The following is a 72,089-nucleotide window of genomic DNA, read 5'->3' on the forward strand; positions in this document are numbered from 1 at the left end:
AAGAGATGAAAGACTTGATAAGATGAAGGAACTTGAGCAGAGGGCACAACACTCCGGTTGAATGTATAAACCCATAAAAGAACACGCTCCTAAAAACACAAGAAGATGGGTTGAAGAGAGCAACATCACAATGCCTCCGGATGAAGGAGTAAAAGGTAGATCGTCGGAACGAAAGAACGGAGAAGAAAATGGCAACTTCTGCCACAAGTGAGCTTGAAAAGGCATCCTTAGGATAAGGGTCGAACGGAGTTGTTGGAACACCAACAACGAAAGGATAAGCTTGATAAGGTCTTGTAGTAAACATTATGAGGTGACAACTTGCCACTCACGAAAAAAGATTTGATTGGATTGATATTACAAGGAGACGAGAAACTATATCACCGGGAGGATAAATGAAGAACTTGGGTCATTTATAAGCACCACAATTAGCAATGATCCTTAGGGAAGGCTTTAGGTGAAGTATAGCCCAAGATAACTCCAATGACGAGATTGCTGGATTTAAAATATCTCATTCTTGACAACATGTGAATCATGACAACATGAACTCAATTATTAAGAATGACATAATACCACCTCCAATAATACGGAAGAAAGAATTGCACTCCGGATAGCAAGATGATGAAAGCTTGAGTTTCTTAGAAAAGAATCTCGATGAACACTTCGAGAAGGAATTAATTCCTTGATGAAACACCATGTCGAGCCTCCATGAAGAACTCCGGTGACAAAGGATGATCAAACGGAAGGAAAAAGAAGTTGAAAACACAAGGTGAAGCCTTGCGATGATTTAGATGAATCTCCGTGGTGATATAAATGCGAGAGCTTGGAACTCTATAAAAGAAAGATAAAGCATCTCAAACCGAGAATGTGATATGATTAACCATGCCGGAAAGCAGGAAATTAGATCACTAGAATGAAACAAGAATAAGAATTATGTTATGCGTATCCTTCATCAATTTAAGTTGATGACAAGCAACGGATTGCAAACAACTTATTCCCGTTGGAAGGTTTTAGAGAGATATGGCACAAACTTGAGAAAGTCTTCAACGATCCACCGGTAGAATTTGAAAAGCATGAATGCATAGATATGATACACGAAGGAAGAAGACTCTTGAACGAACCACCGTAAGAATTTGAAAAGAACGAATAAAACATGAAGAACACCAGGAAGGATTAGCAAATGAACGAAGAAGCTTGAGGGGATTTAGTTACATGAGAACGAAGAGATCAAGAACTGATCAGAGGATAATTGATCGATGCACCGGTAAGATTAGGAGAACGATAACTGAAAGCTAGGAAAGAATAATTATGAGATGATGGGCTCCAGAGAATCAAACTGAAAATACTCTGAATTACTCCGGATGGTTGAAAAGAATATCTCACAAGCGCAAATCGTTATGAGAGGATGGCAACAAGCTAGAATCACGAATCTTGAAGAGAATGGAGCAAGATTGAGAGAAAAATCTTCTTCGGTCTTCCAATCTGAGAATGACGATGAGAAACACCACCATGAATTATTGAGGTACTCTGGAATTAAAATTGGAAAGGTTGAACCAACGATGAAAAGAATTTTGAAAGATCTTGGAGAAAGACATTTGACTGATGAAAAATTCATTCTTACGTCAAACTTGGAAAAAGAATTTGAGAGTAACGCCGGGAAAAGAGAAGAGTCAGGTAAGATCCTGGGAAAAGACCTGTGGGTTAGGGCCCACTCAAAAGATACACCGTTGAACAATTTAAAAGAGAGAAAACCCCGGTTGAATTAAAAGACTTGAATGAGATAAATATTCTCAAAATAGGATTAACGGATCTTGAATGACAAGACGATCCTGCTGAGATATCTTCAGCACTCCGGAACAATTGAACAACGAGAGGTGAATGATTAAGGATTGCACCGACATGAGAAAACATTGAAACGAGGAAAAGATATGATCAACAAAGCTTGATTTGAAACCACCGGAGAAGAAAAAGAACGAAGGATGACGAACTTGATGCTCCGTTAGTATCTTCATGAGAATCACCGGATAAGAACATTGAAGGAAAAGAATGGAGAGACTTCACATCAACAAGATGGATACTTGATTAAGAAATCTTAGTCCTTGAAGAAAAAGGGTGGGTGGGCGGGAAAAACAAAGGCAACTTGGAGATGGATGAAACAAATAGCATTGAGAAGAACTGATACTTAATCTTGCGGATGTTGAAATGATCGGATCCACTTGAAGAGAAACATGCGGTTGAAAAGAAATTGAAATGACAAACTCGATGATCGAGAAGGATTAGTATTCACATCGGAGTATGAGAACACCATTTGGGGAAGGTATGGAATCAACACTTGACATTGAAGCAACTTGAATACCACAACTCAAAACAAAACAAAGGATTAGCTTGCGGAATAAGTCGGAACAAACATATGATAGAGATTTCGTCCGAAGTTTTCATGGTGGGGCCTACATGGGCTCAATCGTACAGCACCATCATGTACAAGGCAGTGCACAAGACATACGAAGCGTCCCCGAGTCGGCATAGCCAAGGACTCTTTTAAGACACAACGAGACCACTATAAAACCAACCGTGAATAGGCGGACCACTAGACGTCGAACCCCAATTTCATATCATACATCTGTCGGAAAGATATCCTAAGAGCTACTTGAATTCCCACTTATAAACTCCCGAAACTTTCCGGTTATGCAATCAGGTGTTGGGGATACAGGGGAAGCATAATATCTCACCCAAAACTAGCAAATCCTACATCCAGCTGTATCCATCCTTCAACACATAACCAAGAAACCTTCGGAAATCGTCTACCTCAACCTTCGAAAAGCATCCGTTATACGAGTTATGGTAATACTCCCGAACTCCCGCCCCAGTACTGGGTGGCGTCGAGGTTATCTCACCAACGAACTGCATAAAAGAGATTTTCGATGTCGGTGTACTAAACTCAGGTATTCCAGAACTGCAACGATAAAATTGTGACGACAACACCTCGGAGCTCAACTCCCCGGGACACTGCCACAAAACCCCTGACAGGAGGCACCAAGACAATGTTCTCGTCACAAAACCATCGGAACGATTCCAAGATACCCGCGTGATCCTAAAATTTTTTTAGTGAAATTTGAGACGAGAAGAGTCAAAACTCTACGTCAGGATGCCTTACCAGAGCGATGAGGAGACTGGGAAGTAAAAAGAATTCCTAAACTCTCCAATATATAATTCCTAAATGACTCAAAACATTTTTCTAGACTCTAACTCGGCCGCTAAAAACGATCAAGCAGTTGGGGCTCCTAAGGTCGGGGAAGGCTTTGATACCAACTTGTAACTCCCTCGATGCGGCTATATCTCCCACGTGTCGAAGCACGACTTAGAGGCATAACCGCATTGAAAGCAATGTCGCAAGTGAGGTAATCTTCACACAACCCATGTATTACATAAGGGAAAGAGATCATAGTTGGCTTACAATCGCCACTTCACACAATACATGAATATAACATTACAGCATCCAGATACACACAAGGTCCGACTACGGAACCAAAATGAAAGAAGACTACCCCAAATGCTACACAGATCCCCGATCGACCCCAACTGGGCTCCACTACTAATCAACTAGAACGAAACAACACAAATGACAAGATCTTCATTGAGCTCCTCCTTGAGCTTGGTTGCGTCTCCTGCTCGGTAACATCGGCACCTGCAAACTGGTTTTTGAAGTATCTGTGAGTCACGGGGACTCAGCAATCTCGCACCCTCGCGATCAAGACTATTTAAGCTTATGGTTAAGGTAAAGGTATGAGGTGGAACTGCAGCAAGCGACTAGCATATATGGTGGCTAACATACGCAAATGAGAGCGAGAAGAGAAGGCAAAGCACGATCGAGAAAACTATGATCAAGAAGTGATCCTAGAACAACCTACGTCAAGCATAACTCCAACACCGTGTTCACTTCCCGGACTCCGCCGGAAAGAGACCATCACGGTAACACACGCGGTTGATGTATTTTAATTAAGGTCAACTTCAGGTTTTCTACAACCGGACGTTAACAAATTCCCATCTGCCCATAACCGTGGGCATGGCTTTCGAAAGTTCAAATCCCTGCAGGGGAGTCCCAACTTAGCCGATGACAAGCTCTCACAGTCAACGAAGGAATAGACCTCCTCCCGAGACATTCCGATCATACTCGGTATCCCGGTTCTACAAGACATCCTCGACAATGGTAAAACAAGTCCAGCAAGACCGCCCGATGCGCCGACATCCTGATGGGAGCTGCACATATCTCGTTCTCAGGGCAACACCGGATAAGCAATCCGTACAACTAAAACCAGCCCTCGAGTTTCCCCGAGGTGGCACTGCAAGGGGCTCTAGTTTGGACCAACACTTAGACAAGCACTGGCCCGGGGGGGGGGGGGTTAAAATAAAGATGACCCTTGGGCTGGCCTAACCCAAGGGAAAAAAGGCTAGGTGGCAAATGGTAAAACCAATGTTGGGCCTTGCTGGAGGAGTTTTATTCAAAGCGAACTGTCAAGGGGTTCCCATTATAACCCAACCGCGTAAGGAAAACAAAATCCGGGAACATAACACCGATATGACGGAAACTAGGGAGGCAAGAGTGGAACAAAACACCAGGCATAAGGCCGAGCCTTCCACCCTTTACCAAGTATATAGATGCATTAATTAAATAAGATATATCATGATATCCCAACAAAATATCCATGTTCCAACATGGAACAAGCTTCAATCTTCACCTACAACTAACAACGCTATAAGAGGGGCTGAGCAAAGCGGTAACATAGCCAAACAACGGTTTGCTAGGACAAGGTGGGTTAGAGGCTTGGTTTAACAATATGGGAGGCATGATAAGCAAGTGGTCAGTATTGCAGCATAGGCATAGCAAAAGAGCGAGAAACTAGCAAGCAAAGATAGAAGTGATTTCGAGGGTACGGTCATCTTGCCTGAGTTCCTGCAAGGAAGAAGAATGAGTCCATGATGACGAAAAACGGACGTAGTCGAATGGATCCTCACAAAAGTAATGTTATCGGAACCAACCCGAAGAAGCAACACCGGAAAGAAGCAAACAACATAGTAAAGAACCACCACATAAGCATGACACGATGCGCAAACAAGTATGATGCATGTCCGGTTTAATGAGGCATGGCATGGCAAAGTGCACAAACAGCCCTACAAATTAAGTGGAGCTCAATATGCAACTCCGTTGCACATTGACGAAACACCACATTCAAGTTATTTAGTTCGATCTCGTTTATGTGCCCAACAATATTAAATGTTTTTAAGCATGTCAAGAGGTGAAACATAAAGGGATTATCTATCTAAACAATTTAAATGGGGCCGGATATAGCAAACAACAAATCCGGTAAATCCCCATATGCATTAGTAAATTAATGCAAACAACAATTTTAAACATTCAAAAGTTGTTAACATGATGCGGATGACATGTTCAAGTTTTATGCAAGTTTTATTAAAAGTTGAAAGGATAAGAGATGAGGCATTTGACATCGTGGCGGAAACAAAAGGGGTGCCACGGCGACCATAACGAAAACGGTGCCACTGCAACGTTCCAGTTCTAATAACTCGATTGAGATACCGATGCAAAGGAGAAGTGTGCGGATGCATGCAAAAGATGGTGGGGCACTCCCGGATATCGGGTGTCCCATGAGTCGATGACGGTGATAAGGCAAAAGAGGGGCAACGTGCACCGACAATTCGGGCATGGAGTAAGCACGGGCATCTCAAACAACATGCATTCATTCTCGGAAGGTCGTCCAGGCGGTTATAGCTTCGAAGCGTGCAAACGAGACGGTTCGAGTTCGTCGAGGGACGTAGTCGTTCCGCGATGGTAGAAGAAGTAGTGGTACAATTGGTCCTCGCCGGTAGTGGTACACGTTCGTTTTAAAGAGGTACTTGACGCATCTGAGGTTTTCGAAGGCGACGGTAGTGGAACTTGGTGAATCCGAGTTCTTCGAAGGTCGTCATCGAACTTGGTCAAAAAAACACGTTGTGGGTAGACGTTCACTCGACGGTCCTTGGCAACGGTCACCATACACGGTTTGTAGACGTTCGGGTCTTCCGTAGAGGTACTCAACGCACTCCGGGTGTGTAGTCGACACGGTTCGTAGATGAACTCGGCGGGTCCTCAAAGTCCTGGTACTTGGCGTTCGGAGCGGTGGTCGTTCATGTGCCGTAAGTCGTGGTACTTGCCAATCTTGGTGAATCCAAGTGTCTCGGTGGTGGCCATGGTACTCCCTGATTTGGAGGGTCTTGACAACGACAAGAGGGGCCAGAGGTTGTGCACGACGGCAGCGAGAGCTTCAGTGGCATGCAGCGCACGGCGGCTATGCTTGGGTTCCATGGAGGGGCACAGAGGCAAGCAAGCAACAAGGCAGGGGCGACGTGGGAGGAAGCAGGGGTGCTGGACGCGCGTGGAGAAGCTCGAGGTCGAGCTCCTGGTTCTGGCGAACTCCGAACGGAGCGGCAGGGACCTGTTGGCTTGCTCCGGTGTGGTGGCGAGGACGTGGTGGAGGCGTCGAGGTACGGGGCCCCGCTGGAAGAAGGAGTGGACGGGCTCAGGCATGAGCTCTTGCTCGAGGAAGACAACGGGGAGGCAGCAGAGCAGGGTGAGGCCTTGGAGGTCGCCGGCGTCGAAGATGCGCTCCTGCTGGTCGCTGCCAGCAAGCTCTTGTTGGCTGCTGGTGCTCTGGCGACATCAGAGATCGAGGCAAGCTCGATGACGAGAGGAAGGAGACCTCCAGGGACGCGACGTAGGTGCGCGAGCCGAGGAGCTCCTGCTCCTGCTCCTGTGGTCGCGGTCCGAGGCGGCGAGGGGATCGGGTGTCAAAGGGAGCTCCTCTCCCTGTCTCGATGCGCGCGAGGTGTTGGGTTCGAGCGAGGTGAACCAGGAGGGGATCGAGGGAGTCTCTCCCTAGCGATGTGTGCGCTCTCCTTTCGACAAGGTGGAAACGAGGGAGAGATCGATCAGGGCGATCCAGATCAGGCAAATGACTGGGGCGGCAGGGAACGAGGGGGAGATGAGGTGAGTCGGGCTAGGGTTAGGTTTTTGGTTAGGAATAGGTGGGCTTCTGCTAGGAGGCCCAAGTGGCCAGATGCCTGGCTGGGCTCCTCTCTCCTTCTTAATTCTTCTCATAACAAAAACAGAGAAAAATAAGAGAAAGGAAAAGAGAGAAGAGAAGGTTAGAGGAAGAATTTGGGCACGGGAATAAATTTCCCGGACTCGCAAAAATGCGCATGTTCCAAGAAAAATGGAGTGGGAATTTTTTAAAGTTTTAAATTCAAACTCATTTGATTTAAAATCAAATGGTGTGAATATGAAGTGAGGGTTAGGAAGGTCCAAAAATGTTCGGATTTTTGTTGGAGCTCCGGAAAATGACGAAAGAATTTATGGGCAAAGTTTGGAGACCAAGAATTGAGATAATAAAGGCATGGGATATTTTCAAGTGTGTCAAGGTAATTCCACATTAATGAAATATTGAATATAGCTCCCTACTATTGGGAGGATGTGTTATAAAGAGAATGACCCCGTGAATTCCCTCGGTTTAAATGGATCGAAGATCCATACGGTTTATTTAGTTGAGTTAAGAAAAGAAATTACAAGATGGCATGATGACATGATGCAATGCACATGATGCAAAGATGAAAGCGACAGACGAAACAAATCACACAACGAAATCTCAGAAACCCTGGAAGACATCTGAAGCTCCGGTCTTGGGGCGTTACACTAGGGTCGAGTAAACACATCCCTTCGAAGGGAGTCTGCACTCCCACTGCCGCTTCCAGGAATCAGGAGGCACCGGATACATTGATGAATGTGTTGCGACATGCTTCCATCTCAGAGGAACATCATACCTTGATGGGTACGGTAGTTGAGAGGATTATGTCCGCAAGAAGCGGATTGAATGAAGCCTTCACGGGCCCGTTAAGACACTTTGAGTTATCCAATGTAATATCTACAATTGCACTCTACATGCAAAAATGCACCTGCATATAGATAGTAGCCCCTGAGACTCTGGTTGGCGTCCAAAAGGAGGCGATAAGAGGATCAAAAAAGATATGCCCAGGAAATAATCTAACTAATTGGAACACATGTTGTTTCATCCATGGTGACTGCCCGTGCTACAGAGGTTGCAGATCTGAAGCAGAAACTTGATGTGGCGGATGACGACATCACGCTTATTAACAGGCGGCTCGACGAGGCGCAAGGTATGTTTTGGGGCAATCAGTATATGTATGTATAATAATATGAGCATGAAGCTAAGAATTATATACTAAGATATGCATAACTGTAGATGGTTCTGCCGTGGTTGAGACCCTACAGGCTGAGCTCATCCGGGCCAAGGAGCAAGCCAGGATGAGTGATGCGGTTGGCAAAAAGGCAGCCGCTGAGTTAAAAGCCGAACAGGCTGCTTGGTGCCAATGCGAGGAGAGAATATCTACCATGTCACACGAGCTCAAGGATGCCACTGTCTGATGTGAATTCCTCGAAAAGGATAGCAAAGTCAAAACAATCGATCTCGACAAGGCCTTACAAGAGGCGAGAGAAGCATGATCCGAGTCTAGAGCGGCTCGGGAGGAGATCCGGCAAGCTGGGGAGATAGCGGCCTGTAAACCCTTCTTATTACAGACTAAATTCGGTGATCCGAAGTATGCCTCGCTTAATCAAATGTGGAGTTCTCCAGACGCATTCTTGGACTTGCCGAAGACTGTTTTTGATGCGGCGCAGTTTTACCAAGCGCAAGAAGGACATGCAACAGAGAAGCTTTTCTGGTCGCAATTCAGCATGCCAAAGCGTCCGCTGTTGCTGAACAAGCAGATGGCCCAGTGGGCAGAGCTCCACAGAATATCTGGATCTGCCATGAAGGACACCGTGGTCCGGCTGTGGCCGGCAGAGCCAATTCCGAATAGTTATTTTGATTTGGTGCAACGACATGTCGATGCGGTCAACATGCATTGAAGGTGTATGGATGGCCCTTGCCCGCGTCAAGACATACTGGGAAAAGATGAAAGCCACCGATATTGCAGTAAGGAGTCCACCCGGGGGCAAGGACCATCACACGCCGGAACATTATTTTGAGGATGTCATTGAGGGCGCCCGCTTGATAGAGGGTTAGTGCTCAAAAGATATGATATTCGAGTGATTGTACTGAAATTGTAAAAACAATATTATGATATATTATAGGCTATGCTTTTTGCTTGAAGGTTTTAGTTCCTCCTGTGCGGTCGTTTTTTGTATAATCTGAAAGTTTTCCAGTCGTCGGCTTCAGCCCCCTCGCATATAATACGGTGGTGTTTGTAAAAGCACTTGATCACTCTTGACCCAACGTCTTGGTCCATGAAGGAGGTGCCAATGCAGCAAACTAGGCAATCAGACTATTGGGCTTTAACACTTTCACCTAGCCATAGGAGTTTGACGGTGGGTCTATGATATAGCCCCTGGTATGTACGCGGTTATCCGAATACGGTGCGTTACATAGGTGACCAGAATAACGGTCCTTTGTGTAATACGGAAGGAATCACGAAAGATTCTGATAAGTCGTCGAGTGGTTGACCAGCTCTCGCCGGATCATGATAGTCAATTTTTGGCATTCTCTACTAAGGTGCTTGACCAGATGAACCGGAAACACAATCGTAGTAGTTCTCCCTTTACTACCTTAGCCGATAGGGCAGAACATAAGGTAGTAAGCATAGGAGCCGGGCAACCCAACTATTGACCAAAGACATGATTCAGAGCTGATGCATATAAGGCCAAAACTCATTACACTGAAGTATGCTATAAAGCTGTTCCGACTTGTCGGCAACTCATATGATGCCATATCGAGCCCCTGACAATTTTTGCTGAGGTGCGTGCATGAAACAACCGAAGAAGCAAAATTCAGTTCTTAGAAAAAGCAAATACTGAATACGGACTATGTTCGCTGGAATCTGATTGACACGTCAAACACAATCTTTCAGATTATAACGCCTCTACCCGAACTATTTAACATGCCGGTAGTCGAAGGCTGAGGAAAAAGGAACTTTACAGGTTTGAAATAAAGAGTGTGGCCTGCAAAAAATTATTTGGAGCTCCTGTCGCATGTCTGCGTTGCCTTGCCTTAGCGTAAGAACTCCTTGGCAGGAATAGCTTTTGGTTATCCATACGAAGCCGAACTCAGAAAGAGTCCGTAAGATGACCAGGCTTTAAGTTACCTGTGTAAAAGATAAAAAATAGTTAGAAAAGGGGAAAGGGTTATGGGAGTGCGGACCACATTGCAGGCCTGTCCGTATTGTGCCTCCGCCGATGACCAGGGTATTTTAAGTGCATAATTACGTATACGTGGTACAAACTTCACAGCTATATGAGGCGAATGACGGAGGCCGAACTGCTAATCTAGATCTAAGATTGATCGGTCCTGTTTAATAGAGACCGGCGGCTTGATGGCCGATGAGATACGCGGCTTGATGGGGCCACTTTGTACTTCGACTGCAGTAGCCATAGTATGATCCTCTGTATGCAGGGAGCGTTCCCTGTTTCCGTTTATCATGATGACGCCGCGTGGTCCGGGCATCTTAAGCTTTAGATAAGCATAGTGTGGGACCGCGTTTAAACGAGCAAAAGCAGTATGCCCGAGTAGTGCATGGTAGCTACTGGGGAACGAGACAATATCGAAGGTCAAGCCTTTGCTTCGAAAGTTGTTCAGCGAGCCGAAAATGACTTCCAATGTGATTGAACCCGTGAAGTGAGCTTCTATGCCGGGTACTACTCCCTTGAAGGAAGTTGTGGTGGGATTGATTCTTGAAGGATCAATGCCCATTTTGCGGACAGTGTCTTGGTAGAGTAGATTAAGGCTACTACCGCCGTCCATAAGGACTTCCGTGAGATGGAACCCATCGATAATTGAGTCGCGGACCAGAGCTACCGAACCTTTGTGACGGATACTGGCTGGGTGGTCTTTGCGATCCAAGGTGATCGGGCAGGCCGCCCATTGGCTAGATTTTGAGGCGACCGGCTCTATGGCGTAGGCGTCCCATAGTGCGCATTTGTGCTTCCCTGTAGGGATGTGCGTCACATGTACCATGTTTACTATTTTTACTTCGGGGGGAAATTGCTTCTGATCCTCGGTGTTCGGTTGGCGAGTCTCTTCGTTGTCGCTGTCATTGGGCGGCCCCTTCCCCTTGTGTTCGGCATTAAGCATGCCGGCTTGTTTGAAGACCCAACAGCTTCTGTTGGTATGATTGGCTGGTTTATCACAGGTTCCATGAATTTGGCAGGGTCGATCTAGTATCTTGTCTAGGTTGGATGGTCCATCTCTGTTTGCCTTGAATGGCTTTTTCCGTTCACTAGGATTGTAGCTGCTGAATCCGGCGTTGACCACCGTGTCTTACGTTCCTTCATTATTATTTCGACGCTTGTATTTATTGCGTCGTGGCTTGCCGTTGCTGTCTCAAACTTCGGAAGTGCCCGGATCACTGGTACTGTTGCTTTTACGAGCGAGCCAGCTGCCCTCTCCCGCGCAAAAGCGGGTCATCAGAGTGGTAAGGGCTGCCATGGATTCTGGTTTTTCTTGTCCGAGGTCGCGGGTGAGCCATTCGTATCGAACACTATGTTTAAAGGCCGCAAGGGCTTCGACATCCGGACAATCGACAATTTGGTTCTTTTTAATTAAGAACCTCGTCCAGGGCTTCCTGGCTGACTCATCGGGATGTTGGATAATGTGACTTAGGTCATCGGCATCCGGAGGCCGGACATTTGTACCTTGGAAGTTATCGCGGAAGGCATCTTCTAAGTCTTCCCAGCTGCCAATGGAATTTTCGAGCAGGTTGTTCAACCAGTGCCAAGCTGGCCCCTTGAATTTTACGGGGGTATTTGATGGCATGAAGATCATCTCCGCAGGCCATATGGATATGGAGAATAAATTCTTCAATCCATACCGCGGGATCTGTTGTTCCATCATATGATTCGATATTCCCGAGTTTAAACCACTCTGGGAATTCATGTTCCATTACTTCATCTATGAAGCAGAGGGGGTGTGCGGTGCCTCTATATCGGGCCAGGTCGTGACGTAGTTCGGATGGAGTCTGTCTATGGTTTTTGGCCCAGACATGATTGTGCTTGCCGTGTTCGGCTCGATAGCCGTCGTCGCGCATCGGGGAACGCCCCCGCGATCCGTAGATCGATCTGGCCAGACCTGCTTTATTCTTCAGGTCCTGCCGCAGGTCATATGTGTATCCCGAGCTGTTTTATCTTTGCCTTTATGGCGAGGTAGGATGGGCTGGTGTTCAGCTTGTGTTGCCGCTTTGTCCCGGAAACGTGGTTGTCGATCAGCCGCATTACACGCTGATGGTACGGGCTCATGTGCCTCGTCATCAAATTGAGGTAGCAGTTTATGCTTCAAGAAACTTTTGGTTGGGCGCTCGAGGCGGTATTCCTCTGCTGCCAAGACATTAGTTCATCTATCGTTGAGCAGATCTTGATCAGCTTGAAGCTGCTGCTGCTTCTTTTTGAGGCTCCTTGTAGTGGCTATTAGCTGTTGCTTAAAGCGCTCCTGCTCGAGAGGTTCCTCGGGCATGATAAAGACTTCGTCGCCAAGGCGCACCTCATCCTCGGAGGGTGGAAGGTGATTACTGTCCTCCGAGTCCTTGTTTGCAGCCTGTTCGTCAGGGCTAACTTGCCCATCCTCCCGATTGTCTTATTCAGAGTTTTGCTCGACGGGGTTTTCTTGGTCTTCGGCATCATCTGGAGTGTTGTTGTCTCTTGTCCCAGTATTGTTGTCTTTGCTATGGCGTGATATAGAGAGGCGCCGTCGGTGCTTTGGTTGTATCTCATTATCAATGTCACCCTCCCTGGGTGTATCCACCATGTACACGTCATACGAAGAGGTGGCCATTTAGCGTCCGGTAAACGGAGGGTTTCCGGCTTGCTCCTCTCCGGCATCGTCGTCCATACCGTCGATGTCTTCGGAGCCGTAATCGACCATGTCAGTTAAGTCCTCTACTTTGGCGATGAAGTGGGTGGAGGGTGGGATGTAAAATTCCCCGCTCTCAGCCCCTAGTCCAGGCTGGGCGTAGTTCTGACATTGCTCCTCTGTAATTACAAGGGATTGCATCAAGTCCAAAGCCTCGCTTAACGACAAGGTTTATTGGGGGAGAAAAGAATCCGTGGAGTATGGCGGGAAGGGGATTCCTCGGCCGAGCTCACACGATGCTTACTCCGAGAGTTCGGAGCCAGTATTCGGGGAAGGGCCCGGTTTTGTGATGATTGCAGGAGACACTGCTTCCTCCGGCTCTCCCGTACTGGGCCTAGTGGCCACAAATAGGCCGGCAGGTTTAGAAATCCCGTCTTCGGTCCTGGCGAGGCGCTCTGGCTCTAAGGCCGGAGCGATGGTTCTGGTCGTGAATCCTTGCAAGATCAATTCTCCTCGGATGTCAGCGACATAATCCAGGTTTCCAAAAGTAATCTGTTGACCTGGGGCCTAGCTGTCGATCTGCTCCAGATGGACAAGCGAGTTGGCGCGCAGTGCAAAGCTGCCGAATACGAAAATCTGGCCAGGGAGAAAAACCTCCCCTAGGGCAGTATCGTTGCAGATGATGGATGGAGCCATCGAACCTTTTGGCGGCGACACAGTGGAACTCTCAATGAAAGCACCAATGTCGGTGTCAAAGCCGGCAGATCTCGGGTAGGGGGTCCCGAATTGTGCATCTAAGGTTGATGGTAACAGGAGACAGGGGACACAAAGTTTTACCCAGGTTCGGGCCCTCTTGATGGAGGTAATACCCTATGTCCTGCTTGATTGATATTGATGAGTGTGGGGGTTACAAGAGTTGATCTACCATGAGATCGTAATGGCTAAAACTGTAGAAGTCTAGCCAGTATGATTATGATTCCTTCTACGGACTAAACCCTCCGGTTTATATAGACACTGGAGAGGACTAAGGTTGTACAAATTCATTTACAGAGAAAGGAATATTCATATCCAAACGCCAGGCTTGCCATCCATGCCAAGGAGAGTCCCATCCTGACACGAGAGAGAGAGTCTTCTATCTTGTATCTTCATAGCCCATTAGTCCGGCCCACGTCACACAGGCCGGACGCCCGAGGACCCCTTAATCCAGGACTCCCTCAGAGAAATTTTGAAATTGAGCCATAAACTGGAAAGAAGGGACTAGTAACATAGCCTAGGGTAGCTTGCTGCACCACAGACTCCAAGGAAATTGCTGCAGTAGTACTACTCCTATATACCAATGTACTACTAAAAGACATACTCCCTCTGTTCCTAAATATAAGTCTTTTTAGAGATTCCACTATGGACTAGTACATTCGAAGGAAAATGAGTGAATATACACTAAAATATGTCTATATACATCCGTACGTAGTTTGTAGAGGAATATTTAAAAGGAATTATATTTAGGAACAGAGGAAGTATATTCCAAACAATATGATAATCTCTCTAATGAAGGTAGGGACGAGGAGTAAACAGAGGGAGTAGTAAAAAATTCTCCTCGTCCTGCGAGCCACCGCGTGCGTGGGCAAGGGAGCGGGCGTAGTACTAGTAAGCAAGCTTCACCTCGTCCTGCGAGCCACCGCGCCCGTCGGCGGGGGATACAGCGTACTAAGCAACCTTCTCCTTGTTCTGCGAGTTGACGGGACACATCAAAAGTAATACGTATAGAGCATCTCGAGTGTATAAAGCCTTGCCTCTATGGTAGGCCCCACATGGTTTGCCTCTTTTTTAACATAACGCATCAAGTCGCAATTTGTTTGATCACCCGTGGTAGACGATCCTCCATCAAGTGGACAACCAGTACATGTGTCAAATTACCACGTGGGCTGCCTTTTTGTACGAAAATGAGCTCCATCGTGTACCCGCGCGGGTGTGGTTGGGAAAGAGACGGGAGTACGTGCGCCATGCGTGCACCTCTTCTCTTCGTGCACGTCCCCCACCTAAGTGGGTGTGTGTGAGAGAGATACAAACCTAGACATAATGCACCATCCATACCCATGCCTCCGCCCATCCAACCACCAGTCAACACCACGCCCCACTCCTTATCACCTTATCTCTCATCTTTCTCGAGATATTTTTTTTTCGATGAAATTCTCGAGATATCATTTTTCTGATAAAATTCTCGAGATATCATTAGTTTTTACACATGGGATTACACCTGCATGGGTCAATCACAACAGGTGTTTTGTAAAAAAATGCATGTTCATGTTCCATGCAATGCAAGGGCATCTTTCTAGTCCATGAAAATAACACATGGAAAAATTTCACGGTGAACGAGGGATTTGAATCTGCTGGGAGGGGCTGTTTGGATCTTGCTCAAGGTAGCCAAAATATTGGTGACCCTTTTGTCCACCGGTGCCTTTGCCACTGATGAATGAGGAATGGCTCGGGTGCTCATGCATCCTCCAGCGCGCACGTTGGAGACGAGCTTGCATGAGTTGTGCTTTTTTTGTCCCACCACGCCGCCCGAGCCGACCGCAGACCGACCGGCGACCCGCAAAGTACGCCATCCAACCATAGCGGCACACATTCTCCCAGCAACTCAACGAACCGGACGAAATTCATGCAAACACGGCGATATTTCATATAAACAATGATGGAATTCATATAAAATACCAAATTTTCATACAAACATGACGTATTTCATTACATTCAAATCAACTAAGCGGTGCTAGTTCTGGACAACACATGTATATAATACCTGGCCAAAATGGTCGCCCGTCGATCCATTTGTGTTCCTTATGTTCGGCAGCCTGATCATCAGACTGTCGGGAGCCCCGCAGGTATATGCTTCAACGCAAAGGATGGCTCGCTTCCCCACTGCCCAAGCCAAAGATGATACTGGAAGGGGCTTCTCCGCTTCCGTGGAGCCCATGGGGGTCGACGAAGGTCTTCGCAACAAAAGGATCTGGCAAGACACCTGCTGTGTTGGCCGGCATCGCCTCTGCGGTGGCCTTCAGGGGACCCAAGCGGTGGCGGCCTCCTGTGTTCTACTTCTCCTTGATGATAGCAGCAAACACGGAGGCGCTGGCCACCAACTTTTCGCTCTCCGTGCGCCCAGCTTCTATCTCTACTTGCATGGCGCGGCCGCCGGCATGGGAGTCTCGGCCACAAAAACGAGAGACGTGGTCGCAGACACGGGAGGTGCGGTACGAGGCGGCGGCGTGGACGGCAGCGACGACGCCCGCGTGCCACTCCTCGTCGAGCTGGCCTGGAGTGGCGAGGTCCTCAATCGTGCGCTGGCTTGGGGCGGCAACTGGCTCCATGGAGCGAGGGGAGGGAGGTGGATCAACAAGCTGCATAGCTTGTATCCGGTGGGGTCGACAAGCCACCCAGCCGGCTTGGATGCGGGATAACTACTCTTCTTAAGCCATTGTAAGAGTGGACAAAATGGTGAAGAAGGAGATAGGGGAGCGGTGAAGGTGTGTGATTCTTGGCTGGCGTTTGGCCTCGTTTAAATAGGAGATTAAATAAATGGTGGACGGGAGGAGCTCGGCCGGCGTTGCGTTTAATGCCGGCCCAGTCATGAATGGACATGTGTCCGGAGTGGGTTTCTCGGCTTCCGCACAGGTTTCATGGAAGCATTTGAATGCGGCAAGGAGGCATGTTCAACCAAGCATCTAGCGAGTGGCACCCGCGACTCTAACGTACGACACCGCTCCATTCTTCCACTGACGTGTGGGCTCTTTGGGTACACGGCATGCATGTCAGTGACCCAATGCAGGCAGCGCACGGCACATGAACTTTTGGTGGGCCAGGGCGGTCAGAAGCGGGCATTTCATAAACTGACTATTGTTTATTGAGTGTGACGTCATCTATTTCATGTAGATAAGCCTACTATATAATGTAAGAGAATTTTCAAATTTTCATATATATGTTGATAGCTCATTCGATATGTTGTGATTCATAAAGACCACTGCAAAACATCAATGTTCTGCTTATCACAGATAAGATTGATTGATACCCATAACAATCCATGTCCTTAACAAATGGTGCATGCACGTATAGGTTGAGCGTGTGTCCTGCATAGTGTGCTGTGTGCATACAGGCGTGCGAGTGTTGCGTGTGTGCATGTGTACGTTTCAGTGTTGCATGCATGTGTGCGTACGTGCGTGTGTTCATGAGTGCATGTGTATGTGTCAGTGTTGCACGCCTGCATGCGTGCATGCGTTCGTTATGTGTACGTGTCAGTGTTGCATGCCTACATGCGTGCGTGTGTGAGTGTGAGTGTTGCGTCCATGCATGTGTACGTGCGGGGTGAGGCTACGCGTCAATCGACTGACTTTTTCGTCTCTGGCCAATAGATTTTCCAGCCGTTGGATACAAAATCAAGGGCCTGCAGTTTATCTTCAACCTCCACCCCCCTGAGCCGCCAGCCACCACCGGCTGAACCATTGGCTGCTACCTCTTGAGCACTGCGTTGGTTTTCCCCGAAGAGGAAGGGATGATGCAGCAAAGTAGCATAAGTATTTCCCTCAGTTTTTGAGAACCAAGGTAACAATCCAGTAGGAGGCTACGCGCGAGTCCCTCGTACCTGCACAAAACAATTAACTCCTCGCAACCAATGTGATAAGGGGTTGTCAATCCCTTCAAGGTCACTTACGAGAGTGAGATCTGATAGATATGATAAGATAATGTTTTTGGTATTTTTATGATAAAGATGCAAAGAAAAATAAAAGAAAAGTAAAAAAGCAAAGTAAATAACTAAGTATTGGAAGATTAATATGATGAAGATAGACCCGGGGGCCATAGGTTTCACTAGTGAGTTCTCTCGAGAGCATAAGTATTCTACGGTGGGTGAACAAATTACTATTGAGCAATTGACAGAATTGAGCATAGTTATGAGAATATCTAGGTATGATCATGTCTATAGGCATCACGTCCGAGACAAGTAGACCGACTCCTGCCTGCATCTACTACTATTACTCCACTCATCGACCGCTATCCAGCATGCATCTAGAGTATTAAGTTAAAAACAGAGTAACACCTTAATCAAGATGACATGATGTAGAGGGATAGACTCATGCAATATGATGAAAACCCCATCTTGTTATCCTCTATGGCAACAATACAATACGTGCCTTGCTGCCCCTAATGTCACTGGGAAAGGACACCGCAAGATTGAACCCAAAGCTAGGCACTTCTCCCATTGCAAGAAAGATAAATCTAGTAGGCCAAACCAAACTGATAATTCGAAGAGACTTGCAAAGATAACCAATCATACATAAAAGAATTCAGAGAAGATTCAAATATTATTTATAGATAGACTTGATCATAAACCCACAATTCATCGGTCTCAACAAACACACAACAAAAAGAAGATTACATCGAATAGTTCTCCACAAGAGAGGGGGAGAACATTGTATTGAGATCCAAAAAGAGAGAAGAAGCCATCTAGCTAATAACTATGGACCCGTAGGTCTGAGGTAAACTACTCACACTTCATCGGAGGGGCTATGGTGTTGATCCCCCTCCGGCGGAGCTCCGGAACAGGACCCAAGATGGGATCTCATGGATACAGAAAGTTGCGGTGGTGGAATTAGGTTTTTGGCTCCGTATCTGATCGTTTGGGGGTACGTAGGTATATATAGGAGGAAGTAGTATGTCGGTGGAGCAACAAGGGGCCCATGAGGGTGGAGGGTGCGCCTGGTAGGGGTGGGCGCACCCCCTACCTCGTGGCCTCCTCTTTTGTGTCTTGACGTAGGGTCCAAGTCTCCCAGGTTTTGTTTGTTGAGAAAATCACGTTCCCGAAGGTTTCATTCCGTTTGGACTCCGTTTGATATTCCTTTTCTTCGAAACCCTAAAAAAGAAATAGCAATTCTGGGCTGGCCCTCTGGTTAATAGGTTAGTCCCAAAAATAATATTAAAGTGGATAATAAAGCCCAATAATGTCCAAAACTGTAGATAATATAGCATGGAGCAATCAAAAATTATAGATACGTTGGAGACGTATCAAGCATCCCCGAGCTTAATTCCTGCTCGTCCTCGAGTAGGTAAATGATAAAAACAGAATTTTTGATGCGGAGTGCTACTTGGCATAATTTTAATGTAATTCTTCTTAATTGTGGTATGATATTCAGATCCAAAAGATTCAACACAAAAGTTCATATTGACATAAAAATAATAATACTTCAAGCATACTAACAAAGCAATTATATCTTCTCAAAATAACATGGCCAAAGAAAGTTATCCCTACAAAATCATATAGTCTCGCTATGCTCCATCTTCACCACACAAAATATCTAAATCATGCACAACCCCGATGACAAGCCAAGCAATTGTTTCATACTTTTGACATTCTCAAAACTTTTTTCAATTTTCACGCAATACATGAGCGTGAGCCATGGACATAGCACTATAGGTGGAATAGAACGGTGGTTGTGGAGAAGACAAAAAGGGGAAGATAGTCTCACATCAACTAGGCGTAACAACGGGCTATGGAGATGCCCGTCAAAAGATATCAATGTGAGTGAGTAGGGATTGCCATGCAACAGATGCACTAGAGCTATAAGTATATGAAAGCTCAAAAAGAAACTAAGTGGGTGTGCATCCAACTTGCTTGCTCCTGAAGACCTAGGGCAATTTGAGGAAGCCCATCATTGGAATACACAAGCCAAGTTCTATAATGAAAAATTCCCACTAGTATATGAAAGTGATAACATAGGAGACTCTCTACTATGAATATCATGGTGCTACTTTGAAGCACTACTGTGGTAACAGGATAGTAGCATTGTCCCTTCTCTCTTTTTCTCTCATTTTTTTATTTGGGCCTTTTTTCTTTTTTTATGGCCTCTTTTCTTTCTCTTTTTTTTCGTCCGGAGTCTCATCCCGACTTGTGGGGGAATCATAGTCTCCATCATCCTTTCCTCACTGGGACAATGCTCTAATAATGATGATCATCACACTTTTATTTTTCTTACAACTCAGCAATTACAACTTGATACTTAGAACAAAATATGACTCTATATGAATGCCTCCGGCGGTGTACCAGGATATGCAATGACTCATGAGTGACATGTATGAAAGAATTATGAACGGTGGCTTTGCCACAAATACGATGTCAACTACATGATCATGCTAAGCAATATGACAATGATGGATTGTGTCATAATAAACGGAACGGTGGAAAGTTGCATGGCAATATATCTCGGAATGGCTATGGAAATGCCATAATAGGTAGGTATGGTGGCTGTTTTGAGGAAGGTATATGGAGGGTGTATGATACCGGCGAAAGGTGCGCGGTATTAGACAGGCTACCAAAGGTGGAATGGTGAGAAAAGTGCGTATAATCCATGGACTCAACATTAGTCATAAACAACTCATATAGTTATTGCAAAAATCTACAAGTTATCAAAGCAAAGTATTACATGCATGCTCCGAGGGGGATAGATTGGTAGGAAAAGACCATCGCTCGTCCCCGACCGGCACTCATGAGGAAGACAATCAAAAAATAAATCATGCTCCGACTTCATCACATAACGGTTCACCATACATGCATGCTACAGGAATCACAAACTTTAACACTAGTATTCTTAAAATTCATTATCACTCAGCTAGCACAACTTTAATATCACCATCTTCATATCTCAAAACAATTATCAAGCATCGAACTTCTCATAGTATTCAACACACTCATAAGAAAGTTTTATTATTAATCTTGTATACCAAGCATATTAGGATTTTAAAAAAAATTACCATGATATTTAAGACTCTCAAAATAATCTAAGTGAAGCATGAGAGATCAATAGTTTCTATAAAACAAATCCACCACCATGCTCTAAAAGATATAAGTGAAGTACTAGAGCAAAACTATATAACTCAAAAGATATAAGCGAAGCACATAGAGTATTCTAACAAATTCCAAATTATGTATGGCTCTCTCAAAAGGTGTGTACAGCAAGGATGATTGTGGTAAACTAACAAATAAAGACTCAAATCATGCAAGACACTCCAAGCAAAACACATATCATGTGGCGAATAAAAATATAGCTCCAAGTAAAGTTACCAATAGAAGTAGACGAAAGAGGAAATGCCTTCCGGGGCATCCACAAGCTTTGGCTTTTAGGTGTCCTTAGATTATCTTGGGGGTGCCATGGGCATCCCCAAGCTTAGGCTCTTGCCACTCCTTGTTCCATAATCTGCTGGAATTTAGTCTATATTGGGGGCAGCCCAATAACTATTTCAGAAATTCCTAATAAATCCTAGTGGCCCACTTAGCCCATTTGTGCAAAGCAAGGGATACTACTAAAGTTTAGTCCCACATTGCTAGTTTAGTGGGAGCTGGACCTCCTTATAAGGGAGGTTCTTTCCCCACTTGTATCAGCATGAGAACAAGAGGGACATCCACGCGCGCTTCTCCTCCGCCGCCTGCCTCGCCACGCCATGCCTCGTCACGCGGGTTGCGGTAATGAGCCGAGCCGATGTCTAAATTTTTTCCACGCACTATGGATATACGAAAGGTCACTCGGGAGCTGGAAAGTTTTGCTGTAGTGGATATTGAATACGAATAATGCACCCTTCGGCTGCTGTCTGTTTGTTTCATCTCCCTCGTTCCCTTCAGCTCCCGGCGCAGCCTCTCGCCTCCTCTTGCGCCTATAAAAGGGAGGTCGCTCCTCTCAGAGAGACGCACCAGAACTTCTCCTTCCTCTCGCCACCGGTTCCAATCTCTGTGCTGTTGCTGTCTTCCTCATCTCGGCTTGCGACGTGCACGGCAGGTCGGGACAGTAGGCCTCTGAAACCGCACCTCTTTGAGTCCTGTACGGGAGAAGTGTGATAAGGTTTTTGGGGAGCGCTCTGCGCGACTACTGACTGATTGCTTCGTCACGGACGCCCCGGACTCCGACGACTACTTCCCCGATGACGACTTCTTCCCCGACGTCGACAACCTCCTCGACGACATGGCTGGCGAGGACACCGACCCCAAGTCCAGTGCTACTGTTGATGTTGTCCCGTTTTTGTTCTTCTTTCTGTTAAATATCCTGCCACAGTTTCTCGTACTAGTACTTGCCCTAAATATGTTAGGTTCTACTTCATATATGCAACTAGTTCTACTGTCTGCTATAGATATGGTAGGCTACGGTTCATATATGCAGAAGCAATTTACCTTCTCTCTGTCAGAACACATGACTTGTTTTATCTATACTATATTAGTCATGCTTTACCTAGTATTTATGTTAATAAAATCATTTGGTAAATTTCTCATATTTTCAACAATCCAAAAACCTTATAATAGGCATTTTACCCCAAGTGGTTTTGGTGCTTCCATGAAACCTCCTATGTTTGAGGGTATCCACTATAAGAGGTGGATCATGAGAGCAGTCTTATGGTTTCAAACCATGAGTTGCTACGACGCCACTCTTGGAAAACCTGAAGGAGAGCTTGATGCTCAACAGGCACAAGCTTTTCAGAAAATGGATACTCTGTTTAAGGCTGCTCTCTTGAGTGTTCTTAATGAGAACATAGTTGATGCTTATGCGTCAATTGATAATGGAAAAGATATGTGGGATGCACTCGAGGCCAAGTTTGGGGTCTCGGATGCTGGCACTGAGCTGTACATCATGGAGCCATTCTATGATTACAGGATGACTGAAGAGCGCTCCGTGGTTGAACAAGCTCATGAGATAAAGTCATTTGCTAGAGAACTTGAGTACTTCAGTTGTATGCTACCGGACAAGTTTGTTGCTGGAGGTATCATCAGTAAGCTTCCTCCTTCATGGAGGAACTTTGCTACCTTGCTAAAGCATAAGAGGCAGGAGTTTTCCGTCCCGGATCTCATTTGCACTCTTGATGTGGAAGAAAAGGCGAGAGCAAAGGACACACATGCTCGAGGTATTGAGGGAGGATCTAGTGCCAATCTGGTACAGAAGAAGAACTTCCAGCCCCACAAGTTCAAGAACAAGGGCAAGTTTGATGGGAAGAACAAGGTTGTGCAACACACGAACTTCGAGAAGAATAATGACAAGAAGAAAGGTGTCTGTCATGGGTTGGGGATCCTGATCATTGGGCTCCTAGTTGCCCTAATCGCTATGACAAGCGTCACCCTGGGAAGGGCGGCAAGACCACTAATGTTGTCATTGGAGACATTGACATGAAGGATGATGGGTATGGTATATTTCCCACTATTCTTTCAGTATGTCATTCTCCTGATTGGTTAATTGACAGGGGTGCTAATGTGCATGTATGCGGTGATATTTCCATGTTTTCGTCTTATCAGACCATAGGAACTTCAACCGTGCTGATGGGCAACGGTTCAAGTGCTTCTGTTCGTGGTGTTGGCACGGTCGATCTGAAGTTTACTTCGGGAAAGATCGTGCGGCTGAAGAACGTGCATTATGTCCCCTCCGTCAATAAAAATCTTGTTAGCGGATCTCTTCTGTGTAGAGATGGCTATAAGCTTGTCTTTGAGTCAAATAAATTTGTAATATCCAAGTATGGAACCTTTGTTGGTAAAGGCTATGAGTCAGGAGGCCTGTTTCGTTTATCCTTATCAGACGTTTGCAATAAAGTTGTTAATCATATTTGCAACAATAGTGAATCAAATGTGTGGCATTCACGTCTTTGTCATGTTAACTTTGGTTTCATGTTGCGACTAGCGAAGTTGAACTTAATCCCTAGTTTCACCACTGTCAAGGGATCTAAGTGTCAAGTGTGTGTGCAAGCTAAGCAACCTCGTAAGTCTCAAACGACTGCGGAAACAAGAAATCTTGCAACACTAGAACTCATACATTCAGATCTTTGTGAAATGAATGGCGTTTTGAAAAAAGGTGGAAAGAAATATTTCATGATGTTAATTGATGACTCCACTAGATACTGCCATGTGTATCTTCTAAAATCTAAGGATGATGCTTTGAACTTTTTCAAGATCTATAAAGCTGAAGTGGAAAACCAACTTGATTGAAAAATCAAGAGGCTTAGGTCCGACCGTGGTGGAGAGTATTTTTCCAATGAATTTGATGCTTTTTGTGCGGAACATGGTATAATCCATGAGAGGACGCCTCCCTACTCACCTCAGTCAAATGGGGTGGCCGAAAGAAAGAACCGTACTCTAACAGATTTGGTTAATGCCATGTTAGACACATCGGGTCTCTCCAAGGCATGGTGGGGGAGGCGATATTGACGGCATGTCATGTCCTAAACCGAGTTCCCACAAAGAACAAAGAGATAACTCCATTAGAGGAATGGGAGAAGAGAAGGTTAAAACTCTCTTATCTACGAACATGGGGTTGTTTGGCGAAAGTCAATGTTCCAATTCCAAAGAAGCGAAAGCTTGGACCAAAGACTATGGATTGTGTTTTCCTGGGATATGCTTTTCATAGCATTGGATATAGATTCTTGGTTGTAAAATCTGAGGTACCTGACATGCATGTCGGTACGATCATGGAGTCGAATGATGCGACTTTCTTTGAATATATCTTTCCCATGAAGGATATGGCTACCTCATCTAATCAGGGGATGCCTAGTTCATCGAATCAGGAACCAGTTACAATTAAAAAATCTGCCATTTCGATAGAACACTTTGAAAGTCCTGTGGAGGAAAACAATGAAGTTCCTACTAGGAGCAAGAGACATAGGACTGCAAAGTCCTTTGGTGATGATTTTCTTGTGTATCTCATAGATGACACTCCCAGTTCTTTTTCAGAGGCTTATGCATCTGAAGATGCTGACTACTGGAAGGAAGCGGTTCATAGCGAGATGGATTCCATCTTAGCGAATGAAACTTGGGAGATAACTGATCGTCCTTATGGGTGCAAACCTATAGGATGCAAATGGGTATTCAAAAAGAAGCTTAGGCCTGATGGTACTATTGAAAAATACAAGGCTCGGCTCGTGGCTAAGGGTTATACCCAAAAGGAAGGTGAAGACTTCTTTGATACTTACTGACCTGTGGCTCGACTAACCACTATTCGAGTTCTGATTTCACTAGCTTCCTCACATGGTCTTCTCGTTCATCAAATGGATGTTAAGACTGCTTTCCTAAATGGAGAGTTGGACGAGGAAATTTATATGGAACAACCAGATGAGTTTGTACTAGATGGTCAGGAAGGGAAAGTGTGCAAGTTGTTGAAGTCTTTGTATGGAATCAAGCAAGCACCCAAACAGTGGCATGAGGAGTTTGAAAGAACTTTAATAGCTGCAGGCTCTGTTGTAAACGAAGCTGACGAATGTGTGTACTATCGCCATGGTGGGGGCGAGGGAGTTATCCTTTTCTTCTATGTTGATGACATACTGATTTTCGGAACAAATCTGAATGTTATTAAGGAGGTCAAAAATTTCCTATCTCGTTGTTTTGAGATGAAGGATTTAGGAGTTGCTGATGTCATTCTGAACATCAAGTTGTTGAGAGACGATGATGGTGGATTACATTGCTTCAATCTCACTATGTGGAAAAGATCTTGAGTCGGTTTGGCTACAGTGACTGCAAGCCCTCTCCAATACCATATGATGCTAGTGTGTTGCTTCAAAAGAATCGAAGAATTGCTAGAGACCAATTGAAGTATTCTCATATTATTGGCTCGCTTATGTACTTAGCCAGTGCTACAAGACTTGACATCTCTTTTTTTTGTTAGCAAACTGAGTCGGTTTGTTTCAAAACCAAGAGATGTGCATTGGAAAGCTCTAGAGAGAGTTTTGCGTTATTTAAAATGCACTACAAATTATGGAATTCACTACACCGGGCACCCAAAGGTGCTTGAAGGGTATAGTGACTCAAACTGGATCTCAGATGCTGATGAGATAAAGGCCACGAGCGGTTATGTATTCACTCATGGAGGTGGCGCTGTTTCTTGGAAGTCAGGCAAGTAGACCATCTTAACGAGGTCAACAATGGAAGTAGAACTCAGAGCACTAGATACAACTACGGTCGAAGCAGATTGGCTTCGCCGGCTCTTGAATGACTTGCCGGTTGTTGAGAAACCTCTACCGGGTATTCTTATGAACTGCGACAATCAAAATGTGATCACGAAAGTGAGCAGCTCAAAGGATAACATGAAGTCATCAAGACACGTTCAGAGAAGGTTAAAGTCTATCAAAAAATGAGAAACTCCGGAGTTATTGCATTGGATTATATCCAAACGTCTAAAAATCTGACAGATCCTTTTAGCAAGGGTCTATTATGTAATGTGATAGATAAAGCATCGAGGGAGATGGGTAACCTATTCTTTGTGATCGGAGATCCCATGAATTAGATGTGGAAGACAAGCTGTTGGTCAACTGGGAGGAGAGTACCCTTACTGTTAAAATACCACTCCATAAAGATGCAATACTCTCCTAATCTGCATGGCAGGTTGATGTATATCTTAATGTGTTCTAAGTGGCTCTTTGAAGCAGAGATGTTGTCTTGCAGAACATCTTTTGAAGAACGCACCTATATGAGTCTGATTGTTAAACGTCGCAATCTATGAGAGTAGGGTTCTCTCTAGTAAACTCATGAAAGGTCTCGGAGTATGACGCATAAGCTCCACCCGCGGGGAAGACCCACGGTAGCCACGTATCGGTCAAGGCTTTATGTGAAGCTAGATTCGCAGAAAACTTGCAGTTCAAGGCCCAGTCCACTGTTCAAGTTGCTTACTAGTGTAGCATAGAGTTCTAGGTGGAAGTTCAACTTAACAATCTCCACTGCAGTACCGGTATATAAAACAGTGTGTTGGAACCAAAGGCAAATTTCTGTGTGCCTTTGGGATCTGGTGGGGGATTGCTGGAATTTAGTCTATATTGGGGGCAGCCCAATAACTATTTTAGAAATTCCTAATAAATCCTAGAGGCCCACTTAGCCCATTTGTGCAAAGCAAGGGATACTACTAAAGTTTAGTCCCACATTGCTAGTTTAGTGGGAGCTGGACCTCCTTATAAGGGAGGTTCTTTCCCCACTTGTATGAGCATGAGAACAAGATGGACATCCACGCGTGCTCCTCCTCCGCCGCTCGCCTCGCCACGCCACGCCTCATCACGACGCGCTGCGGGTTGCGGGAATGAGCCGAGCTGATGTCTAAATTTTTTCCACGCACTACGGGTATACGAAAGGTCACTCGGGAGCTGGAAAGTTTTGTTGTAGTGGATATTGAATATGAACACTGCACCCTTCGGCCGCTGTCTGTTCGTTTCATCTCCCGCGTTCCCTTCAGCTCCCGGCGCAGCCTCTCGCCTCCTTCTCTTGCGCCTATAAAAGGGAGGTCGCTCCTCTCAGAGAGACGCACCAGAACTTCTCCTTACTCTCGCCACCGGTTCCAATCTCTGAGCTGCTACTGTCTTCCTCATCCCGGCTTGCGGCGTGCACCGCAGGTCGGGATAGTAGGCCTCTGAAACCGCACCTCTTTGAGTCCTGTATGGGAGAAGGGTGATAAGGTTTTTGGGGAGCACTCTGCGTGACTACTGACTGATTCCTTTGTCACAGACGCCCCGGACTCCGACGACTACTTCCCCGACGACGACTTCTTCCCTGACATCGACAACCTCCTCGACGACATGGCTGGCGAGGACACCAACCCCAAGTCCAGTGCTACTGCTGCTGCTGTCTCGTATGTGTTCTTATTTCTGTTAAATATCCTACCACAGTTTCTCGTACTAGTACTTGCCCTAAATATGTTATGTTCTACTTCATATATGCAACTAGTTCTACTGTCTGCTATAGATATGGTAGGCTACGATTCATATATGCAGAAGCTATTTACTCTCTCTCTATCAGAACGCATGACTTGTTTTATCTCTACTATATTAGTCATGCTTTACCTAGTATTTCTGTTAATAAAATCATTTGGTAAATTTCTCATATTTCCAACATAATCCATCAAATCTTTACCCAAAACATGAAAACTTCACAACACAAAACTCAAAGTAGAAAATCTCATGAGCTCCGTTAGCGAAAGAAAATAAAAGACCACTTCAAGGTACTGTAATGAACTCATTCTTTATCTATATTGGTGTTATACCTACTATATTCCAACTTCTCTATGGTTTATAAACTATTTTACTAGCGATAGATCCATCAAAATAAGCAAACAACACACGAAAAACAGAATCTGTCAAAAACAGAATAGTCTGTAGTAATCTGTAGCTAACGCAAGATCTGGAAGCCCAAAGATTCTAAAATAAATTTCTGGACGTGAGGAATTTATCTATTAATTATCTTCAAAAATAATTACCTAAATAGCACTTTCCAAATAAAAATGGCAGTAGTTCTCGTGAGCGCTAAAGTTTCTGTTTTTTTACAGCAAGTGTAACAATACTTTCCCCAAGTCTTCCCAACGGTTCTACTTGGCACAAACACTAATTAAACACAAAAAACACAACCTAAACAGAGGCTAGATAAATTATTTATTACTAAACAGGAGAAAAAGGCAATGAATAAAAATAAAATTGGGTTGCCTCCCAACAAGCGCTATCGTTTAACGCCCCTAGCTAGGCATAAAAAGCAAGGATAGATCTAGGTATTGCCATCTTTGGTAGGCAATCCATAAGTGTCTCTCATAATAGATCCATAAGGTAATTTAATTTTCTTTCTAGGAAAGTGTTCCATGCCTTTCCTTAATGGAAATTGGAATCTAATATTTCCTTCGTTCATATCAACAATTGCACCAATCGTTCTAAGAAAAGGTCTACCAAGAATAATAGGACATGAAGGATTGCAATCTATGTCAAGAACAATAAAATCTATGGGCACATAATTCCTATTTGCAACAATAAGAACATCATTAATTCTTCCCATTGGTTTCTTAATAGTGGAATCCGCAAGGTGCAATTTTAAAGAGCAATCATCAAAATCACGGAAACCTAACAAATCACACAAAGTCTTTGGAATCGTGGAAACACTAGCACCCAAATCACATAAAGCATAGAATTCATGATCTTTAATTTTAATTTTAATAGTTGGTTCCCACTAATCATAAAGCTTTCTAGGGATAGTAACTTCCAATTCAAGTTTTTCTTCATAAGATTGCATCAAGGCATCAACGATATGTTTAGGAAACGCTTTATTTTGACTATAAGCATGAGGAGAATTTAGCACGGATTGTAACAAGGAAATACAATAAATCAAAGAGCAATTTTCATAGTTAAATTTCTTGAAATCCATAATAGTGGGTTTAGCAACATCTAGGGTTTTAATTTCTGCTATCCCACTTTTATCAATTTTAGCATCAAGATCAACAAATTCCGAATTCTTGGAACGCCTTCTAGGTAAAGGTGGATCATATTCAGTCCCATAATTATCAAGATTCGTATTGCAAAAAATGATTTAATAGGGGACACATCAATAACTTTTAGATCTTCATCTTTATTTTCATAGGAACTAGAAGAACACACTCTTATAAAGGCATCTTTCTTAGCACGAATCCTAGAGGTTCTTTCTTTGCACTCATCAATGGAAATTCTCATGGCTTTGAGAGACTCATTGACATCATGCTTAGGTGGAATAGATCTAAGTTTCAAAGAATCAACATCAAGAGAAATTCTATCAACGTTCCTAGCCAACTCATCAATCTTAAGCTATTTTTCTTCAATCAAAGCATTGAAATTCTTTTGCTAAGTAATAAATTCTTTAATATTATATTCAAAATCAGAGGGCATATTATTATAATTCCATAAGAATTGCTGTAGGAATTACCATAATTATTAGAGGGATTACTAGGATAAGGCCTAGGATTGAAATTTCCTCTATACGCGTTGTTACCAAAATTGTTCCTACCAACAAAATTCACATCCATAGATTCATTATTATTTTCAATCAAAGTAGACAAGGGCATATCATTAGGATCATAAGAAACACTCTTATTAGCAAATAAATTCATAAGTTCATCCATCTTTCCACACAAAACATTAATTTCTTCTATCGCATGCACCTTTTTATTAGTAGATCTTTTAGTATGCCATTGAGAATAATTAACCATAATATTATCTAGGAGTTTAGTAGCTTCTCCTAAAGTGATTTCCATAAAAGTGCCTCCCGCGGCCGAATCTAAAAGATTTCTAGAAGCAAAATTCAATCCGGCATAAAATTTTTGTATAATCATCCACAAATTTAAACCATGAGTAGGGCAATTACGTATCATTAGTTTCATTCTCTCCCAAGCTTGTGCAACATGTTCATGATCAAGTTGCTTAAAATTCATAATATCATTTCTAAGAGAGATGATCTTAGCGGGAGGAAAATACTTAGAGATAAAAGCATCTTTGCACTTATTCCATGAATCAATACTATTTTTAGGCAAAGACGAAAACCACGCTTTAGCACGATCTCTAAGCGAAAAAGGAAATAGCTTCAATTTAACAATACCATTATCCACATCTTTCTTCTTTTGCATGTCGCACAAATAAACGAAGCTATTTAGATGGGTAACGGCATCTTCACTAGGAAGGCCGAAAAACGGATCTTTCATGACAAGATTCAGCAAAGCTGTATTAATTTCACAAGATTCAGCATCGGTAAGAGGAGCAATCGGAGTGCTAATAAAATCATTGTTATTGGTATTGGTGAAGTCACACAATTTAGTATTATCTTGAGCCATCGTGACAAGCAAACAACTAACACACAAGCAAACAAAAAGCAAGCGGGCAAAAAGAGGCAAATAGAGAAAGAGAGGGAGGATAGAGAGAGAGGGCGAATAAAACGGCAAGGGTGAAGTGGGGGAGAGGAAAACGAGAGGCAAATGACAAATAATGTAATGCGGGAGATAAGGGTATGTGATGGGTACTTGGTATGTTGACTTTTGCATAGACCTCCCCGGCAACGGCACCAGAAATCATTCTTGCTACCTCTTGAGCACTACGTTGGTTTACCCCAAAGAGGAAGGGATGATGCAGCAAAGTAGCGTAAGTATTTCCCTCGGTTTTTGAGAACCAAGGTATCAATCCAGTAGGAGGCTACGCGCGAGTCCCTCGTACCTGCACAAAACAAATAAATCCTCGCAACCAACACAAATAGGGGTTGTCAATCCCTATATGGCCACTTACGAGAGTGAGATCTAATAGATTTGATAAAGATAATATTTTTCGTATTTTTGTGATAAAGATGCAAAGTAAAATAAAGGCAAAGTAAAAAAGCAAAGGAAATAACTAAGTAGTAGGAGATTAATATGATAAACATAGACCCGGGGGCCATAGGTTTCACTAGTCGCTTCTCTCGAGAGCATAAGTATTCTACGGTGAGTGAACAAATTACTGTTGAGCAATTGACAGAATTGAGCATAGTTATGAGAATATTTAGGTACGATCATGTATATAGGCGTCACGTCCAAGACAAGTAGACCGACTCCTGCCTGCATCTACTACTATTACTCTACTCATCGACCGCTATATAGCATGCATCTAGAGTATTAAATTAAAAACAGATTAACGCCTTAAGAAAGATGACATGATCTAGAGGGATAGACTCATGCAATATGATGAAAACCCCATCTTGTTATCCTCGATGGCAACAATACAATACGTGCCTTTCTGCCCCTATTGTCACAGGGAAAGGACACCGCAAGATTGAACCCAAAGCTAAGCACTTCTCCCATTGCAAGAAAGATCAATCTAGTAGGCCAAACCAAACTGATAATTCGAAGAGACTTGCAAAGATAACCAATCATACATAAAAGAATTCAGAGAAGATTCAAATATTATTCATAGATAGACTTGATCATAAACCCACAATTCATCGGTTTCAACAAACACCCCGCAAAAAGAAGATTACATCGAATAGTTCTCCACAAGAGAGGGGGAGAACATTGTATTGAGATCCAAAAAGAGAGAAGAAGCCATCTAGCTAATAACTATGGACCCGTAGGTCTGAGGTAAACTACTCACACTTCATCGGAGGGGCTATGGTGTTGATGTAGAAGCCCTCCGTGATCGATGCCCCCTCCGGCGGAGCTCCGGAACAGGCCCCAAGATGGGATCTCGCGGATACAGAAAGTTGTGGTGGTGGAATTAGGATTTTGGCTCCGTATCTGATCGTTTGGGGGTACGTAGGTATATATAGGAGGAAGGAGTATGTCGGTGGAGCAACAGGGGGCCCACGAGGGTGGAGGGCGCGCTTGGTAGGGGTGGGCGCGCCCCCTACCTCGTGGCCTCCTGTTAATTGGCTTGACGTAGGGTCCAAAGATAATGTGTTCGAGAGAGGCCTAAAGATAATGTGCATGCGGGAGACACGTAGGCACATATATGTGCGTATAGAGGGCTAGTAGAGACCGTGCGTGTGTATATATGCATGTGAGAGAAATAGTGTTTTCCAACTGAGATTAGTGAAAAGAGTGGTACATAGTAGTCAGAAAGAGAGAGAGAGAGATAGAGATGTGTGCGTGAGACACCCCGACACCCCGGGAGAGATTGTGAGGACGTGTGAAGGAGAAATGTCAATGTATATAAAGTGTGTGCACTTATGCGTTAGATAGAGAGATATATATAACGTGTTTGTGAGAACGGGCCGAGGCATAGTGCATCTCCGTGTAAAAGGTGGTTCTATGCATTAAATTAAAATATAAATGGCATTATTATTTTTGGATGAGATCATGAATTTTGCAATTTTGCGTATGAACGAAAATCGGTCTATCAGACACCCCTACCCTATTGAATTCTAGCATGTGCATGTGTTTATTTCATATTATCGATCCATAGAGTGAGAGCGGTTTGAAATATAGGAAATGCATTGTTTTGGCAATTCATATATAAACATTAATTAGTGCACTCCATGTTATTAGTGTGAAGCACTTTACACATTTGTCATTTACATGGATACATTCCAAATTGCTAGCTACAAAATAGAATACATGTTGAATTCAACATAAAGGGGGTTTTGAAGGTTCGAATTCATAGGAAGTGCATTCATCTATTTGAACCCGAGATAATGGCATTTGTAAATCAGATCTAAAGGGGGGGGGCATCAATCTTTGTTGTGCGTTTGAACATGCTATATATTAATACGCATGTCTAACTATTTTTTTGCAACCAAGGAGATCATATCTGGAACCATGCATGAACTGAGGTAAGTTGCATATTTTTTAATATATACTCGTGTACAATGTATATTCGAATGTACCCCCTCCATTCCAAAATAATCGTAGTTTTAGGATTTTCCAGAGTAAAGATTTGTGAAGTTTGACAAATCCTGAAAGTTCAATTCAAGAGAACCGAAAACGTTAATGCTTCTGCTCCCAAATATTGAACGAAGCGCCAAATAAGCCTCTGGCTACCTGAAACCGCGCAAGACTAATGCTTGGTGGTAGGAAATTACTGTCCTGACTCTGGCCCGTGTAGCCTATCGGCCCGATGTTCAAAGATCTAAACCGGGGTAGGTTTGTAACTTCACCAAGACGCCAGTCTCAACCGCCTCCGAGAAGCATTCATACGCCGTGGGTGCCTAAACACCCATGCGCTCGGCCAAAATATATCCTGCCCACCATTTGGGACACCCGAGATTACTGTCATATCCCCAACCCATAATATGTCCAAAATTTAGATGGGGGCAAAGTTTCTAACTTTCCCCAAATTTCAAACAAGCGTGTCCCAAACTGAAACATTGTTCCACCTTAGTTCCCCCTCCCTCTGTTTCCCCATTCATACTCCGTGGGCGCCAAAACACCCTCTCCACCAGCTGCGAAACACCAGCCTCCTCTGTCCTCCACCCCATCGCGCCCAATCCACCGCCGCCCTCCTCCATCACGGCAGAGCCGGTACCCCTAGGTCATCATCGAAAGCAACCGCAACCGCAACGCCATCAAGGACTTAGCAGATGAAGCCGAGGCAGAGCTGTCTTCACGATGCCTACGCGCGCCGTACCAGAACCACTTCGACCACACTGTCCTGCACGTCACCTCTGCCGCTCCACTGTTGCAACTATCCACCGCACCAGACCTATTCCCGCTAAGCCGTCATTCGCTGCCTCGGATCTGATTCCCCTCCATCGATAGACAGCCACCGCACCACACTCAACAACTTGGCCATGGGTTCATCCAAGGCTCCACCATCCTCCACAAGTTCTCGTTTCCAGTGAACCACAAGAAGATCGTTGGAAAAATAGAAGGAGGACACAACACTACCATTAGAAAGAGGTACTCCTCTTCCCTTATTCATGCAAATCTTACGTCTCTGCTCACACCGTATTCATCCCACGAAATAAACTAGTTGAGCGCTTCTTACTGCATCTTCTTCATCATACTAAATGCAAAAGGTTTCCTCCCATTTACTATTTCACCTTTGCTAGAGGTCAGTAGCCCGCCTGGATTTCAATTCAGGGTCAGTCAAATCACAATTAAAAGAAGTAGCACCCACTTAGGCGTGCGGAGCACCTAGTCCGCATGTTCGCCGTGGAAGCGGTGCATCAGTGTCTATCATAGGGGTGTGGGGCACAGGAGCTGCTTGAGGCCGATCTGGAGGCCGACGGGGCTTGAAGGGATGGCCGGGGGCGGTGCCAAGCATGACGGTGCAGTGAGGTCGAGGGGAGGGCGGAGGCAGGGGACTGGGTCGGTGGTCGCTAGCGTTTCGAGGAAGATCGTAACACTGACTGGCTGGAGGTAGATGAAGGCGATCTGCCCGTTCTTTGTGCATCGGACGAAGAAGAAAAAATGTACTGACCTATTTGTTTTCAGTCGACTATTATTTTCATAGGACCACACCATGTGGTGTGCTGGAGGAGTGATACGTCTCCATTGTATCTATAATTTTTGATTGCTCCATGCTATATTATCTTTTGTTTTGGACATTATTGGGCTTTATTATCCACTTTTACATTATTTTTGGGACTAACCTATTAACCAGAGGCCCAACCCCGAATTGCTGTTTTTGCCTGTTTTAGGGTTTCGAAGAAAAGGAATGTCAAACGGAGTCCAAACGGAATGAAACATTTGGGAACGTGATTTTCTCACCAAATACAACTCAGGAGACTTGGACCCTACGTCAAGCCAATTAACAGGAGGCCATGAGGTAGGGGGTGCGCCTGCCCCCCCAGGCTCGCCCTCCACCCTCGTGGCCCCCCTGTTGCTCCACCGACGTACTTCTTCCTCCTATATATATCCACGTACCCCCAAACGATCAGATACGAAGCCAGAAACCTAATTCCACCGCCGCAACTTCCTGTATCCACGAGATCCCATCTTGGGGCCTGTTCTGGAGCTTCGCCGGAGGGGGTATCCATCATGGCAGGCTTCTACATCATCATCCAAGCCCTTTCGATGAAGTGTGAGTAGTTTACTTCAGACCTACGGGTCCATAGTTAGTAGCTAGATGGCTTCTTCTCTCTTTTTGGATCTCAATACAATGTTCTCCCCCTCTCTCGTGGAGATCTATTCGATGTAATCTTCTTTTTGCAGTGTGTTTGTTGAGACCGATGAATTGTGGGTTTATGATCCAGTCTATCTATGAATAATATTTGAATCTTCTCTGAATTCTTTTATGTATGATTGGTTATCTTTGCAAGTCTCTTCGAATTATCAGTTTGGTTTGCCCTACTAGATTGGTTTTTCTTGCCATGGCAGAAGTGCTTAGCTTTGGGTTCGATCTTGCGGTGTCCTTTCCCAGTGACAGAAGGGGCAACAAGGCACGTATTGTATCGTTGCCATCGAGGATAACAAGATGGGTTTTTTATCATATTGCATGAAACTATCCCTCTACATCATGTTATCTTGCTTAAGGCGTTACTCTATTTTTAACTTAATACTCTAGATGCATGCTATATAGCGGTCGATGAGTGCAGTAATAGTAGTAGATGCAGGCAGGAGTAGGTTTACTTGTCTCGGACGTGATGCCTATATACATGATCATACCTAGATATTCTCATAACTATGCTCAATTTTGTCAATTGCTCAACAGTAATTTGTTCACCCACCGTAGAATACTTATGCTCTTGAGAGAAGCCACTAGTGAAACCTATGGCCCCCGGGTCTCTTTCTCATCATATCAATCCCCATCACTTTATTATTGCTTTGCTTTTTTACTCTGCCTTTTACTTTAAACTTTGCATCTCTATACCAAAAATACCAAAAATATTATTTATCATCTCTATCAGATCTCACTTTCGTAAGTGACCATGAAGGGATTGACAACCCCTAAGCGCGTTGATTGCGTTGAGCTATTGTTTTTGTGTAGGTACGAGGGACTCGCGCGTAGCCTCCTACTGGATTGATACCTTGGTTCTCAAAAGCTGAGGGAAATATTTACGCTACTTTGTTGCATCATCCTCTCCTCTTCGGGGAAATCCAACGCAGTGCTCACGAGGTAGCAAGAAGACATTCTCCAAGATAATCTAAGGACACCTAAAAGCCAAAGCTTGGGGATGCCCGGGAAGGCATCCCCTCTTTCGTCTACTTGTATCGGTAACTTTACTTGGACCTATATTTTTATTCACCACATGATATGTGTTTTGCTTGGAGCGTCTTTTATGATTTGAGTCTTTGCTTGTTAGTCTACCACAATCATCCTTGCTGTACACACCTTTTGAGAGAGCCATACATAATTTGGAATTTGATAGAATACTCTATGTGCTTCAGTTATATCTTTTGAGTTATATAATTTTGCTCTAGTGCTTCACTTATATCTTTTGGAGCACGGTGGTGGATTTGTTTTATAGAAACTATTGATCTCTCATGCTTCACTTAGATTATTTTGAGAGTCTTAATAGCATGGTAATTTTCTTAATAATAATATGCTTGGTATTCAAGATTTGTAAAACTTCCTTTTGAGTGTGTTGAATACTAAGAAAAAATTGATGCTTGATAATTGTTTTGAGATATGAGGATGCTGATATTAGAGTCATGCTAGTTGAGTAGTTGTGAATTTGAGAAATGCTTGTGTTAAAGTTTGTGATTACCGTAGCATGAACGTATGGTGAACCGTTATGTGATGAAGTCGGATCATGATTTATTTATTGATTGTCTTCCTTATGACTAGCAGTCGGGGACGAGCGATGGTCTTTTCCTACCAATCTATCCCCCTAGGAGCATGCGCGTAATACTTTTCTTTGATAACTTCTATATTTTTGCAATAAGTACATGAGTTCTTTATGACTAATGTTGAGTCCATGGATTATACACACTTTCCTTCCTTCCACCATTGCTAGCCTCTCTAATACCGCGCAATTTTCGCCGGTATCATACACCCACCAAATACCTTCCTCAAAACAGCCACCATACCTACCTATCATGGCATTTCCATAGCCATTCTAAGATATATTTCCATGCAACTTTCCACCGTTCCATTCATTATGACACGCTCCATCATTGTCATATTGCTATCATGATCATGTAGTTGACATCGTATTGCTAGCATAATTCTTTCATACATGTCACTCTTGATTCATTGTATATCCCGGTACACCGCCGGAGGCATTCATATAGAGTCATATTTTGTTCTAAGTATTGAGTTGTAAGAAAAATAAAAAGTGTGATGATCATCATTTTTAGAGCATTGTCCCAAGTGAGGAAAGGATGATGGATACTATGATTCCCCCACAAGTCGGGATGAGACTCCAAACGAAAAATAAAAAATGAGAGAAAAAGAGAGAAGGGACAATGTTACTATCCTTTTACCACACTTGTGCTTCAAAGTAGCACCCTGATCTTCATGATAGAGAGTCTCTCATTCTCTCACTTTCATATACTAGTGGGGATTTTTCATTATAGAACTTGGCTTGTATATTCCAATGATGGGTTTCCTCAAAATGCCCTAGGTCTTCGTGAGCAAGCGAGTTGGATGCACACCCACTTAGTTTCTTTTGTTGAGCTTTCATATACTTATAGCTCTAGTGCATCCGTTGCATGGCAATCCCTACTCACTCATATTGATATCGATTGGTGGGCATCTCCATAGCTCGTTGATACGCCTAGTTGATGTGAGACTATATTCCCCTCTTTTTGTTTTCTCCACAACCACCATTCTATTCCACATATAGTGCTATATCCATGGCTCATGCTCATGTATTGCGTGAAGATCGAAAAAGTTTTGAAAATGTCAAAAGTATGAAACAATTGCTTGGCTTGTCATCAGGGTTGTGCATGATTTAAATACTTTGTGTGGTGAAGATAGAGCATAGCCAGACTATATGATTTTGTAGGGATAGCCTTCTTTGGCCATGTTATTTTGAGAAGACATAATTGCTTTGTTAGTATGCTTGAAGTATTATTATTTTTATGTCAACATGAACTTTTGTCTTGAATCTTTTGAATCTGAATATTCATACCACAATTAAGAAGATCTACATTGAAATTATGCCAAGTAGCACTCCGCATCAAAAATTCTGTTTTTATCATTTACCTACTCGAGGATGAGCAGGAATTAAGCTTGGGGATGCTTGATACGTCTCGAACGTATCTATAATTTTTGATTGCTCCATGGTATATTATCTACTGTTTTGGACATTATTGGGCTTTATTATCCACTTTTATATTATTTTTGGGACTAACCTATTAACCGGAGACCCAGCCCAGAATTGCTGTTTTTGCCTGTTTTAGGGTTTCGAAGAAACGGAATATCAAACGGAGTCCAAACGGAATGAAACCTTCGGGAACGTGATTTTCTCACCGAATACAACTCAGGAGACTTGGACCCTACGTCAAGCCAATTAACAGGAGGCCACGAGGTAGGGGGCGCGCCTGCCCCCCAGGCGCGCCCTCCACCCTCGTGGGCCCCCTGTTGCTCCACCGATGTACTTCTTCCTCCTATATATATCCACGTACCCCCAAACGATCAGATACAGAGCCAAAAACCTAATTCCACTGCCGCAACTTCCTGTATCCACGAGATCCCATCTTGGGGCCTGTTCCGGAGCTTCACCAGAGGGGGCATCGATCACAGAGGGCTTCTACATCATCATCCAAGCCCTTCCGATGAAGTGTGAGTAGTTTACTTCAGACCTACGGGTCCATAGTTAGTAGCTAGATGGCTTCTTCTCTCTTTTTGGATCTCAATACAATGTTCTCCCCCTCTCTCGTGGAGATCTATTCGATGTAATCTTCTTTTTGCGGTGTGTTTGTTGAGATCGATGAATTGTGGGTTTATGATCCAGTCTATCTATGAATAATATTTGAATCTTCTCTGAATTCTTTTATGTAGGATTGGTTACCTTTGCAAGTCTCTTCGAATTATCAGTTTGGTTTGGTCTACTAGATTGGTTTTTCTTGCCATGGGAGAAGTGCTTAGCTTTGGGTTCGATCTTGCGGTGTCCTTTCCCAGTGACAGAAGGGGCAGCAAGGCACGTATTGTATCGTTGCCATCGAGGATAACAAGATGGTTGTTTATCATATTGCATGAAACTATCCCTCTACATCATGTCATCTTGCTTAAGACGTTACTCTGTTTTTAACTTAATACTCTAGATGCATGCTGGATAGCGGTCGATGACTGGAGTAATAGTAGTAGATGCAGGCAGGAGTCGGTCTACTTGTCTCGGATGTGATGCCTATATACATGATCATACCTAGATATTCTCATAACGATGCTCAGTTCTGTCAATTGCTCAACAGTAATTTGTTCACCCACCGTAGAATACTTATGCTCTTGAGAGAAGCCACTAGTGAAACCTATGGCCCCCGGGTCTCTTGCTCATCATATCAATCTCCATCACTTTATTATTGCTTTGCTTTTTCACTTTGCCTTTTACTTTTCACTTTGCATCTCTATACCAAAAATACCAAAAATATTATTTATCATCTCTATCAGATCTCACTTTCGTAAGTGACCATGAAGGGATTGACAACCCCTAAGCGTGCTAGTTGCGTTGAGCTATTATTTTTTGTAGGTACGAGGGACTCGCGCGTAGCCTCGTACTGGATTGATACCTTGGTTCTCAAAAACTGAGGGAAATACTTATGCTACTTTGCTGCATCATCCTCTCCTCTTCGGGGAAATCCAACACAGTGCTCAAGAGGTATCAAGGAGCATCTGCATTTCCCAGCAATCCCTGTGCTCATATTTCAAAATCCTAGAATCTAGTAATTTTGTCTGCCATGCATGTTGTAGAGCTATCATATGTCTCCCGTCATTTATTTCTCACCGGCATGCTATCTGCTACCTTTACATTGTACTACTTGTGCACACACTTCACCCATACTCACACTATTGTTTTTTTATGCATGGGTATTTCAGACTCTGATGCAGTGTTGATGAATACAAAAAAGAAAAGACAGAAGTCGCTCCAGTGAAGTTCGAAGATAAGCACTAAGCGTTTCAGCGCTCTAAAGGGTGCAGTGTCAGCAGATGCAGACAATAAACGTAGCTCTGCAGTTGATGATCTCAATTTCTACACACAACCATCCAAGGTGCTTTCTTTAACTTCACGCTATCAAATGTGGTTGCATGTTGCATATGGTGCACTGCAAAAAAAAGACACATCCATGACATTTTGGGCCGAACGAAAAAAATTTCTGTCATGCTTATGACACTTCTATGACGATAATTGTGACAAAACCCGGTATCATCATAGATGTTGTGGGATCCTACTTCAATAAAAAAATCATGAAAGAAAATGGGCTTTTCTTCTTGGGTGGGCCGGAGACGCAGCTGCATGTCATTCTTTGGGCCGTCCATGACGGAGAAAACTGTGGTAGAAGCGAGGGCGAGGAAAATATCGGGTAAGTTCCCAATTACGGTGGGTGGTCGAGGGCCGAGCGATGAGCGTTTCTCTCGTACGTACGCGCATGTGTGCGAGACGTTGCGCTCTAACCAAACCAGAGAGAGGCATTGTGCTCTAACTGAACCCGAGCAATTACACTGCAGGCTACGCATTACTGAACCCGAGTGATCAATCGATCCCTTGCTATTAACTAAACCCGAGTGATTCCTTCGCTACTACTACTAAATGAAGCCGATCGATGTTGCCTCTTGATGAACAATGAGCGTTGTTGGGGGTTCAGATGAACAGTTCCCTGTGGGGGGTTGGATGAATAGGACCCCATGGTAGTAGAGGCTATTGCCGCTGGATGAACATTACCCCGATCAATCGAGCCGGTGGATGAACAGGACCCCGTGGAGGGCTGGTCGAACAGTAGCCTGTGGAAGGCTGGTTGAACAGTAGCGCATGGAGGGGTGGTTGAACAGGACCCCGTGGAGAGGGCCGGGTGAACAGTAGCCGGTGGAGGAGCGCACGAAGGAGGTTGGATGAACAGGAGTCCGTGGATGAACAGTCACAGGTGGAGGCTAGAGGAGGTAGACGGTGGACAAACAGGAGCCTGTGGAGGCTGGAGGAGGTCGGCAGTGGAGATGAACAGTTCCCGTGGAGTCCCGTTTTTCGGTACGCCACACCCCTCCCATTGAACAGGACCCCCGTTTCGACCGTAGAGCTCCAACACAAGTCCTTTTCCTCTGTTTTGCTGTACGCCACATCCCTCCCGATCAACAGGACCCTGTTTCGACCATAGGAGGTCCATTTCCTCTGTTTTGCGGTACGCCAGACCCCTCCCGATGAACAGGATACCATTTCGACCGTGGCCGATCGAACACAAGGCCGTTTCCTCCATTCTGCGGTATGCCAATCCTCGTTTCCATTGGATGTTCCATCCAAGCCGGTTGGCTCCCGATGAACATGACAACGCATTCCCTTCTGACCCATCCGGTTGCCTCCCCATGATCACGACGACGGCTTAGCTTCTCCGTTCCGACCCAGCCATGTACACGAGCCCTGGCCATACGTATGCGTAAGTAGGCATTCGAGACCCCGCCCATATGTACGTATGTGGCCGTATTTTCTTTCTTGCACCCTAGCCAATGTACGTACGTGTACATGCTACGTGCGTACCTCTACTATGACAGATGCACACCTCTACTACGACACGTGCGCGCCTCTACATCGACCAGTATGTATGTACACGTTCACAACCAGAATGACAACGCTAATTACGCTTCGACCGGGTGGGTCCTGATACGTCTCCAACGTATCTATAATTTTTGATTGCTCCATGCTATATTATCTACTGTTTTGGACACTATTGGGCTTTATTATCCACTTTTATATTATTTTTTGGGACTAACCTATTAACCGGAGGCCCAGCCCAGAATTACTGTTTTTTGCCTGTTTTAGAATTTCGAAGAAAAGGAATATCAAATGGAGTCCAAACGGAATGAAACCTTCGGGAACGTGATTTTTAGGAAGATTATGATCCGGGAGACTTGGATCCTACGTCAAGAAAGAAAACAGGAGGCCACGAGGTAGGGGGCGCGCCTCCCCCCCCCCCCCCCAAGGCGCGCCCTCCACCCTCGTGGGCCCCCTGTTGCTCCACCGACGTACTCCTTCCTCCTATATATACCTACATCAACACCATAGCCCCTCCGATGAAGTGTGAGTAGTTTACCTCAGACCTACGGGTCCATAGTTATTAGCTAGATGGCTTCTTCTCTCTTTTTGGATCTCAATACCATGTTCTCCCCCTCTCTTGTGGAGAACTATTCGATGTAATCTTCTTTTTGCGGTGTGTTTGTTGAGACCGATGAATTGTGGGTTTATGATCAAGTCTATCTATGAACAATATTTGAATCTTCTCTGAATTCTTTTATGTATGATTGGTTATCTTTGCAAATCTCTTCGAATTATCAGTTTGGTTTGGCCTACTAGATTGATCTTTCATGCAATGGGAGAAGTGCTTAGCTTTGAGTTCAATCTTGCGGCGTCCTTTCCCAGTGATAGTAGGGGCAGCAAGGCACGTATTGTATTGTTGCCATCGAGGATAACAAGATGGGGTTTTCATCATATTGCATGAGTCTATCCCTCTACATCATGTCATCTTGCTTAAGGCGTTACTCTGTTTTTAACTTAATACTCTAGATGCATGCTGGATAGCGGTCGATGAGTGGAGTAATAGTAGTAGATGCAGCCAGGAGTCGGTCTACTTGTCTCGAACGTGATGCCTATATACATGATCATACCTAGATATTCTCATAACTATGCTCAATTCTGTCAATTTTTCAATAGTAATTTGTTCACCCACCGTAGAATACTTATGCTCTCGAGAGAAGCCACTAGTGAAACCTATGGCCCCCGGGTCTATCTTTATCGTATTAATCTCCTACTACTTATTTATTTCCTTTGCTTTTTACTTTGCCTTTATTTTACTTTGCATCTTTATCACAAAAATACCAAAAATATTATCTTTATCATATCTATCAGATCTCAGTCTCGTAAGTGGCCGTGTAGGGATTGACAACCCCTATTTGCGTTGGTTGCGAGGATTTATTTTTTTTGTGCAGGTACGAGGGGCTCACGCATAGCCTCCTACTGGATTGATACCTTGGTTCTCAAAAACTGAGGGAAATACTTACGCTACTTTGCTGCATCATCCCTTCCTCTTCGGGGAAAACCAACGCAGTGCTCAACATACCAAGTACCCATCACATACCCTTATCTCCCGCATTACATTATTTGTCATTTGCCTCTCGTTTTCCTCTCCCCCACTTCACCCTTGCCGTTTTATATGCCCTCTCTCTCTCTATCCTCCCTCTCTTTCTCTATTTGCCTCTTTTTGCCCGTTTGCTTTTTGTTTGCTTGTGTGTTAGTTGCTTGCTTGTCACGATGGCTCAAGATAATACTAAATTGTGTGACTTCACCAATACCAATAATAATGATTTTATTAGCACTCAGATTGCTCCTCTTACCGATGCTGAATCTTGTGAAATTAATACTGCTTTGCTAAATCTTGTCATGGAAGATCCGTTTTCTGGCCTTCCTAGTGAAGATGTCGCTACCCATCTAAATAGCTTCGTTGATTTGTGTGACATGCAAAACAAGAAAGATGTGGATAATGATATTGTTAAATTGAAGCTATTTACTTTTTCGCTTAGAGATCGTGCTAAAGCTTGGTTTTCATCTTTGCCTAAAAATAGTATCGATTCATGGAATAAGTGCAAAGATGCTTTTATCTCTAAGTATTTTCCTCCCGCTAAGATCATCTCTCTTAGAAATGATATTATGAATTTTAAGCAACTTGATCATGAACATGTTGCACAATCTTGGGAGAGAATGAAACTAATGATACGTAATTGCCCTACTCATGGTTTAAATTTGTGGGTGATTATACAAAAAATTTATGCCCGATTGAATTCTGCTTCTAGAAATCTTTTAGATTCGGTCGCGGGAGGCACTTTTATGGAAATCACTTTAGGAGAAGCTACTAAACTCCTAGATAATATTATGGTTAATTATTCTCAATGGCATACTGAAAGATCTACTAATAAAAATGTGCATGCGATAGAATAAATTAATGTTTTGTGTGGAAAGATGGATGAACTTATGAAATTATTTGCTAATAAGAGTGTTTCTTCTGATCCTAATGATATGCCCTTGTCTACTTTGATTTAGAATAATAATGAATCTATGGCTAGTAAGATAGTTTATAAACCATAGAGAAGTTGGAATACAGTAGGTTTAACACCAATATAAATAAAGAATGAGTTCATTACAGTACCTTGAAGTGGTCTTTTATTTTCGTTCGCTAATGGAGCTCGCAAGATTTTCTACTTTGAGTTTTGTGTTGTGAAGTTTTCATGTTTTGGGTAAATATTTGATGGATTATGGAACAAGGAGTGGCAAGAGCCTAAGCTTGGGGATGCCCATGGCACCCCCAAGATAATCTAAGGACACCTAAAAGCCAAAGCTTGGGGATGCCCCAGAAGGCATCCCCTATTTCGTCTACTTCTATCGATAACTTCACTTGGAGCTATATTATTATTCGCCACATGATATGTGTTTTGCTTGGAGCGTCTTGCATGATTCGAGTCTTTATTTGTTAGTTTACCATAATCATCCTTGATGTACACACCTTTTGAGAGAGCCATACATGATTTGGAATTTGTTAGAATACTCTATGTGCTTCGCTTATATCTTTTGAGTTATATAGTTTTGCTCTAGTACTTCACTTATATCTTTTAGAGCACGGTGGTGGATTTGTTTTATAGAAACTATTGATCTCTCATGCTTCACTTAGATTATTTTGAGAGTCTTAAATAGCATGGTAATTTGCTTAAAATCCGAATATGCTTGGTATACAAGATTAATAATAAAACTTCCTTATGAGTGTGTTGAATACTATGAGAAGTTTGATGCTTGATAATTGTTTCGAGATATAAAGTTGGTGATATTAAAGTTGTGCTAGTTGAGTAGTTGTGGATTTGAAGAATACTTGTGTTAAAGCTTGTGATTCCCATAGCATGCACATATGGTGAACCGTTATGTGATGAAGTCGGAGCATGATTTATTTTTTGATTGTCTTCCTTATGAGTGGCGGTCGGGGAGGAGCGATGGTCTTTTCCTACCAATCTATCCCCCTAGGAGCATGCGCGTAATACTTTGCTTTGATAACTTGTAGATTTTTGCAATAAGTATATGAGTTCTTTATGAATAATGTTGAGTCCATGGATTATACGCACTTTTCTCACCCTTCCACCTTTGCTAGCCTCTCTAATACCGCGCACCTTTCGCCGTATCATACACCCACCATATACCTTCCTCAAAATAGCCACCATACCTACCTATTATGGCATTTCCATAGCCATTCCGAGATATATTGCCATGCAACTTTCCACCGTTCCGTTTATTATGACACACTCCATCATTGTCATATTGCTTAGCATGATCATGTGGTCGACATCGTATTTGTGGCAATGCCACCGTTAATAATTCTTTCATACATGTCACTCATGGGTCATTGCATATCCCGGTACACCGCCGGAGGCATTCATATAGAATCATATTTTGTTCTAAGTATCGAGTTGTAATTGTTGAGTTGTAAGAAAATAAAAGTCTGATGATCATCATTATTAGAGCATTGTCCCGGTGAGGAAAGAATGATGGAGACTATGATTCCCCCACAAGTCGAGATGAGACTCCGGACCAAAAAAAGGCGCGGGAACTTTTTTTAAAAAAAATAATAATTTCACCGACCGAAATAAAATCCTAGAAAAATAAATAAAAAAACTAAAAATGCCAAAATAAATTTTCATCGTCTAAATAAAATATTTAGAACGAGATGAACATTTTCTTGGCCCTAAAATGCAATTTTGAAAACGTGCAATTTTTTCCTAATGCAAACAAAATTGCAATAAAATCCAAATGGAACAAATATTTGATTTTAATATTTTTCCTCCAATATTTCATTTATTTTGGAGAAGTCATATTATCTCCTCTCTTGTATTTTAATATGAAATATTTTCGGAGAGAAAAATAATTAAAACCAAAATCCTCGTTTCAAAATTTGATAAAAGAATCAAATATGAAAACCGGGAAATCCCCAACTCTCTCTAAGGGTCCTTGAGTTGCTTAGGATTTCGAGGATTACGGAACGGAAAAGCAATAAAACATGATATGCAATGATGATCTAATGTATAGCATTCCAAATTGAAAATTTGGGATGTTACAAACCTACCCCCCTTAAGATGAATCTCGCCCTCGAGATTTGGGCTGGCTAGAAAATAGGTGCGGGTGGTCTTTGCGGAGATCATCCTCTCGTTCCCAGGTGGCTTCGTCCTCGGTATGGTGGCTCCACTAAACTTTAAAAACTTGATAACCTTACTTCGGGTGATTCTGCTTGCAAACTCAAGAATCTTAACTGGTTTCTCCTCATAAGTCAAATCACTGTCCAACTGAATCGCCTCCAGGGGTATTGTATCTCTTAGCGGTATATCTGCCATCTCAGCATGACACTTCTTCAGCTGTGAAACATGAAACACGTCATGAAGTCCTGACAGTCCCTCGGGTAACTCCAACTTGTAGGCAACTTCTCCCGTCCGTTCCAAAATACGATATGGTCCTACAAATCACGGGGCTAACTTTCCCTTAACTCCAAAACATTTCACTCCTTGCAAGGGTGATACTCGCAGATATGCTTGTTCTCCAATTTCATAGGTTACCTCCTCGTTTTGAGTCAGCATAACTCTTCTGCCTAGACTAAGCAATCTTCAGTTTGTCTCAAATCAATTTAACCTTCTCCTCAGACTCCTTGATCAAGTCTGGTCCAAACAACTGTCGGTCTCCTACCTCGTCCCACATCAATGGTGTTCTGCACCTTCGTCCATACAGGGCTTCAAACGGTGCCATCTTCAAACTGGCTTGATAGCTATTGTTGTATGAAAACTCTACGTATGGCAAATTGTCATCCCAACTAGATCCATAATCTAATGCACAGGCTCTCAACATGTCCTCCAAAATTTGGTTGACTCTCTCTATTTGTCCATCCGTCTACGGGTGAAATGCTGTACTGAACTCCAATCTCATTCCCAAGGTCTGGTGCAACTGGTGCCAAAACTTTGAGGTAAAGTGTGTTCCTCGATCTGATACGATGGTCCTTGGAACTCCATGCGGACATACTATCCTGGACATAAATATCTGGGCCAGCTTTGCACTCGTATAGGTGGTTTTCACTGGGATGAAGTGAGCTACTTTGGTCAAGCGATCAACTACTACCCATATGGAATCGTATCCTGCTTTGGTCCTGGGCAATCCGGTGATAAAGTCCATGCCCAGTTTATCCCACTTCCATTCGGGTATCGGCATAGGCTGTAACAGTCCTGCTGGCTTCTGATGCTCTGCCTTCATGCGTTGACATACATCACATACGGCGACATACTCGGCAATATCCTTCTTCATACCGGTCCACTAGAAACGTTCCTTCAAATCCAAATACATCTTGGTGTTCCGGGGTGTATCGAGTATGGTGAGTCATGGGCCTCTTGAAGTATTAACTTCCTGATCTCCTGGTTATTGGGCACATAAACTCGGTCCTCAAACCATAGGGTATCGTGCTCATCTTCACGAAAACCTTTGGCCTTTCCTTTGCTCATCTTCTCCTTTATCTCAGCAATCTCCTTGTCCTCTTTCTGGGCTTCCCGAATCTTGTCCAGCAATGTCGACTAGACCTCCATTGTTGCAATAAATCCTCTAGGAACAATCTCCAATCAAAGTTCCATGATGTCCTCTGCTAATTCCTTCGGCAGTCCCTTACTTTCAAGGATATTAGCATAACTCTTCCGTCTCAAAGCGTCTGCTATGACATTGGCCTTTCCTGGATGATAGTGTAGTTTCATGTCATAATCCTTTATAAGTTCCAACCATCTCCTCTGTCTAAGGTTCAGTTCCTTCTGGGTGAAAATGTACTTCAAACTCTTATAGTCCATGTACACATCACAATAGTTTCCAATAAGGTAATGTCTCCAGGTCTTCAATGCATGTACTACGGCTGCTAACTCCAAATCATGCGTGGCATAGTTCTACTCATGAGGTTTGAGTTGTCGTGAGGCATACGAAACAACTCTCCCGTACTGCATAAGCACACATCCAAGTCCTAAGCGTGAGGCATCGCAGTACACTTGGAACTCCTTATGTATATCTGGCAGTGTTAGTACTGGCGCTGTAGTCAAACGTCTCTTCAATTCCTGGAAACTTGCCTCGCAATCTTCTATCCATTTAAACTTAGTATCCTTCTTCAACAGTTCAGCCATTGGCTTTACAATCTTGGAAAAATTCTCGATGAATCTCCGGTAGTATCCTGTGAGTCCAAGAAAACTACGGATCTCGCTAACTGAAATGGGTGCCAACCATTCAGTGACTGACTGAATTTTGCTGGGGTCTACTGCTATACCTTCTCCCAATATAACATGTCCAAGGAACCCGACTTCCTTCAACCAAAATTTGCATTTGCTAAACTTAGCATACAACGTGTTCCCTGAGTTTCTCGAGAACTAAGCGCAAATGCTCCTTGTGCTCCTCCTCGTTCTTTGAGTATACCATAATATCATCAATAAATACCACAACAAACTTGTCCAAATACTCCATGAACACCTTGTTCATCATGCTCATGAAATAGGCAGGGGCGTTGGCCAGTCCAAATGACATGACCGTGTACTCGTATAATCCATATCGTGTTGTGAATGATGTCTTCGGTATGTCCTTCTCTCGTATCTTCAACTGATGATACCCCGATCGCAAATCGATCTTCAAAAACACTTTAGCTCCTTGCAACTGATCAAAGAGATCATTGATCATCGGCAGTGGGTACTTGTTCTTAATCGTCACTTCATTTAATGCTCGATAATCAACAACCATCCTGAGGGATTTATCCTTCTTCTCAACCAAAAGTACTGGGGCTCCCCAAGGTGATAAACTTCTTCGAATGCATCCTTTCTCCAATAACTCCTTGATCTGTTTCTTAATTTCTTCCAGATCATTTGCGAGCATCCGATAGGGTCTCTTGGATATTGGTCCTGTACCTGGCAACAACTCTATCAAAAACTCAATGTCTCTATCCGGTGGCATGCCTGGTAACTCCTCTGGAAAAACATCCGGGTAATCCTTCACTACAGGCACTTCCTCCTGAACAACTCCCGTAAGGGCATTCACTTGACTCCTCCTAGGCACATGCCTAGATACATACTTAATCCTTTTCCCTTCTGAGGTGGTGAGATAAATCGACTTACTAGCATAGTCAATGCTTCCTCCAAATTTTGACATCCAGTCCATACCCAATATCACATCCAATCCTTGTGACTCCAAGATAATTAGGTCGGACGGAAAAACATGTGTACCAATGGTTAAGGGTATCTGGTCACACCATCGGCTGGCCATATACTCTGCTCCGGGTGAACTTACTAAAAGAGGGGTCCTAAGGGTTTGGGTTGGTAGTTTAAATTTATCCACGAATCCCCTTGATATGTATGAATGCGATGCACTAGTATCGAAAAGAACAAGAGCGGTAAATGACTTAACCAAAAACTTACCTATTACCTCGTCCGGCTGCTCTTCAACCTCCTCCACGTTAACATGGTTCACTTGTCCTTTGTTGAATGGATTTGGCTTCTTCCCAGCGCTCCCATTTCCATTTCCATTCTTTCCTTCAGGGCACTCCGTGGCGTAGTGTCTAGTCTTCCCGCACTTGAAACAAGTAACATGACTTAAGTCCCTTTTGGCCGGTGTGGCTGGGTTGGGGCGGTTATGATTATTGTTGGTTCCGTTCCCATTCCCATTCTTAGAACCATTGTGGTTATGCGATCCTCCTCCAGTGTGGTTGTGACCTCCATGGTTATGAACAAGTCCTCCCGAGTTTGGGGTTAGGCGAGGTTTCTGCTGAGCTCCTGAGTTATACTTCCCTTGTCCATACTTCCTCTTACGGCTCTCAATCTGCTGTTGCTTCACTTCAATCATAAGAGCCTTATCTACCAACTCCTGGTAGTTGTTGAAGGTTGCTACCATCAACTGCATACTCATCTCATCATTCAGCCCTTCCATAAACTTCTCCTGCTTCGCGGCATCTGTGGCCACATCATCAGGGGCGTAGCGAGATAACTTGCTAAACTCATCCACGTACTGAGCCACAGTACGGTTCCCCTAGCGTAGGTTGCGGAACTCTCGCTTCTTCATTTGTATAGCTCCAATGGAGACATGGGCTGTGCGGAAAGCTTGTTGAAACTAGTCCCAAGTGACATTGGCTATAGGAAAAGTGGTTGTGTAATTCTCCCACCATGAGGCTGCTGGTCCATCCAATTGATGTGCGGCAAAGCACACACTCTCAACATCTATGCAACCTGCGGTGGTCAACTCCCTTCCAATACGGTGTAGCCAATCGTCCGCAACTATGGGCTCGGTGCTACTGGAAAACACCGGTGGCTGTAACCTTAGAAAACGGGCTATGTTGTCCACGGGCGGCAGGTTGTTGTTGGTGGTGTTGTTGGTGTTGTTGTTGTTGTTGCCCTGATTCTGAACTAGCAATTGCATCAACGTATTCTGCTGTTGGATCAACTGGGTGAGCCCCGGTGGGAAGGCAAAACCGGTGTCATGTCTCGGAGGCATCTGAGGGGTTTAGATGGAAGAGATTTAGAATAGAAAAGAGGTCTAATGAGAAAACACTACCCATATCCACATGAGACAAACACAATCATTTCACTCAATCAAGCAAGAAAGGGCATACAAACGATCTAGAACTACCGCACAAGTGTTCAACTACTACTAAATACATGGGCGAATACTAGTGATATATGGCAGTCATCTAGAAATTTTGATCGGTGGAAGACTCCGTGATGTCTGCTCCAGCTTTGTCTTCATAGTCATCATCACTAGGATCGGAATCGGTGTCGTCGATGATGATGTAGTTGTCCGGGCAAGTGGGATCTTCGTCTTCGTCTCCCGGTGCTAGTCCTCCCATGATTACTCCGGTCTTCTTGACTAGGTCGTCATTCTTCTCCAGTAGTGTCTTGATTTCCTCCTCATACCCATCGCGTTTAAACTTGAGTTCTTCCTCCAGCTCGATGATCCTAGTCTTCGCCTTCTTTAAGTACATCATGTCCGTGCGCATCTGGTTCTCCTGGCGTCGGATGTGCTGGTTTAACTCCTGGATGAAAGCTGCAATGGATCTATCCTTCCTGGTGCTGATTACTTCCCATTGCTCGTCTCGGCGCCCACATATTTGGTAAATAGTGTCCTTAAGCTCCCTGTTGTAAACTTCTCCAATGCGTCCAATGGTAATGTGGGCTGCCATGCTCTTGCCTAGACTCCAGGTGGGTGCTTCGAAAGAAAACTCTATGGGTTTAGAAGTTGGCGAGAACATCCTTCCTGGAACATGTACTTGAATCATCTAGTGTGACACTCCAAAAAAATTTATTCAATTTTCAAAAAAAAACTTTGTTGGTTTTGAGGAAGGTCATTTAAATCCTTCCAAAAATCTCTCTCTCAAAAAAAATTCCCTTGGCAAGGATTTTATTTTTTTTACTTTGTATCTTCTTCAACTCTGGTGTTTGAATTATGAAAACTTCCTTCTGGTTATTCCCTTCTCAAATAAATTCTTGGGATTTATTTATTTCTTCAAAAAGAAACCCTAGGAGTTTTGGGGCTTCTCTCATTTTGAAACCACCCATGGTTTTACCATGCCTCATGTGATAAAACCTCCCAAAACCCCTCCCTCCATTTTGGGGCAATCAAAACTTTCTGTTCCAACAAGTCCAAACCATTTTTGGATTTTATTTCATTTATTTTAACTCCCAAATTAATTCTGTCATTTATTTTGAGCCTAGTTGATTTTCAAAGCAAGTACCTAATTGCCGTTGAGTTTTGATCTCAAAACAACTCCTATGGATAGTCCTTAGCACCCACAACCTAGAACCATCAAGATCCACCCTTCTTCTTTTCAAAATTTTCAAGTTTCAGCCTCTGCAAGTTTGGACCAGATTTGTCAAATTTGGTGAAATTCATATCTTCTCTTCTCCAAAAATTCTACCAAAATTCAGGCAGCCCTGGATGCAATGAGAGGCCACCCCACCAAAAATCAGCTCAAGGAAAATTCCCCACATGCCAAAATCATTTCGTCGAACACCTGGCTAACACTGTTATTGTGCACTTTCAGTAAAATTCAGAGTTTCAGAGTTTTACAGTGTCGTTTCTTCGTTAGAGACTTGTCATCGATCAACTATGCGCCCTGGCGCGTTGCGCTCGGCCTCTCCTCCCTGGCCAGAGCACCGCACGCCCTCTTGGACGGGTGCAGGCGTCGGTGGCGGCGAGCATCGCCGGAGTTGGCAGCTTCTGCGGTGACAACGCCACCCGTGGCGGCCAACAGAAGACAGTGCCAGCTCGCAACACCGTTCGGCGCCGCCCAACGCTCCCCCGCCCTCCGCGTGGCCTCATGCACGCCAGCGCACCCCGCAGCACCCCGCACCCCGTAGCCTCCTCGAGCACCCAGTGATCTAACCCAAGCTTCAATTTGACCTTCGCAGCCCTCCCCGACGAGATCCAACTCCACCCGAGCCGTCATCCGCCGGAGCAAGGACCGCCGTCGACGTGGTGCTCGCCGACGACCACCACCACCACCCACCGACGCGGAAGAACACACTGAGCACGTAGGTACCCTCCGATCCTCCTAACTCATTGTGGATCGCCGCCGGCGACCACCGCAGCTCTCGGGCGCCGACGCGCTCTGTTCCTCCCCCCCCCCCCCCCCGTTTGAAATTTCAAACCTGACGGGTGGGACCCCCTCGTCAGTCTCTCTTTTCTTTTAAACGAAACGTTTTCTGAAGACGCCTTCTGCCAAAGTACGTCTCCCCTCTGGGCCGGCGTATTCTCAAACGAAGCGTTTTCTGTTTTTATAAGTTGGCCCCTGGAAACTTTCTGTTTCATCACAGATGAGTCCCTGGACTAAAACCTTTATAACTTTTAAACAGAAAATGATTTTTGATTGATTCTTTTTCTGTCCTCTTTAAAATTTTGTCTAGTTTTTTATCAGATTTATTTGAAAAATATTTGGAATATTTTTTCTGTGCACCTCATGGTATTTACATTAGCGTGTATGTTTCTTTACACCGTAGATACCGAAGGAGGTGACGGAACCGCGAACTTCACCGAGCTAGGCTCCGACTACTCTGAACCAGGCAAGCATGTTTGAACTTTTGATATGATGAGTGTCATTGGCATGTTTGCATTAAGTAGTTTCATGACATGTTTATGAGCATTTCGATGAATGTCATATTACATGCAAAGTTGAGGCAAGTGAGTTTCGAAAATCCATAAGTTGTTGGATGTGAGTTTGCATGGCCATGTGTTGGCATGAGAATGGGTAAGATGGCAGTGTTGTAGCATGCCAGACTATTTGACTCCAGTGTCAACATGAATCAGTCCAGTTCCCATCTATTTTCCCTTCCTGTACTACCACATGTTTTCCGCAAGGGATATGGATTAGTAAGTTGCAAACCGCTTTCCTGGTACACACCAAATCGAGAGGCCGTGATGATGGTTCCATGGCCCTGGATTAAAGCCAGTCATCCGGTCAGGGAGCATGGGTGTTTCCGGTTGGGACCGAGAGGGGGGCACCCCTTAGAGCACGCGTATATAAATTTGATCCCATGCTATTCGAGATTGTGATCTCCCCGTCTCAAAGTTTTTCTTGAACGTGGTCTAGGGTGATTCCTGGCATCGTGAGGTGGGATGGGTGTGTACTGGTTAGATGTGTTTCTTCCGAAATACCGTAAACGGAACTAGTCCTTCGTGACTACGGAAATCCGTTGGCTGTGGGAAATTTAGTACAAACTCTGCAGAGTCAAAAATCCTTGAATCATCTTATCCATGTCCAAGTACTGTGTTCAACTTATCTTGTCCAGTGTCAGTCTCAGTGACAGAAACTCCGGTGAACCACATGAGTGTTAAGTCCGGTTAAATGCTTATTCCTGTGGATGGACTAACCCGTTTATTATTATATGTTGAATATTTCCTATGAGTATTATATCGTTGTGAGCTTAACAGTTATGAATAATGAAATTTAAGCCCTTTCTGCGATGTCGCATAGACGTCCGACTGTGGCACAATTGTCCTTTATTTTTGATATAAGCCCTTTCTGTGATGTCGCTCAGACGTCCGACTGTGGCACGCTTGTTATTTATTTTTCAGTATAAGCCCTTTCTGTGATGTCGCTCAGACGTCCGACTGTGGCACGCTTGTTATTTACTTTTCAGTATAAGCCCTTTTTGTGATGTCGCTCAGACGTCCGACTGTGGCACGCCTGTTATTTACTTTTCATTATAAGCCCTTTCTGTGATGTCGCTCAGACGTCCGACTGTGGCACACTTGTTATTTACCTGCGATATAAGCCCTTTCTGCGATGTCGCTCCGACGTCCGACTGTGGCACGCATGTCTTTCTTCTCAACATAAGCCCTTTTCGTGGTGTCGCTTAGACGCCCGACTGCGGCATGATTATTTATTTGTTCACCCTTCGAGGCGTCGCTCCAGACACCCGATCGGCTTTTCAATTAATTTGTTGGGATTTCGGGAAGACTACCGCCCGACTCCTTTTTTCTTACTTACCATGTTCTTCCAATAATTATTAATTTGAATGTGCAACACCAATTACTAATGACGCATTCATGCATGCATTTGTTATATCTTATGTCCGAACTGCCTTGCGAATACTTTCAAAGTACTCACCTGGCTTGTTGAATTGGCCAGATGTTGACGAAGGCGACCTCATGGATGAAGAGTTCGATAGCGAGTCCAACGCCTAGAGGAGTCCCAGTCAGTCTCGAGTGATCCTGGATTTGGTTACTGTATTATATCCGCTTCCGCTACCCGAATAAATTCATCGAGCCTCACCTCGATGCTCGATGAGCTGCCAGTTTAGGAGTCATATTTTCCACTCCCCACTGTGATATTCCACCACCACTTTTATCTCGAGTCAGTAGTATGCCACCACACCATTGTGTCATATCCGCCATTATGTATAATTATTGGCGTGCTTGTAATAATTTGTTGAGCAGCCTTAGCTCGACCTTGTAATATATTTTAAGCTACTGGCTTACTGTATCAAGAATTTTGTCTACCAGTAAGGAGAATTTTTCCTCATACTGGACTCAAAAGATCGTCTTCTCAATAATGATTTTATTGGAAAATCGGTCGTGACATCCAGAGCTCCTCTTCAGGTAAAGTGGCATTGTACGTCCCGGTGAAGCTTGGTATTCCAATGTTCAAGTACCTAGTGACTTCCTTCAAGTGACGTCCAAAATGTGTGTCTTCATCCGGTTGTGCAAACTTGTTCTTCATCTCCGTCATCCTAAAGAGTAGAAAATGGAGAGGAGTCAGAAATGAGAAGAGAGGTGTGACCTAGGGTTTATCTTAGTGGTCGTGTCCTACACTCAGCGTGTGCTCTGATACCATCTTGTAGCGACCCGACCTCAGATGGTCAAGTCTCTGTGCTTCAGTGTCATCCCTGGATCGGTAATGCTGACACACACAGTACTCGAAGGATTTATAACAGAGTAGCAACCACACACTTATTACATCGAATGTCTCAAGAGAGAACTTATTACAATAATATGGCTTAAGGCCATCTAATATGATAATAGCGGAAGGCTTGGAAGATAAGGTGAGTCCATCAACTCCAACGGCATAGCTAAGCTGCATGGCAACGACCTAACGAACCTTACTCCTCGTCTGAAAAGTCTGCAACATAATACGTTGCAGCCCGAAACGGGTCAGCACATGGAATATGCTGGCAAAGTAACACAGTAGAGCAAGAACAGAATAATTCTATCACTACATGCATATTTGGCTGGTGGAAAGCTCTATGGTTAGAGTTTTGCGAAAAGCCAATTTTTCCCTACAACAAAGGAATAGATTTTAAATTTTACTATCATGGTAGTTGAAACATCATTGAGAAGGTTCCTCCAACTCAATCCCAATTAAAGTGATTAACAACCCAACAATATTAATTAAACATCATGAGATACATGTGATAACCCAAGTACTAGATACTCAAGAATTGTCCATAATCGGGGACACGGCTAACCATGATTAGATTGTACACTCTGCAGAGGTTTGTGCACTTTTCCCCACAAGACTCAATCTCCTCCGTTGGATTTCTCGCACTATAGGGTGTTTGAGAAACGGATGACCGAGACACAGTCTTTCAGAAACATTAACTCTCTACTCCGGACAGACCATACCAAACCTACATCCCACTACCTGCTGATCTGCCTCTTCAAGAGCTTCACGTAACTTACTCAACTATGCTAGAGCCCACAATAGCTTGTGGCTGCACACGGAAGTTTCTAGCATGAATCATCTCAGTTCCCTTTGAGCCTGGGTGGCGGTCCATAGGAAGATCACATGGGTACTTCGGGATTTCCAAAAAATACAGGCAACACTGGGTACTCCAGGTGCCTCAATCCACCCAGTTGTTTGATTAAGTTGCCACCTTAAGTTGAACCATTAGTTTAACAATCTCACATCTGTCATGGATTTCACTCAAACCCAAACCACGTCTACGATCATAGCATAGCATATTAATGTAAGCAACACGTAGAGTAACTCCCAAGGGTTTGAATGTAACAGGGCAATAGGTTCTACCTCATCAACTATTTCCCAACCCACAAGTTAATGACATCCTAATCATGCAATGTTTGAGGATTGGAACTAATGCATAAAAACTGGGTGATAAAGGGGTATGATCAAAGTGTTACTTGCCTTGCTGACGATCTGCGAAACCTAGGGACTCGTAGTAGCACGCTTCGCACTCCGGGTGATCTATCGCAAGCAAACAATATCATACATAAGTAACAAGCAATGATGCACAAGCAAAACTCGAAAAAGAGGTTGACCAGAAAGTTCAAATTAAGAACTCTGGTTCGCAAAAAGAATCAAATCAAACGGAGCAACGAAACTCAAACGGCGAAAGAAAGAAGCTTCGTTTACTAATCTGAAACTAGGTCAATTTTTACAGTAGAGAAAACTTGTTTGAGTTGGTTAAACGGAAAGAGGGTTTCGAGATGAAACTCTAAGCGCTTGAATCGCCTGATTCCGACTAACGAGCGAAAAGATAAACAGAAACTAAGATCGGATCAGAAATCGCGATCAGAGAAAATCGCGGATTAAATCCGATAAAAGAAAACTGACGAACAGACTAATGAACGAGCGTTCGTTAGCTGTATCTAACGGGCGAAGAACCGTTCGTTAACACGAACGTTCGGACGAACGTCCGCTAATTAGAAGAACCGAAAAAAACCGGCGAATCCGAAAAAAACGGATCTAGGGTTTCAAAAATAACCGAATGGTTTTATAAAGAAAAACCGGCGGCGGAGTCCGGCGACTACCTCCGGCGAGGGGCCCGACGAGGCGAGGTGCGGCAGCGGAGCGGCGGCTCGCGGGGGCGGCGGCGGCGTTCGGCGGCGGCGGAAGGCGGTGGCGGCGCTCGGCTGCGGCGGTGGCGGCTAGGCGCGGCACGGGAGGCGGGGCTAGGCGCGTCATGGGCGGCGGGGCTAGGCGGCGCGGCGGTGGCTACGACGGCGGTGGCTATGGCGTTTGGGGCGGGGTGGCGGCGTATATAAAGGGGCGGGGCGGGGCGGCTTGGAGGAGGGGTCAAGGCGGCGGCGGTGGAGTGGAGTCCGGCTCAGACTCCTTGTCCGAGTCGGCGGGGGCGGCGCGCGCGCGGGGTTGGGGGCGCCGGCGGCCTGGCTTGGCTGGGCCTTAGGCCCAGTCGGGCGCGGGAACTTTAAAAAAAATTGCCAACCGAAATAAAATCCTAGAAAAATAAATTAGAAAAACTAAAAATGCCAAAATAAATTTTCGCCATCTAAATAAAATATTTAGAACGAGATGAACATTTTCTTGGCCCTAAAATGCAATTTTGAAAACGTGCAATTTTTTCCTAATGCAAACAAAATTGCAATAAAATCCAAATGGAACAAATATTTGATTTTAATATTTTTCCTCCAATATTTCATTTATTTTGGAGAAGTCATATTATCTCCTCTCTTGTATTTTAATATGAAATATTTTCAGAGAGAAAATAATTAAAACCAAAATCCTCGTTTCAAAATTTGATAAAAGAATCAAATATGAAAACCGGGAAATCCCCAACTCTCTCTGAGGGTCCTTGAGTTGCTTAGGATTTCGAGGATTACGGAACGAAAAAGCAATAAAACATGATATGCAATGATGATCTAATGTATAGCATTCCAAATTGAAAATTTGGGATGTTACACCTGTTGCTCCATCGACATACTTCTTCCTCCTATATATACCTACATACCCCCAAACGATCAGATACGGAGCCAAAAACCTAATTCCACCGCTGCAACTTTATGTATCCACGAGATCCCATCTTGGGGCCTATTCCGGAGATCCGCCGGAGGGGGCATCGATCACGGAGGGCTTCTACATCAACACCATAGCACCTCCGATGAAGTGTGAGTAGTTTACCTCAGACCTACTGGTCCATAGTTATTAGCTAGATGGCTTCTTCTCTCTTTTCGGATCTCAATACAATGTTCTCCCCCTCTCTTGTGGAGAACTATTCAATGTAATCTTCTTTTTGCGGTCTGTTTGTTGAGACCGATGAATTGTGGTTTTACGATCAAGTCTATCTATGAACAATATTTGAATCTTCTCTGAATTCTTTATGTATGATTGGTTATCTTTGCAAGTCTCTTCGAATAATCAGTTTGGTTTGGCCTACTAGATTGATCTTTCTTGCAATTGGAGAAGTGCTTAGCTTTGGGTTCAATCTTGTGGTGTCCTTTCCTAGTGACAGTAGGGGCAGCAAGGCATGTATTGTATTGTTGCCATCAAGGATAACAAGATGGGGTTTTCATCATACTGCATGAGTCTATCCCTCTACATCATGTCATCTTGCTTAAGGCGTTACTCCGCTTTTAACTTAATACTCTAGATGCATGTTGGATAGCGGTTGATCAGTGGATTAATAGTAGTAGATGCAGCCAGGAGTCGGTCTACTTGTCTCGGATGTGATGCCTATATATATGACCATACCTAGATATTCTCATAACTATGCTCAATTCTGTCAATTGCTCAACAGTAATTTGTTCACCCACCGTAGAATACTTATGCTCTCAACAAAAGCCACTAGTGAAACCTATGGCCCCGGGTCTATCTTTATCATATTAATCTCCTACTACTTAGTTATTTCCTTTGCTTTTTACTTTGCCTTTATTTTACTTCGCATCTTTATCACAAAAATACCCAAAATATTATATTTATTATATCTATCAGATCTCACTCTCATAAGTGGCCGTGTAGGGATTGACAACCCATATTAGCATTGGTTGCGAGGATTTATTTGTTTTGTGTAGGTACGAGGGACTCGCGTGTAGCCTCCTACTGGATTGATACCTTGGTTCTCAAAAAACTAAGGGAAATACTTACGCTACTTTGATGCATCATCCCTTCCTCTTTGAGGAAAACCAACGCAGTGCTCAAGAGGTAGCAGGTCCCGACTGTCAGGCACTTCCTTGCATGCGAAGATGTAGCTGGTGGGTCCCAGCGGTTAGGGGGGAAACTCTTTTCTTCGCGAAATACGATGGCCCGTCCGGTGGGTCCCTTTTGTCAGGTGGAGGAATCATTATTTTTCGCGTAATAAGGAGGCACTTCCTTGCTACGGAAGTGGACCTAGCTGTCAGCCTCTCCATGTATAGTACTCTTCCGATGGAAGTCGTTTGTTGACCATGTTGACTACGCCGCGCCGAGAGCACCAAGGTGGTGGACGACGGTGAGTCCTAGGAAGGGGACGACGCGGTGTCGGGGAAGATGCGGTATTGGATGCCCACGTAGAGAGGAGTACGAGGGTTCACTGGTTCGGCTGCGGTGTGAGGCTGTCGTCGTCGCAATGCCAGGCCAGCGGTGAGAGTAGTAGAGGTAGCACAACCGGCCACGGGAGGCAGGAGCAGGCGGCACGGTCGGTGCTGCTTTGGGCGGCTGGAGCAAGAAGACTAGAGCTTGAAGAAGCATGACGGTCATTGGATGGACATCATATGGTCACAACAGCTAGAATCGTTTATATTGACTAAGTTGACAAAGCCCTTGGTACGCGTCAACTTAGTAGGCCCACAGGTCAGCCTCCGAAACGGTGCACCCCAGATGTCAGGGGGAGGAATCATTTTTTTGGGTGGGTGAAGCTAGAATATCTGAGATTGAAGAAGAAGCACAACATCCGTTGGATGGACATCCAACGGCCACTTTTGCTAGAACCGTGTGTTGCCTATAAGTTGATAAAGCCTTGCATAGGTGTCAACTTTTTTTTTGAGGGGACGCGTCAACTTAGTAGGCCCACAAGTGTGTGGCAAAGAACTTATAGCCCATTTGAGATTTGTAAGAATATACAACCCATTTTTGAATTCTAATGGAATTTACTACAGCCCATTTACAGTTTGTTAAAAGTACAACCCATTCTCTAGCTAGGACAACGATTAATAATTTCAACCAACCATTCAAAACAGAATTCAATAAAATTTCCCACATTTTGATGGGATCCGAAATATTTTTATCCCGAAATTTCAAGTCAGATTAAATACAATTTCAATATAAATTTGTCTTACATAAAAATCTAAGGAAACATTGCGTGCGCAACAATTAATGAATTGAAATTTTCAAAATCCAAAAATAATATTTTATAAACTAATTATGTGTTTGGTGCTTTTTTTAGTTGCAACCCAGTTTTTATAATTACATCCCATTTATTGTTTCTTAAAGCCCATTTTCTTGTTAAGCATAATGCATCCCTCCTAGGAAAGATTTGCAGCCCAGTGGGGCGGAGAATAACAAGTTGACCTTGCATGGCTATTCCTCAAAAAAAAGTATAGCTGGGCTAGCCATTTTTAGCTAGAAAAAAATTAATATCTGGGCTGGATATCTGGCCTTGGCTAGATGGGCCATAGCCCGCCCAGTTAATACCCTACTCTCCTCTAAACAACAACAAAAACATGGCTCTTGTCTTAAAAAACAAAAACATCGCTCAAGAAAAACTCTGCAGTGCTCACACCTCAAAAACACAAATACTGCTCGAGCTGCTTGGTCCCAGCTATCGGCCGCTCCTAGCGCAATTCTCTCATTTATTGACTACATAGGTTGACAATGGTGTGGGACCCTGATGTCAGGAAACCTGGAGGAAGCAAACAAAATTACAGTTGTAGTATATAATAAGGAGGCACTTGCGTACGTGCGGCTATGGCCCTGGTGGGTCCCCACTGTCATCCTCTCCAAGTAAAATCATCTCCTCACTCCTCATGTCTGTTGACCATGTTGACAACGCGAGACAGCGGCGCCAGGGTGAGTGCAACAACTCGAAGCACGACGGAGAGGGCCTCGCGGGCCCTACGGATGGTCTGATACAGCTCCCGCTGCTCATTTGGGAAGCCAGGATCATAGGGCCACATGTCTGCGATGACATTGTCGTTCGCTTGTTCACCAATGCTTGTTGACGAGACGAAGGTTGCAGCACAGGTCCTCCTACGCTGGTAGCTCTTCCGCCATTATGGCATCGAAGTGCGGCCTCACCTGCTCTATGGTGAACATGTCATGAACCAGCTTAGATAGTGGCACCGACTCCTGGTCGAAAGCTACGTCCATCGTCTGATTGTCGTCGCTCAACTCGGCGAGCTCGCTGGCGAGCCAGCATGTCTGGCTGCTGGACCGACCCGCTCCCAAGCATGAGTCTGACTGCCCTGGCCCACCCAGACCGCCTCCCTCGCCTGCGCGCGCTTTCTGCCCAAAACGGTCAGCGCCGCCTGCCCCGCTTCTCGGTGCAGGTGATTGCTCCGCCTTCAAACGACACAAGTGTCGTCAGTCCGTCCATCTGCCGCCCACATTAATGATACGTGGTTGCCGAGCCGGCTACTCCGGCGCCACACGTCCGTCCCTCCGCCACCTACCATTGCTATATAAACTACTGCGCCAGCCATAGCCGCAGTCATCTGCCTCCGTTCCCTTTCTCCTGTCCGCACCACTACTGCCCACCATGGCTTCCTCGTGCTCCAATGCTCTTCGGGATGGGCGGACGATGGACCACAAGGAGGTGGCAGCCATTGCTGCCGACTGCCTGGCCGGCAGGCAGCCGGAGGACGATGACGTCCCAATGGAGAACATGCTAGTCGATGATCCGGCGCCAACCCCCTCCTCCGCGCCATCCTCACCGATGCATTGCACCATGACCATCAGCGAGGCGCCTGCCCAATACATGGACACAGTGAGGCAGAAGCGTGAGGAGCGGTTCCAGGAGGCGCAGGCCGACGCCGCGTACAACAACCATCTCCTCCAGGAGCACCTGCAGGCAAAGGAGCAGATCACCGTGGAGCGGGCGGAGCAGGAGGCGCTGCTCGACTCGTAACGCTCCGCCCGCGAGGGCCGCCTTGAGCGCTGGCGGTACCGCATGCGGGTGGCGGAGGCTGCGGCCGCTTACAAAGAGGGTGGTGAAGCGGGCGAGGCGTTGTTTGGCGAGACCGAGGACGAGGCAGAGGACAATGAAAGCTCCGACGAGGTCCCCGATCTACTGGAGTCGACGAGGCCCTGCTCCGCTAAGGCCCCATGGTGCCAACAACGAGGCAGAGGAAACCGCCAGTTCCGCCGAGGCCCCGCCCCGCCGGCACCGAGGCGGAGGCCCTACTCCGCCGAGGCCCCGCCCCGCCAACAACGAGGCAGAGGACATCACCGGCTCAGCCGAAGCCCCACCCTGCCAGCAATGAGGGGGAGGATTTTCCCCGCTCCGCCGAGGCGCTGCCCCACCGACAACGAGACAGAGGACATCGCCGACTCCGTTGAGGCCCCGCCCTGCTGCCAACGAGGCAGTGCCACACAGAAAATGAGGAAGAGTAGAACACGGTAGGTCGCCGCCACTCGGGTCCAAGTAAGGCCACCGCCACTACCCTCCGGTTGAAGACAAGCTAGGAGGGTTGACCATTGATGGCCGATTAGCTTCTTGGCGGCGGCGTGGAGTTAGAGAGCTATGTTGGAGAAGGACACCGCTTCTCCCCTTTTTAGTTGAAGAATGTATGGAATGTAATGAAATTCGGCATATTTATATGAAATCTGACTGTGCATGAATGAATTTAGTTCGAGTAGTTCGAATTCTTGTATCACTGGCATTGGATGAGCATGCAAAACAAAACATACTAGCATTATTCCCAGGGTGATCGCCTCGTTTGCAGCAGTTTCACATGTACTCCCTCTGGTCCTTTTTAGTATCACCTCGTAAACAGTAGCACAACACCAATAGAGATGACAAAGCTCAATCATTTGGATGAAATCTATGGGCGAGTACCAACCTCGTAAACAGTAGCACAACACCAATAGAGATGACAAAGCTCAACCATATGGATGAAATCTGTGGGCGAGTACCAACCTTTGTCAGGAGGCTTATTGTGTAGAGCATACAGATCAAGCACTTCTCCGGAACCATCTATTGTTATCTACTGTGGTTGCCATGCTTACTATATACTCCTCGATTAGTTTAATGTTTCCAACATCTTCTTGTGAAGTTCCACTAAAATATATGGTATCTTCAAAGAAGATCCCTGTTTGCACAAGTAGAGATAATTAAATATTACATTAAGAGTGGCATTAAATCAGTGCCAAAACAATTTCTCGTTCCAGCCATAGCAATAAATTAAGATGCAAAACTATATCATTACGTGTGTCATCACAGTTCCAGTTCTTCATTACAACACTGGGAGTTGATTTTTGTTTTTCTTCCGCTTGTTCTTCCCCTTCATCACTTGGTTCAATTACAGACAAGCTTCGCCTTCAATGTAAGATTTGGCATGTCAATTAGGGAGCACAAGTATAGCACTAAACAACGACATTAATTTCTTTATGAAAGTGGCAAAATACAGGCCAACAGTTGTGAAATATCCTTATCTTACCTCAGTGGGATATTACGGTGCACATACAGATTGGAAGGCTTGTCTCCATTTGTGCAGTTCACTCAAATCAAGCAACATTAATTTACAAGTAGCACAACATATGAAAGCACACTGCATAATCATGTGAAGGAAAGCTAGTACTGACCTCTCATGACGCGGAATTCAAACAACTCACAAGAAGAAGATCTGAACCAAATTTGCCAACATGGATAGGAAGTAAGATCTCCTCTTGTTCAGTTCCACTAAGATTAAGCAATATGGCAACGTTGTCGGTGTGACATTTTGGTTGAACTGCACAAAACACTCTTAAAACAAAAGTGTTTTGTGCAGTGCAACAAAAGGTCACAATAGCAACGAGGTGAAATAGATAACCCTGTTTACATAGAGGTGCAAAGGAAACAACTAGTGGTCAATAACGGTGGATGACACAAAAGCCAACAAAAAGAAGCATCTAACATATCTAAATGGGAAAGAAAGCAAGAGAGTAGCATTTCTCAAATGGTAGCATTGATTAATATTAACAGACAGATTATATTAACAATAAAATTTGTTAAACATGTAATTTGCTTTTAACTGTGGCATTGCATTAATTTTTCCAGCGTCATTATTAGAGGGTGTTTGTTTACAGGGACTTTTGGTGTAGGGACTAAAAAAAGTCCTTGTCAGTCCCATCTAAACCAAACAGGAGGGACTTTTAGGGACTAAAAGTGGGCATTTGTGACTAAAGAAAGAAGACCCCGACGGAGAGTCTTTTTGGGAGTTTTTCCAACAGTTACCCCTGCCCCGCATCGCACCTTGTCTCTATTAGTTCTTCACTAGGGGTAACATGGTCTTTTAGCATGTTATTTAGACTAGCCATAATGAAGAGTAACATACACTAGTAACATACACATATCCCTAGACTATGTTACTACCTTTCATAGTGGCTAGTAACATAAGTATGGTAACGTGCAAAGCCTCATTTATTAGGTTATAGACTCATATTGCATTGGGACATGTGATGTACAGTAACTAGCTAAGTTACTCAAACTACCTCTCTCCTCATTAACACATTTCCACATAAGCAAATTTGTTGAGTTGGACTCGATGTTACTGCTGAAGTTGCTCCCACTATGGCTAGTCTTAATAGCCTCTAGTCCATGTTTAGTCCCTGGAACCAAGAAGGTAGGGACTAGGGTTTTTTTAACCAAACAGGGCCTTAGATTAACAACAGCTAAAGAGTTGCACGGGACAGTGGACGCACCAGCACCATGTGCATCTACCAATGTATGAAGGGGTGATGCACAATCTGTTGCAACAAAGAACAAACAACCAAGGAGCACATTGGTGTTGGTCCCAGTTTTGTTATCTTTAGACACATTTCCCTATGTGAACATAGCAAATCTAGCCATGCTAAAACTCTACAGCCTTCTCCCCCAAAACAAAAAGATCAGTTCATTACAGATGTGTGTACCGTGTTTGTCATTATTTTCCCTTTTCGACCAATGTAGGTGCTGGATAGCCAGTCTGTACTAGTACTTTCCCCTCTTCCTTTCCTCTTTGAACCACGTCCTAGATTCATGCTATACAAGTTTCCCCACTACGTTCCCCCATTCCTTTCCTCTTTGAACCACGTCTTAGATTCATGCTATACAACTTTCCCCACTACTTTCGCCCCTTCCTTTCCTTTTTGAACCACGTCCTAGATTCATGCTATACAACTTTCCCCACTACTTACCCCCATTCCTTTCCTCTTTGAACCATGTCCTAGATTCATGCTATACAACTTTCCCCACTATATTCCTGTTTGATCCAACACCTAGATTCGAGTGCAGAAGCAGAAAAAGCCCACATGCAGCTAGAGCAATGCATGTGGAATAAGTAAATTATACCATAAGGTTCTTGGGGTGTGGTTCGGTGGGCGACCGGAGGCTGTTCGGCCCACACTACGTACGGCGGCGAGGAAGAAGGGGTCGGAGGCCCTCCCACGCCGCCGCTGGGTGAAAGAGAACAACTGCGCTGGTGGTGGATTCCCTCCCTCGTAGATGGCGACAGTGTTAAGCCTCCTTCCCTTCCCGGCGGACGGATCCTGCCGGCTCTTTGACCAGCAGTGAGGAGAGAGAGAGAGGCCAACGAAGTCTTGTTTGGATCTGGAGAGGGTGAGAGAGTGTGAAGAGAGCAACTACAAGTGCTGATGCTCCAGCGTGTATATATATACTGGAGAGAGAGTGTGAAGAGTGCAAACCCTAGAAAACAAGCGCCGAGGCTGTAGCGTATACGTGATGAGGTGATTATACAGTCACTATGAGATCGTATAGCTCTGTATCCATCCATTTTGACCAGTCAAAGAATCCTCCTGGCATCGCCCCAGATCACTTTCTCTCTCTGTCATGCGGGGCCTACCTGTCATTGGGTGGAAGAAAGTAGTCGAACAAAAACAAAAGTATCCTCAAGTGTAGTTATCCAACCCGAGACCTCAAGTTTGATGAGCGAACAGGCTAACCAGCTACACCACCCTCCCGTTATGTTCAACGAGGGGAAAATAACCTTTTATACATTCATGCATTCGTGTACAAGCATGCCGTGTTTTTTTTGCGTGTGAGTCATTGGGATTTAAATCATAATCGTGTCATGTGGCTTTGTTGGTAAGGTCTTTTGGGATTTAAAGCAGTGTTGGTAGTATAGAAATAATGCAGCCTTAGTCATCTTACCTCTCTCCACGTAGTACGTCGGGTCCCACCAGTCAGAGGGTGAAACAAACAAATTAATAAGAAAAATTAAAAGCGTCAGCGGTGTATATTACCTCACACATCTCGCTACTGCTCGTGAACACTGTCCAATTGATCCCTCTGTTCGCTCACGTACTATTTTAAGTGAATCATTATTATAACATGCACACAATTTTGGGCACTTGTATTCGACCTAAGTCAGTGTGCCACCGTATCTCGTACTACTCCCTCCATCCAGGTGTAATCAGTCACGTTAGAAGGTGCAGCGGGACCAAGGTGCAAGAAGATTGTAGGAGAAGGAGAAACTTGACCGGTCCTTCCTCCAATCAAAGCCCTGATTTCTGTCTCTAAATGCAACAATTAATCCCAACAACTAAGAGATGTTGTTTTACCTACCATGCAGGGCCACGTATTAACTCGCATGCAAGTCGGCTTTGATTTCTTGACTGATCAACACATAGTTGTGCTCCATGCATTGGGTTTCTGGGGGAGATAACAAGGCAGAGTAAGCGTTTGGCTACATTGCTTAGGCTGGTCATAGTGGGGAGTAACTTAGACTAGTAACATGCATTTGTTACTAGTCTGTGTTACTACCTCTATAGTGCATAGTATTATAGATTATAGATGGTCTTATTTATTGCCATGCATGACACATAGTAGCACCATATTTATTATGGTACGGTATCTACCTATGTTATTATAACCATCTTTCTCTTCTTTATAATTGCCATCCAGATAAGCATGTTTGCGAGTTCCAAGTATATGATACTACTTATGTTATCCCCACTATGGCCAGCCTTAGTTCCAAATGCCTAACCTTGCCCGGCTAGTCTATAAATTGTTCTTGCTAAGGGTCCAAATGCTCCCTAAGTAACTCGCATGATATTCCTATTATATGAACCTATGTGTGCGTGTGTGTGTGTGTTAACAGCATGTGTGTGTTAGAAAGAGCGACACATCGACCTACTCCTACAGTGAGATGGTGTGTAGTGTATGATTTAGCTGCGAGAGTCAATGCATCCTCTTCCGGGCATTCGGTCGGGACAGGCGGACCGCGGCCACGCCCGCTACTGACCAGCCTGGCCCACCCAAAGCCCCTCCATCGCCCGCGCGCGCTTCCTGCCCGAAACGGTCAGCACCGCTCCAAAGAATCGGTGCCACATTCATGCGCGGGCAGAGCAGACGCGACCTCTCACTGGCGCCTGCGTTGAAGAGATAAGCGGGTTCAAGAGTGATGGTTGCTTCGTCCCTCCAACTTACCGTTGTGTCTATGTGATTTGACGACTCATTGGTCATTACTGACGTGGTAGGACTGCTTGATGTCCCACGCTTTCGGTGAAAGGAGGTACTACTAGATTACAATTTTCTCCATTCTTACAGCGGAGGAGTGCGAGGGCAGTGAAAACACGCAAACTAAGTGATTATATGGCCCACCTCACATTATCACCATATTTTCTAGACACCATGCGGCACCTAACTCTTTACATAGTACTACTACTAGTATAGTACGTACTATAATTTATCAGCTAGATACATTTTTACAATGCTATGAAGCTTCCAGCTTCTGTTTCATGTATCTTGCGTCCAAGGTTGCCCGTTGCAACATTTCATCAAAAACAAAGGAGACTAACATGCATGCTATTGCATCTCAATGATTGACAGATCATAGCCAATATGTACTCCCTCTGTTCCATAATAAGTGTCTCAACTTTATGCAAACTTTGTACTACTACTAAAGTTGACACTTATTTTGGAACAGAGACAAGTAAAGAAAAAATCAATCCATGCTGTCCCTAGCCCTTGAACCGTAAACCCTAAACAGGCTTTAATTTGCTGGCAACGTTGGAGCTTCCAAAGAAATGAAGTTTGCCACCCTTTGACCATCGGATCATTTTGTGCAGTTTCACCAAAATCGAGATGAGCATCCCTGTGGCAAAGAAATTGAAGAAGCGTGATTAGAATAAGACTACTAGGACTAATTGATGAGACATTAACTCGTCACAAATACAGTACGTAGAAGCCAGTAGAGGTATGTGCGGGGCAAAGAAGTAGAGAAATATCAACATGGAGTGATGTGGCAGCTGGAGCAGTGGTGCAAGCCGGCTGTAAAGGGAGTTGTACCTGAGGGATGTCGGGACATAGCTCAACCGAGAGGAGGGCGGCAGGATGCGGTAACTGCATACGTCGCGGCAGTGAGCAAGGGACGAAGGCAACCTCATCGGCTTTGTGAGAGAGAACGGAAGGGACCCCTCATTGGGACGTGCCGATAGTGGGTTTTCGCCGTCGGTGACGGCAACGACATCTACACTAAGGGACTGTTTGGTTCCTAGCCAAACCTTGCCACACTTTGCCACAACTAACCTTAGGCAAGTTTTCCCAAGTTAGGTAGGTGTTTGGTTCTAGCCACACCTAAGGCAAGAATTTTTTTATGAGCAGTGAACCCCACATGTCATAGACACAAGAAGTGTGGCAAGATTCCCTTAGACAAGCCAAAGTGTGGCTAACAATTTGAGCAACTCAAGTAAGGCACGTGTGGCAAGTGTGGCAAAAATCATGTGGCAATATATGGCAATGATAGTCACAATCCAAACAGCCCCTAAGCATCCACCCCTTCCCCCGACGGACGTGATCCGCCGGGATTTTAGAGATGAGGCCACAGTCTTTTTGTGCGAGAGAGTGTGAAGAGAGCAACCCCAGCAAGCAACGGTGTAGGCTCGTCCTGCCTATGTATATAGTGGAGCGGTTTCCTTTTCTCTCCATATGAACCTATTTATATTGTGTATGTGCCACCAAAGAAGAAAAAACTTTATTTATAAATGAAGCGACACCTACTACTCATTCTCCTATAAAATATTAACCTTGTGATTGGCTCTTCGCCTCTTCGGGAAGTCGAGCAATAATAGTACTGCAGTATATATCGTTCTGGCTATATGAGACCGAATGAATTGATGCACGTCCACCACATGGGCAAGGGTCGAGGGGCGAGGGAGAGTGCATACTATTACGTCCATTTTAATATGGACTACATACGGAGCTAAATGAGTGAACGGCCTACACTCTAAAATACATCTATATACATCAGTGTTTGGAGTATGTACTAGTAGTTCATATTGAAATCTACTAAAGGACATATATTCCAAACAATATGATGATCTCTCTAACCAAGGTAGGGACGACTAGTAAACGGATGGAATAGTAAAATTTTCTCCTCGTCCTGCGAGCCACCGGGTGCGTGGGCGAGGGAGCGGGCGTAAGGCGTAGTACTACTACCTCTGTCCTGGTTTATAGGTCACCTTTATAGTTCGTGCCAAATTTTTACCAAATATTTAGCTAACAAAATGTTAATGCATGTCAACAAAAATTATATCGTTGGATTCATATTTCAACATAGTTTTCAATGATATAATTTTTGGTAACATGCACGAACATTTTGTTAGTTCAATCTATAGTAAAATTTGACACAATATATAATAGGGACCAATAAAATCTTTACCTAATAATAAAGGACGGAGGTTTTCATATTTTTCCATGAGCCACCTATTTATAACCATTAATTTTATGTTATACATAAAGATTGACGGCTCAGAGGAGGCTTTCATAGTTTTTCAAAAGTAGATCTATGTTTTCTATTTTGTCCATCTTATTAGTTTTTGGGGTGAGTCCACGGTTTAGTTCGGGCACAAAGATCCTGGAAGCGCACGTCAGAGGAAGCGCGTGAAACAAGGGCAGGAAGTCTTTACAACTCGGATCGAAATCTTTCACCCTGTACGAATCACATCTTATATCTGACTCTGGCTATCTCTCCTCGGGCCTATTTGTAGCGAACGGGAGGTCAACAGCGTGTTTGATCGATGGCGGAAGGCAGAAGCTAGGCCACGCCAGGTTAGGTCGATGACGGAAGGCACAAACGAGGACACGACGGGTTTGGTCAATTGCGGAAGGCGGAAGGCAGAAGCTACCCCCGGCCGGGCTGCAGCAAGTATCTCCGTATGTGGGTGTGGCACTGCGTCGGTGTGGTCAGCCAGGTTCTGGAGCTCTAGCGGGAGGTTAGGCTCATGGAGTCCATGATCGGGGAAGACGGTGAGGAGGAGGAGAGTCGTGTGGAGGGGTGGATGCTAGAGTGGATCGTCGAGATTGTGTGGCACTTTGGCGTCGTCCTGGCGCAGCTTATTTTTAGCCAATCCTGACGCAACTGTTTTGGGACGGACTGGAGGGTTTGATGCCGAGCGCGCGTTGACGGAGAGCTGGTTCCACGTGCAATGAAGGTGGGTCCGTGTGGCTCAGACGGGATCCTCCTGGTCGAGCAGGTCGCCACTCCCAGGCTGTCGCCGGACGCCCCTTCCCATCGCTACAGATCTCCAGAATTTCGGCCGCAAAAAGTGCATTTCGGCCGAATTTCGGCCATCTCGGCCTGAGGCGAAAAGTATATTTAGGCCGAAATTGCTCAAATTTGGTAAATTTTAGTCAAATTGCAGTCAAAATTTAGACAATTTTCAGCCGAAATTTTTGAAAACGGCCGAAATTCGGCCATCTCGGCCTAGGGCGAAAAAAAGCTTAAACCGAAAATTCGGCCATCTCCACTCTAGCAATTTCTGGTACGCTCCACAACTCTTGCTGGAGCCGCTAGCTGGTGTGTGTGGCACGGTGGCCTACATGAGTTGACGTCTCGCACAGCCGGCTCAGGACTTGCCGCGAGCACGCACGACCTACTCGTCTAGGCGCGACTCTCTTCGTCACCTTCCTCAATGAGATCATCACCAATGAGAGCCTAAACAATCTCATTATCGGCCGTAATAACCATGCGATACAGAAGTGGGCAATGATACGAGTTGATCAAGATCTTGGTGTTGGACCTATCTGTGCTACAACGCATTGGGCGGTGGCTTTCTCTTCTCCAAAGCTGATGTCGTTTCTTTCTACCAAACAATGATTTCGCGTGTATGTGTTCCGAAATTTTGATACAGAATAGCCAAAAAATACTTTTCATACGGTGGTGTGGTGGAGTCAGACTGGGGAGGAGACACCGGAGCAAGCTGACCGAGCACCATGTGGAGTACTTGCTTCACGCCCATGGCCCCATGCCATCAAAGACGTAGAGGACAAAGGACACCCACCACCAGACCGGCAAACCTGCATCACCTCTGTCCCTCTCCCTCCCAGCCGGACTGCCTCCGCCGAACGCCGCCACGGAATCGTCTCCTTGAATTGTCTCGGGATACGGCCCCCCAACTTAGTCTCCTCCATCCTGGTCCAGAATCATCCAAAGTGAATTGGTGTTAGAGTTGTTGTTACATGCGGCGATGGAGCATTAATATATGCATGAACAGGTAT

The sequence above is a fragment of the Triticum aestivum genome, chromosome 1A (genome assembly GCF_018294505.1).
Source record: "Triticum aestivum cultivar Chinese Spring chromosome 1A, IWGSC CS RefSeq v2.1, whole genome shotgun sequence".
NCBI classification, from domain to species: Eukaryota; Viridiplantae; Streptophyta; class Magnoliopsida; order Poales; family Poaceae; genus Triticum; species Triticum aestivum.